General features: G+C 43.3%; 3 protein-coding genes across 7 annotated transcripts; all 3 read right to left on the bottom strand.

The window, feature by feature from the left end:
* Positions 1-3,249: 3,249 nt before the first annotated feature.
* Positions 3,250-9,289, bottom strand: adamts1 (ADAM metallopeptidase with thrombospondin type 1 motif, 1). Of its 2 annotated transcripts, XR_005696759.1 has the most exons (9): positions 8,254-9,289; positions 7,079-7,419; positions 6,846-6,978; positions 6,300-6,757; positions 6,020-6,206; positions 5,722-5,900; positions 5,318-5,493; positions 4,109-5,221; positions 3,250-3,722 (listed from the first exon to the last, which is right to left on the bottom strand). XR_005696759.1 is itself a non-coding variant. In XM_040038328.1 (8 exons), exons 1-8 carry the CDS (start codon positions 8,876-8,878, stop codon positions 4,474-4,476), a joined length of 2,847 nt encoding a protein of 948 aa, XP_039894262.1. In that variant the 5' UTR covers positions 8,879-9,289; the 3' UTR covers positions 3,250-4,473. The 2 variants fall into 2 exon arrangements, 1 of the variants encoding a protein (XP_039894262.1); XM_040038328.1 differs by having other exon boundaries at positions 3,250-5,221.
* A 5,874-nt stretch (positions 9,290-15,163) lies between these two features.
* LOC120737544 (A disintegrin and metalloproteinase with thrombospondin motifs 5) lies at positions 15,164-30,040 on the bottom strand. The gene is made up of 8 exons (XM_040038327.1): positions 28,707-30,040; positions 20,661-20,793; positions 20,256-20,423; positions 19,457-19,740; positions 17,977-18,160; positions 17,704-17,879; positions 17,443-17,618; positions 15,164-16,598 (listed from the first exon to the last, which is right to left on the bottom strand). Exons 1-8 carry the CDS (start codon positions 29,784-29,786, stop codon positions 15,917-15,919), a joined length of 2,883 nt encoding a protein of 960 aa, XP_039894261.1. The 5' UTR covers positions 29,787-30,040; the 3' UTR covers positions 15,164-15,916.
* Positions 30,041-33,510: 3,470 nt separating this feature from the next.
* LOC120737547 (sodium- and chloride-dependent GABA transporter 2-like) lies at positions 33,511-65,814 on the bottom strand. Of its 4 annotated transcripts, none has more exons than XM_040038332.1 (15): positions 65,702-65,814; positions 49,582-49,826; positions 49,282-49,416; positions 44,782-44,922; positions 44,585-44,675; positions 44,371-44,503; positions 42,916-43,050; positions 42,223-42,326; positions 41,184-41,308; positions 40,239-40,351; positions 40,003-40,140; positions 39,820-39,922; positions 37,310-37,410; positions 35,121-35,291; positions 33,511-35,020 (listed from the first exon to the last, which is right to left on the bottom strand). In XM_040038332.1, exons 2-15 carry the CDS (start codon positions 49,793-49,795, stop codon positions 34,883-34,885), a joined length of 1,842 nt encoding a protein of 613 aa, XP_039894266.1. In that variant the 5' UTR covers positions 49,796-49,826; positions 65,702-65,814; the 3' UTR covers positions 33,511-34,882. The 4 variants fall into 4 exon arrangements, with proteins under 4 accessions (XP_039894266.1, XP_039894265.1, XP_039894267.1 ...); XM_040038331.1 differs by lacking the exon at positions 65,702-65,814 and adding an exon at positions 50,932-52,356; XM_040038333.1 differs by lacking the exon at positions 65,702-65,814 and adding an exon at positions 50,353-50,889.
* Between the last annotated feature and the right edge of the window lie 5,665 nt (positions 65,815-71,479).

Here is a 71,479-nt window from a genome sequence, read left to right as displayed (position 1 = left end):
TGACTTCCACAAGTCTACTTGTTCTTTGTGTGGTTGATTCTTAACCTTGCCACAAGAAACAAGAGTGTGAAGCTGCTGACAGTAAAAACATGGCTTCTCAAAAGCACTCACTGTTTTGATTAAGTTTTCTGTTTTAATGTTTGTTTCTTGTGGTCTTTTGTTCTCAGTGGAATGTTGGTGGCAAAATTGCTTCCCCGAAACGCTTTCTTTGCTGGATACCTTTCCCTTTGGTCACTCTTTCCACTTGTCATTACATGGTTGTCTGGGATATTACCAAAGAGTGGATCCATAGCTATTTTAGCTTGGCGGTCTATGAAGTTCATGAAGTCAGCAAATCTTGCTCTTTTACCCCTTTTCTCTTGGAATTCAAATGCCTCAACACGCCAATGTTTTTGGGTTTTGTAGGGCAGCTTGGATATCACTGTACGTAGATTGGTAGGATTATCCATCTCTTCCAAAAATTCAACATCCTCCATGATGTTGCGACATCCAGTCAAAAACATAACATAAGCATTTAATGCTTTGCTGTCATCATTTTTCACTTGGGGCCATTTGAGTGCTTTCTAAATGAATGCATTTGCGATCCTTAGCTCATCTCCATAGTGCTTATGTAGCAACTGTTTGGCCTCATGGTAACCTTTGCTAGGAGTCATGTGTACACAACTGTGAATTAGCTCCTGTGGTTCGCCAGCAGTGAATTGTTCCAAGAAATACAACTTATCTTGATTGTTATCAGTCTTTTGCTCTACTGCATGCTCGGAGGCTCTTATGAAGGCTAGTGCATCACCTCTAAAAACAGGAATGTCCTTTGTTGGCAACTGAGCCAGCTGCTGCTGTTTCACAAGTAACTCAGTGATAACATCAGTTTGTTGTGGGGAGCATCATGCCAACCCTTTCCTTTTTAACTCCTCGACCTTGCGATCTTTGTATTGATACATAACTTCTCAGACCATCTTCAGATCTTTCATATTCTTTAAGGACCTTTAACTTTGCTTGGCTTTCAGCTAATGCAATCTCCAGCTCTAACTCTTCCTTTTCAGCTTTGACTCTTGCTGTTTCAAGCTCAAGATGTTGCCTAATCCTGGCCAATTCAAACTCAACTTGTTGCTTTTTCTTCAACGCTGCGGCACGTTCCAGCATGGCTGCGTGTCCTGCTTCCTGTTTAGCACGAGTGGAGGAAACTCTACTAATTTGGTAGTAATGTGGGTCTCAAGATGGCTCACTTGAGACCCACGTGAGCTATGATCTGCATCATTTCTATCTCCAACCTGTGATGCACTGTCATTTGGTTTCACAGCTTCCTGTAATTCATCTGTGGCGTGCTCCTGCTGCACAGCTTCATTTGGCATCATATGCTTATGATCATCTGCGATCCACTTCTTTGTTGCAATGCTGTGAAGCACTGGCAATGCAAGATCCCATGATGTTGAGACTAACATAAGAAAAGAAAGAAAAATACAAGTTTCGGTGGAACAACTGCACCAGCAGACAAAATAAGGTTTCTGAAATGTAGGGAAACTGTGATATCCACTGAAAACATTCTTTAAAACTAATTGGAGACTTTAAATGAGCTAGTTTTAAAATCATAATGGCTCTTTAATTGATCAAGTTATTTTTGAAAACCCTTGGAGCAGTCGTGAAATGGCCCCCACTCACTGAGCCTGGTTCTGCCAGCGGTTTCTTCCTCCCCACTGTGGCCTAGTGCTCGGCTCAAAGGGGTTTGTCTGTTGGGGTTTACTTTTTAATACTGTAAGCTTGTTGCCTTACCTTACAGAGTGAAACACCTTGAGAGAGCCATCATTTCATTCTATTTGGCACTATACAGATTGAAGTGAATTGAACTTACAACATAACAAATTCAGCACAGATTTCTGTTAGTTTTCATTGTCTGTGACTTTTAAATACATGCTATTTGTTATTCGGTTAAAACTATGAGTAGAAATTGCAGAGAAAATGATATCATGTCATGTGACCTGTTCTCTAATGTGTGCCTTTTTCTTGTTTTGTATATATTTCTCCTGTTTGTTATTTATTCCTGCTGTCTTACTATTAAAATGTCAGTCCTGCAGTTGTTGTGGAATTCACTTTTTCCTATAATTATTTTAAGCTTCTCTGGCATTGATTTTAATTTTTCAGAGAAAAAATATTTCACCCTGTTTTTTCAGAAGCTCGGGGAGCAACTGTGATTATATAATTTCCTCACAGAATAATAAAGTACTCTGATTCTGATAATAATGAGCATATAAAAAGGTTTTGTGAGCAGCTCAAACAACAGATTTGGGCTGATAACAGCTAATGAACTGATTGTTTTGCAGTCTTCAGTCCAGTTACACCATTATTTAAAGGGGCCAGTTCACCCAAATGACTAAAGCCCTTCCCTCTTTCCTTTTGCAACCCAAACGTTTCTGAGACACAGACCTCTATATGGTTAGTTATGGAATATAGTGGTTAAGGAGTCATAGTGGAGGAGAATAAATTGATGTAGTCCCATCTAGTGGATGAACTCTGAATCACACACAAAGACACAAAAATCAAAAGTCGTCAAACTCCATTTTGCTGTTTGCCAACCATCAATAAATAATAAAGAAGAAGTTGTCAAACAGGCCCCCAGAGCTCACTGGAACCATGGGCTGTATGTAACAGATGAATGTAGCGGCTCGGTGAAGTCTCATTTTAAAGTTAGATATTTTTTAAGGTGCATGTGTGTATTGGAGTGCATCAGCTGACCCTAATAGACTGGATTAGCGAGGTAACATGCTTTCACTGACCACAACTGTCACACAGATGTCTTGGACGGACTTTCCCACACTGAGGAATGTTGTCTGTCATACAAAATGCATTAAAAATGCTCATAGGGCCACAGACACCATAAACACAATTGAGAGGTCCTGTCAAATTAGTGGAGATGGAGCCTAGCAAACAGCTGGCAGCTACAGCCTGCTTTTATAATTTGTTATAGCCTGATTTTAAGACCAATACTGATACCAACCAATATTTATTGATTTAAGCAGTTGATATATATTAGCTGATATTTTTTCTTTCAGTCATACGAAACATAGAGTAATTTCCCTTAAGTTTAGTTATTTTAGAGTCCTTATTGAGGTAATACGGCTATGCAGTTTAAAAATAATGTAGTTGTGAATTACTTGCTTATGCTGTGCCTGACTCTACTTGTATGAGCTGGTTGGGAAGTTGCCCGCACAATAGTCGATTGTCAGATTAAAACAATATCAACACGTACAAAAAGGCTAAAGGATGTTTCTCTTGTTTATTCTTTACTCCATCATAAATTCCAGTACTGAGATCTCAGCAAATAGCTAATATCGGCTGATAAACGTTGGGCTCTGCTAATAATGCATAACTTTGAGTCAGACAAACAACTCGGGACACATAAATTGCACAAGTTAATGCGATGTTTTATTCAGGAACCTAGGACCATTTATATATATAAAACACTGTATAAATACTCTATATATTCTACTTCCTTCTTTGACCTCAATAACAAATAAAAAATAATATTTTTTTAAAAAGCCACATGGTTATATTTAACAGGCTGTACAAAAATAAATAAAGTTTGGATATTCTATACAAAAGGAAAAACAAAACAAAACATGGTGTCTTCACAGAAGGCAGGAGAGACTTACTTATGAAGTAGTAGTAGGAGACACGTCCCTCTTTAGGCCTCCACGCACACGCATGTTCACACACACACACACACACACCTCTTTGGTCTTTGAGGAATTCCCTCTTGGAAGGCTGTGTAGACGAGGGCAAGATATGGCTAAAAAACACTATACTGAGGCATTCAGAGAAACTGGGTGTTACAATGTGCCGCTGGCTAAAACAAAAGAATAGAAAAGAAGATGAAGTGCTTCAGGTTTATGATAAATAAATGCAGACTGAAGTTTGGACATGACTATGAGCCATCTTATTTTCCATACCTGATGGGGTGAGCAGTTAGATTATGAGCTATTCTCTTCCTTTTGTCTCTTTATATACTGTGCGATTAAGCTCCTCCCCCATTCCAACCATTATTTATCTGTCCAGCCCAGCTTGGACAAACATTATATACATGCATTAAAATTATGACACACACATACTGTCTGACACACACACACACACAGGTGTGACATTGGCATGATAAGCAGCATCCTCTTTTAGGGAAATCAGGAATGTCCATGCGTTCTTCCCCTCAATGGGACGCAAATGAAATGTGCCACTGCTTTACAAGGAGGACAGACAGGCAGCAAGCTATGTTCAGTCCTACTGTTCAACATTTAACCCCCGGATTGATGGAGGGAATGGCTAAATATTGATAGTTACAGTGACAATTGTGGACACACTGAATTCTGCAGCACTCTCACTCTGGATGTAAACATTCATTAGCCTCTGTGGGCAGAAAAGATCAGAGTTTTTAATCTGCTGTCTTTCTGAGTGCTGGTGTAACAGAAGGTTAGATTGCATATGCAGTTCTCAGCAGGCACTCTGATCGCACAGCTCCAGCAGGGGTCGCGGACGGTCTTTGGGGTCACAGCTGTCGTTGGTTAGCGTGCGCCCGTTGTGGTCGATGCAGCGCAGCGCACGTTTACGAAAACCTCGGCCGCAGGTCTTAGAGCACGGTGACCATTCTCCAAGGAGCCAGGAGGGGCAGGAATGGAGGGTGCAGGACCGTGAGGCCAAAGGGCGAAGCTCCTCTGGGCAGTCTCCAGAGGGATGTCCCTGGGAGTCCAGGCACACGACCGCTCTCTGTTGCACACCTTCTCCGCAGGTCTGGGAACAGGGACCCCACTCCCTCAGAGTCCACTCGGCTCCTCCCACCTCTTGGATGGCATTGATAGACTTCCGACGGCCTCCAACGTTGTTGTTGTTGGAGGATGAAGCAGCATGATTGGGACGAGGGGCAAAGTAGCTGTATTTAACCCTGGGCCTCGGGGATTCCCCTACGGAAAGCACCTGGATTGTGAGGGCCTCAGGGAGCGGGGAGAAGCTCCTGATGCGCTCCAGAGTGGCTGAGGAGCCACTGTAGCGCAAGAGTGCCCCTGGGAGGGGAATGTCCGTCTCCATGGTCATCAGCTTGTAATCACCATTAAGTAAATAGGTTCCATCCTGGCGCCGCACTGCCAAGTAGCTGTTATCGTGACGACTACTGGCTGGAGCACGCTGCTTGATGTCAAGGTGTGTGGCACCAGCAGGGATAGTTACAACATCCTGGTAACCAGGCCTGAAACAGACACAGATGGAGGATAAATTTAGCAACATATATATTAAAAAAGAATCTGATACAAGAGTGATGAATATTTTAAGGTCAGATGTCTACCTGGCACGCTCCATAGAGCCTGACACCTTCTTGCAGGTCGAACCATCTCCGCCACACACGCCACACTTATCGAAGCGCCGGTTGGAGCCGATGATACGATCACATCCAGCCTTCACACACTGGCCCTGGACGCAGACTGAGGTGGAATCAGGGCTGCATGGTGTGCCGTCAGCCACCTGGGGTCAGCAGAGAAGCACAAATGGGACATTAAAGTTTTGCTTTGTAAGATTCAAAAGGTAGAAGGTGACTTTTCCATGCTGAGACTGAAACCCAGAGGGTGGGGGGAAAAAGTGCAATGATTAATCCTTTCACTTGGATGTCTGCATGACTTAGAGGACTGTTGAGGGTAATAACAAACTTGTGCACTATAAATATTGTTTTTTGTAGCCTTTAGAAACTCTCACCTTGGACTTGAGGACAAAGAAGTATCCGGTCCCCTTGGCCCTGCACACCAGCTTGCAGCGGTCTTTAGGTGAAACTCCAGCGTACTTGGGGACCCACTCGACGCCCTCGCCTGAACCCAGTGACACTTGAGCTGACATGTCATTGTGGGCCAAGCACTGCTCCTCACGGAAAGACAGGCCTGACAAAGAGACAAGGATAAGTCAGCTTTAGTGCTAGTGTATAACCGCAGGCCAGCATTCACACCCAGGTAACGAGTGGGAAGTGAATTATTTCTATTTAATCGCCAAAATTTCTTACCATTGGTGTCTGGGCACACTTCTGTGTTGCATGAGCGGTACTGGATCCTCTTTCCCTCGCAGTATTTCCCCCCATTCTTAGGCACAGGGTTATCACAGGCACGGAAGGAATACTGCACTCCTCCACCACAGGTCCGAGAGCAGTCGCCCCAGGGACCCCAGGGACCCCATCCACCATTAACAGGAGTCTGAAATCAGGGCAATTTAAAAATTATAGCTTGATTGGTCCAGCAGACTAACAGCATGTAGAAAAAAGTGCTTAAATCAGGTCTGGGTCATACCTGTTGTTTAGCGGCCTGGCTCTTAGTGAGACAGTGCCCAGCCAAGCAGTAGCTGTCATGCCCGCAGGGTGTCCCATCAGCCCATGGGAAGTTCTTGGTTTGGCACACGAGCAAACCATTGGATGTAGTCACAGTGCACCACAGAGTTGCACAAGTGGTGCCCGGGTCAGGGCAGTGCTGGGAGTCTTCACCAAAGGTCAGGCGACACTGATGGTCAGCATCATAGACTGCCCCGGGCAGGGGCTGGGGCAGTGGCTGGGGCTTAACAGGCTTATCCAGCAGACACTGACCATGGCCGTTGTCCAGGAAGGTGGTGACCATGAGGGCGGAGCAAGGAGACCAAGGCTGCTGCTGGTCCAGGTTAGACAGGGTGGAGGCCATCATGTGGGAACCCCAGTGGGCACCGTTGATGCCAGAACACAGCTGGGCATCATCATGAGGCATGTTAAACACGTGGCCTGAAGGAGGAGATGAAATAAGTTATTTAATAAGTGATGCATGTGATTAAAAAGATTTTACATCATGGCCAAACTTTTTTTTACTTACCCAGTTCGTGTGCCACTGTAAATGCTGCTTGGAGTCCATCATCCTCAATAATTGAGCAGCTCCTGTCCGGGTCACACACCGTGCCAACATCCGCCATGCCCAAAGTGTCACACGAGTGGGCACCGCAAAGGTCCTAACAAAGCAGAAAGTGGAGAGCAAGATCGTGAATACTCCCCATTTCTCCACACCTGTTCTATTATATGCTCTACCATAAAACCAACACTCTGACTTACCGTCCTGGTGAAGAGCACGGCCGTGTCGTAGTGCTCCGGGTGGCGGTCGCTTGGAGGATTGTGCTGTCGCTGCCACTTGCAGAAGTTGCGGAGAGTCATGGCAGCGTTGGATGACACCTGAGGACCTCGCTCCTCCTCGTACACCACCAGCAGCTTCACCACCGCCAGGCTGATTGAGTTGTGGATGCTAGGGTGGCGGTAAAGGCGGGACGCCACTGCCATGATGGTCAGGAGGTAAGGTTTGAGCCCCGTGCCGTGGAACTCGGCCATAGACTGGTCAGCCACCAGCATGATCTCCAGATAACGAGGGGTGGAAACAAAACGCCTGGCCCTGTGGTGAGCTGAGAGCAGAGGTTTAATGAGCATTTATTCTGTTAGTCCTACGTTTGCTGCTGAGTTCTGCAGTGTGCAAGTTGCCCCAGATAAACTGAACGACTTCAATTATAAGAAATGCTAGAGGGCAGTTAGTGTCCTAAATAGCAGCTACAGAGACCCGTTATTTTTTTTTCTACTCAGAGGGATAGAGGCTCCCAGGAGAGCTCCGGATGTGCCTGGAGCAGCCTGGCTGCCATGACTCAGCGTCACACCACCAACAGCTCCTCCTCCTCGGGGTCCACGCATTCTTAAACTGACCTTCTCTGGTGGAAAATTATGCCAGAGAGAGAAAGAGCGAAGGGAGAAAATCCTTTCTGGGGGTGGGGTGGGGGGGAAGAGTGTCTGCCGATGAGAGTTGTACCAGGAGGCGAGTTTACACGCCTCAGCGCTACCGGGCTCTGACTGGCCCCAACCCCCTTCACCCACACTCCTCCTCTTCTTTCCTCTTAAAGTAGTTTAACACCCCCCCCCCACACACACACACACACACCACCCCCACCTTTCCTCCCCTCCCTTCCTCACTGGCAGTGCGCTGACAGAGCTGTCAAAAGGTAGTCGAGTGCATCGCGCACGCTGTGCAACCTGACACATTAACTTTTGCTACATTTACACGTTTAACATAAAATCTAATCTTTGCTCTTTTTTTTTTAAATATTTAAAGCTGAATACTTTTAGTTTTTTTAAAATACATAAATAACCTTGTTGGGTTTTCTTTGCTTCTTTTATGTTGCTGCTCTCCGCATTTCAGCTAAGTCCGTCATAAAAATGAGTATCAGCGTGTAAAATGCGCACAGCATTACCTGTCTGGTCTGCGTTAGGGGCTCCGTGACTGGCCGCTTTTCCCAGATTCTTTGGCACCCTCTCCTCATCCTCGTTGACCCCGCACTTGGAGGTGCTCTCCTCAGCCGAAGCTGCCCGGCCTCTCCGGCGAATTGTATGCACATCCTCGTCCGTGCCCAAGAAATCAGTGGAGTTAAGGGGCTGAATAAAGTACTCTTCGCCCTTGAAGTAGAATCCGCCCCTGAGTCCATGGCACAGGTTGAGCGCAGCGGCGGAGCGCTCATCCCCGTTCACCGTGCCCGAGTAGAAGCAACCCGGCTCGGCTCCGCTATTGGGTTTCGGTGTCGGTTCAGACACGGGAGTCCCCACGATGTGGAAGACAAAACCTGGCGCCAAAAAGGTCTGGTCAGGCTCTAGACGCAAAACCAGCTGCATGCCAAATACGTCCAACCGGTACACCCTCATTTCCGCCTCCTTCTCGCTCTCCTCCGCGGAAAGAGTCCGCCACGGTTCGGTTTCGCTCTCCGACCGGGCCGTCGGGTCTAACCTGACCGGCACAACGGTGCCCTGCTCCCAAGCACCGTGCGCTGCGCCGACGCACAGAGCGGCAATTAAACTGATGGAAATGCGTAAAAACGACATCATGGAACTGTGGAATCCGACAAGTGGAAAGATAAACTGAGAGTTAAGTCTTTACAATGAAGAAGTAAATCCTTTAAAAATCCACCATGAACTAAAAAAAAGGTATTTGAACTCACAAAACCCCCAAAACCCAATATTACGCACACGTATATAAATCTAAACAAATAACTAAGAAAAAATCAAATCCAGTGCAAAACTCATTTAAAAGTTATGTGCAGATTTGAACTGTTGCAAAGAAGTCCGTTCATTAAACGACAATAAGTGTTGCGGCAGTAAAATCCAACAGGTCGCCTCTATCTCTCTATCTCTTTCTCCAAAACTGAGTTGTCTCCGTGTCTAAATCTAGCTGTCAGGTCAGAGGCAAGTCTTTGCTCTGCAGGACCGTCTCGTCTGTTCTGCCTTCTGTCAGAACTGAGCCGGTCCCTCCTATTTATCCCCATATCCCGGGACCACCCCTTTCCTGAGGGCCCTTTGATCTGAGTGGGGCCGAATCCCGTGCGCAACGAAAACGCACCAGCGACCTGGAGCGTTGCCATGATAATCAATCATTGTGGAGGAGAGAGCTCTTGGCAGAGGAACTTTTCTTCTTTGGTCCGTGCTTATCTGTCAGAACAGTTACTCTTAAAGCCCCTCACGGTATCATTGCTGTATGTGGGTTATATTAGCATTCACCTTATAATATAGACTTTCGAAGAATTTCACTGGAAACGTCTTAAGGCCCCTTTTAGTGTATACCTGATAAAGTTTTGTTATAGAAGCGGTGTTCTATTTTCTCAGAGCTGTATAACGTTCATTAGACGTTAATCCGTTTCTAGCATGGCGAAGGCGTGTAGTGGCTGATGTGGAGCAGTATTGTAAGTGTCACTGCAGCTGAAGAAGGGAAGCTGGGGAATGGGAACAATATCGTGCTGGCCTGGGCTCCAGAAGCCGTACTCACCTTTTCTGTGCCAAGCCGGCTGTGGTGCGCCGTGGCCAGGTTCCACCGCTCTGCTCCCCGGGGAGAGGGAGCAGAGAGGGGCCGCCGAGGTCTTAAGGTGGAGCGGTTCCTCCACTGGGCTGTTTCTGCACTACAGCCACGGCAGGCACAGCCCCAGCCCTCGGGCTCCTTCCCCCGCCCGTACCGACTGCTGATCTCCTCTTAGACACAGGAAGAGTTTACGCTGGAGTTTCATTAAAAAGTAACTGGCAAAGCAAGGTTCCTGTTATCTACAGTGCTTGCAAGACACGTCAGAAATGAATTTTTTTTAAAAGAAATCATCAAAAATAATTATGCAGTTTTTAAAGGCAAACATACTGATATTACCCTTAAATGTTTTAAGGTTAGATTAATGTTACGACTTTAAAGACACGTGTGAAATGATTGAATTAATTGTTTTGGACCAAGTTTGATAGCTCCTACATTGCTTATTCTCTCTCTGTATCTATTTTTTCTGTTTGTTTTTACTGTTGACTTATAGAAGCAAACATCAGTGATGAGTGTGAATGGACAGATTGTGGAATTCCACCTTAAAAGCAACAGGTTCGAAAAAAAGAATAACTGTAACTTCGGCTACTTCCAGTAGATGGCAGGTAATTGTTCAGGAATGTCTCCAGGCAGTTGGAGAAATTTTCCATGACCCCATAGAGCGTGGCCGATAGGTGGGGCTCTTGCATCAGAAATGGGGTGAGCTGCCGAACGCGAGGGGGCAGCCTTCCCACATAAACCAATATGAAAGTACTGCGTAGAGAACGGTGTCTGTGCTTTAGGGTGCTGATTATGCAACGCAGAAAGTTTATGAGACGATAAATGTTCAATAGAAACGGGAGATAAATATGATTCATAAATACTGGGACTGAGGCATCCTTACCGATGTGGTGCATCAGTGCTTGGGGGAAAATAATTACTTAAAAATAAGTCACATAATAATTTCTTCTGTTAGTTCCAGTAGATTTTTCTTTGTGTACAGCTGACCTGGGCTGCTCCTCTATATTCACTGCTCTTTGTGGATTTAGCCAGTTGAATTCAACAAGCAGATGAGATGCGATTTTCAGTTTCATGAGAGTTATATGGCTGATCTTCAATCCCTGGACATTATAAAGCCAGTCTAAAGCTAATTTAAAGTTAGAATTAAGCATCATCATATTAAATAGAAATCTGCTACCCGAATATAACCTAACCTGGACCATGAACATGATAGCCTGCTCTGTAGCAGTCTAGCTTAAGCATCACTATAATCTTCTCTATATGGTACTGCCAACTAACCAGTTTACCATGCAGGAAGCAATGCAATGCTGCAACATGCAAAACATTAACTCATTCTACAGAAGTATGCATTAGCCCACATTTTACATCGAATTGCTCATTAATTGAACTCACAACATCTTAATTAACTTAAAGTGATTTATGGATCATTCTGGGCCACTTTAAGATCTGTGTGTAAGTGTTCAGAAGCTCAGACCAGTTTCTCTAGTTTTAAAGGAAAATGATGCTTCATTCGAGCTGTTAGTTTGGGCCAGATGCACTTAATGGGTTCAGATCTTGATTGTGGGTGGTGCCCTGACTGTTTTACCTTTGGACCATGGTGTAATATATGCAGAATATTTCTGGGCATCATTGCAAGGTAAGCAGGGTGTTCCTTGCAAAAGATGTCATCTGGAAGCGGGATACAATATTTCAGAGCCTGTATATATCAACCACCATTAATGGTGCCTTCACAGATGTGCAAGTTATGTGTGCAATGTAATAAACTAGAAACTGGTAACGAGCCAAATCTTCCCTTTCACATAAAAGCTGAAGGATCGCAGTGATTTCTAGAAAGACTGTCAAGTTTTTACTCGTCCATCAACAGGACAGATTTTTAATTCACTTTGGTTGTTTCTAAACCGACTGAGGCCCAGAGACAGTGGGAGTGTTTCTACATGTATTTTTACATGGTAGAAGCTTAACTTGCATGGTTGGATGCACTAACAATCTGTATTCAACAATGGATTTTAGACATGTCCTAAAACCATGTGGTTTCTACAACTGAATCATGGCTCTTGTTTTAAACCTGAAGTGGTTACTTAAATTACTTTACAACAGTCCAGCTTCAGAGGTCAGAGTCCTTAAAATGGATCAAATATCTATAGTAGAGTATTTGTCATTTGCACATTTTTTAGTCTAGTTTACTAAATCTGTAATTGGAAGACAATATGTTATTGACTCTACCATCAGGTATATACACTGATGCCATGACAAAAACGACACAGACACAAAGACTTTTAAATATATAGATTTTATATACATATATTCATGTGGGTGACTAGAAAAGAAAACACTATATTCTTACAAAGGAATGATTCTGCACAGTCATATTCCTAAGTTAAATAGTAATTTGATACAAAATTACTATAATAAATAAAACTCATCTCATTGCTTTTTTATTCACACATACCAGTTATACAAACAATAAATTACAAGTTCAGTGCTGTGTTTCTGTCATTCAGCGAGAGGGGTTTTCCCCACAGGAGTCAGAGTCGGGTTGTGTGTGGAGTCTGTGTCTGCGAAGTTTATGTCTGAAATCTGTGCAAATGATGGATTGTTTCAATGTGACTGCATGTGTACATTACTGTTACAACATGGCTGAATACTAACACATATGAATGATCTATGCATTGTACAAACATTGTCTACATTGCGTAAATAAATGTGAATGTCTGAGCGGCAAAGAGAAAACATTTTAAGAGTGACCTCGGTCATGTCATATCAGCAACTTCTTCTCATGCTTTGTTTTCTCCTGCACAGATGCCAGATGGGTGAGGTTGGTCACACAGGAAAATGTAATAGGTGCCGGATACTTTAATACAATTACAGGAAGGTATTTTTTTAAGCCCATTAGATATGTAATTAACTTTACTTTGTTATACTAGGGATTAAATATTATCAACAATAAGTGAGGTAATTAAAGTCCTCGGTATTAAATTCTTATGGAAACATTAATGCTGTTCATATAGTGTTGCTAAAGAAAACCCCAAAATGAATATTTTAAGGAGTTGGTCTATTTAAATTAAACAAAAGCTTACAGTAGATTAAGTATTAACTAGCAAGGTTTTGCCTAAATGAATTGTTTTAATATCTATTTGCCAGGTGCTAAGCATCAGTCGTCTTGGAACAGCTTGTTAGCGTAGTTTAGCATTCAGACAGCAAACATAGGCAAATTTGAATACAACTTTACACTCCAGTTTATGTAAAACATGAATAAGAATGGTATAATGACATATTTTTTTACTTTAGAAATGCCAGTGTGTGTATTTTTAATCTTTCTTGAGTGTATTTTTGATCTACAATTAGCATAAAGCAAGCCATGCTAGTTTTGTGCGCTACTCTGTTTAAAAGATGCCTATGTGTGTAATTTCACAAAAGACAAGTGTTTTGTCTTTGTTTTCTTTTTACAATTCAATGACAATTTCTTTTTGTACAATCAGTGTTTACTAGCTAACATATAACAATTTCTACGGTAGTTAGTTAAAATAGTTCCAATGACATTAATGACAGCTGAACCTGGAGTCAATATAAAATTAAAAAAAAAATAATTCCCAGGCGCCTTAACGTCCACTTATGATCAATAATGGGTTGACGACCCTCTTAAGGTACTACTCCCACTAGGGCTTAAATACCTGGAACTCTCCAACATTTGATCTAAGAACTGAAGAAGCCTCTCGGATGAGAGATAAAACATCTTTTAGAACTTAAAGAAGTCCAGTCACTTTTCTTTACAAGCTCCTTAGATTCCATATAAAATGCTACCATTTGCTGAATTTAAAAAAAAATCTGTCATCAAACTATACTTATATTTTTGGTGGAAACACCAGACAAGCTAAGACCTCAGACACATAGACCTATAAACTGGTCAGTAACCCCTTGGCAACCGCTGGGCACAGAGGAAAGATGCGAAAATGCGTTGGCAAGTGGATGCTGGAGGTTGCTGGCTGTTGGTCACAAAGAGGGCACTGTACAGGGCACTTGTCGTTGCTTGGGCACTAGCAAATTGCTGCACTTGCCTGTAGTTTTTGTGGAAAATGTCAATTTATAAACTGTCTGAGCTGTCGTGAAGCTTAGAAAAACACCAGTACAAACCAAAAAGGTAGAACGTTTGCCTTTACAGTAAAAGTTGTGCCATACCACTACAACCAACACAAATTTGACTTTGAAGGTGAACAGTCTTTGTTTTTGCTTTGCATTGCACAGTTTCACTACTTGGTAAATAGTTTGCAAGTGTTTGCAAACAAGTCAGCAACTGGTTGACAGCGGCTTTAGCAATTGATTTCACAGCAACTGTTGGCAACCTTCAACAACCAATCACCAGCTGTACATACACAATACATATCATTCACTGGCAACTGGTGGTTGCCAGATAGTCTCCGACTGGTCTTTAGACTTGTGCAAAGAGCAAAAGGTTACTGACGAAAGGTCAGACATTAGCTTTTAAAAACCAGCAATCAGATTGAACAATTTAATCCTTGTTCCAAAGGAATTTTTTGTGACATCAATATATTTTTGTATGATGGCCAACTTCACCCATCAATCCTGAAAAAATGACTTGGACAGCATGTAAAATGAGCAAAAGAGTAAAATGTGATGAAAAAAAGAATTGAATTGCAAAAGGACAATAATGACTGCATTACTATTTCTCTTGCTGTCGTTGCGAGTATCCAGGGCACACAATGTCATATTAGCATAATTTCCTAAACAGATAAACAGACAAACAGGCATTAACTAACACAAAAAATACCCTTTCAGCACCAGTATAATGACTGACATATGTGGAGCTGAGAGTGAAGAAGTTTCAAGACGTAGTAAAACATGTTCACGGTATATACTCAATGTGCTTAAAACACAGGACTGGGTAGTGGCACATAACATGCTCACACTTACACACTGCACAGGCATTAAAACCAAGCATTGTCCCAGACCTATGAGTCACTATCATTCTCCATAAATATTAAGGAGTGTCATGGTCACTTTGCCTCTTATTCAACTTCTTTTTTAAGATGCTACGCTGCTGTTACAGTGAACGGGTAGTTGTAAAAGTCAGTAGAATCAATACTGGTGTCTTTAGGATAAACTTTCTTCCTATGCTCATTCTGAGTGAAGTGATCACTCAAAAGTTGTCTTGACCTTGGTACATTTGATTAAATATAGAGCTTTAACACAATGTATCATCGATGCCTGGGTTTTCACGTTTGTTCTTGGTCATCGAGCCAATCTCCCCATGTACCTTCAGCTGGAAACTGTATTCATGAGCTATCTGTTTGTGTTTTTGGTTGTCAGTTGGATCTATCAAAGAAAGACGCAAATGCCTGAAGTCAAAATATATGGGTAGCTGTGATCTGTCTGCAGCTACAGTAATATGGACATTTCAGTCACATTTTTATAAGCAAAGAACCTTTGATTGGAAGACTATGGACCACTATTTAACAGAATGGAAGCCTGTTTAATGGAAGAGACCTTTTTGTCGGTCAGGGCTGCCTTCTGTGAGAGACACTAAAATGTCGAATGTACAGGAGATGACAATCTAGGTTCATGACATGTGGTGTGAAAGTTGTGTGACTGATGATGAGATGAGTAACGAAGGCTTCCCTTGGTTGGGGCTCTTGTCTTAGGACAAAAGACGATTTCCAAATTCCCACAGTTAGATGAACACATGGAATCATAAGAAGACACGACACGCATGCCATTACAGGGCAACACACACTAGGCCTCCAGAATTTGGAGACTGAAGTAAAGACAGTTAGTTATTTGTCCATGTGGCATGCAACTTAGCCATGGCAGGGCAACAGTCATCACTCTCATATCAAAACTGTCCTCGATTCTGCATAGCTATTGTTATTCCAGGTAATTCCTCTGCCATATGGTCAGGTACATCCATGCCAATCTGCCTCAGAGTCTCTTTGGGTCTATTCTGGGTGCTATCTGACAACATTCACTGTCCTGTTTAAGGTTCGACATTTTTAATTCATTGGTTCGTAGTTCTACATCCAGCACTTGAGACTTTAATCAATTGACACTTTCCTCTTGCCGCCTCAGCATTTCTTCACCAGACAGTGTCTGAAGGCTGAGGGGCGGGCACCCAGCACACATCTTTTAGACAGTTTCCCATCCCGGTCCTTACACTGCACTGTCCGGCTCTGCCAGCCAGTGTCACAAGTCCTGGAGCAGGTCATCCACGGCCCCGTTACCCACTGTGGCCCTGGAGCCGGGGTTGAGGAACCTGGAGCTGTGGATGGCCCTGGAACAAGAAGAGGAGGAGTGTAGGAAGACAAAGTGGTACTGCTAGTGGTAGTGGTGGTGGTTCTTGTCGTAGTTAACAGTGTTGTAGTTAACTTTGGATTGGGGATGAGAGGAAGTGACCGTGGCTGTGGATTTGTCCGACGGGGCATGAAAAAGCTATAATGGACATCCAGAGGCTTTTTGGCATCTGTAGCTAGAATCTGAACCACCAAGGGTTCTTGAAGAGCCCCGGGGCCCATACTGTGAAGCCATTCCTCCCTCTGGCTCCACCCGCTGTAGTTGAGCACAGAACCGTTGAGTGGGATGACTGTCTCAGAGGTGGAGATCATGAACTTGCCATTTAGGAGGTAGTCTCCATTGGGCCGTCGAAGAGCTAGGTAGGCAGTGTACCGGGTCTGGTCCTTGGCCTTGTGCTGACGAACCTTGATGTGAGTAGAGCCTGCAGGGATCTTCACTACGTCAGTGTAGCCCTTACTGTTTGGCATGAGAGAAAGTAGAGGGGTCAGTTCAGTAAATAACACATGATCTTGTTCTTATAAAACTAAAAGTCCGTTTTCAGTGTTTAGATCTGCTGTCACATGCTATAGAATCAGAATAAATTTAGGCTTGTTTAGCAACACTAATAACAAATGCAAATAGAGGGAGTTAAAGAGCAACAGTCAACGGATATCTGCCTAAATAGTCATGTGCGGATACATTTTTGTTTGTAGTATGACTGTAGCTAAGTCTGTGAGCTTTTTTCACGCTAGATACTGTTACAAGTACAAAACACAAAGCACAAAATAAAATCTTAAGCCAACTGATAATTAGATATAATCAGAGTTAACATTTAGGCCTGGGTATCGCATAGTTATTCACGGTACGATATTATAACAATACACCAAAGGTATCACGATGTAGTGATTCTGCAAGACTGATAACCTGCAAGGCAGTCATCTATGATGGACCACAATATCTGTGTACCTAAAGGAAAACACCACAAAAAAATCCAAAAATCAGGAATTTTTCATTGTATTGTGGTGTTAGTGCTAGTGAATAGAATTATGAAGTTGTAATTCGTCCATTGAGTTAGATAATCAATTGAATGTCTAATATTTTACTGCTTCACTACAAATTAAAATCGATTTGCTCTACCCGCAGCGCCACCATCAGCAGTTATGAAGTAGTGATGCTGTTATGTAAATACCGACAAGAGCGTATCATGACAAGAAGCAATATGACATAGTTGTTGACATCTTCCATGTACAAACTGACCAGCTTTAAACTAACAGTCCTGCTCATGCATGTATGCAATGGAGCTACAATGCTTTTGCCTTACCTCTTCTTGGTGAAGTTTCCCACCACACGTATGCATCCTGTGCCATCACCTCCACATATACCACACTTGTCAAACTGAAGCTTGGAGCCAATGATGCCATCGCATCCTGTCCGCACACATTTCCCTTTCACGCACACCGAACTGCTGTACGGACGGCACTCTGTCCCATCTACCACCTGAAAACACAAAGTCGCTATCGTGATCAATCGTGTACATCTCGCCCGTCATTAAATACACAGCGCTGTCGTCTAAGTAACTCACCCTTTGAGAGAACACCACATAGTATCCAGTTCCTTTTGCTCTGCAAGTTAGCTTGCACACATCTTTAGGCAGAACTCCTGCGTACTTAGGCACCCACTCAACGAAGGTCTTCACCCCTTTGGGATCTGTCTGGGGACCGTTGCGCACCTCACACTGCTCCTGGCGGAAACTCTTGTCTGCAGGAAAGTGCAGTAAAAAGAGGTTTGAAATTAACGACTACGTACTAATAGATGTGCACTAATAGCTTATGCATTCTTAAGCTGTCACGCTCACTTGGTGTTGGGCACGGTGTTACACTGCAAGACCGATAGATGGCCCTCTTTCCTGTGCAGTAGCGCCCGTTGTTCCGTGGTGGTGGGTTGTTGCAAAGGCGCTGGGCAAACTGCACCCCACCCCCACAAGTTCTGGAGCACGGACCCCAAGGACCCCAAGAACTCCAGCTACCGTGATTGGACGCCTGGCAGAGGAGCGAAAGGAGTAGAGAGGAGAGGGAAGATGAAAGAGGCAAAAATGACAGCAGAGGAAAGATCAGAGGGTATAAAAGATGAAGGAAAAAAAGGAGATGAGAGAGAACAATTAGTGCTTATCAAACATGCTAGAAGCCGGAGTCGGCCAAATCACGTGTCATAGGAAAAGCTGTTTGGAGAGAGATCTGCGATAAAGGAAAATGTGACGTTCACTTTGGAAAAGAGACGGGAAAAGATTGGAGACTATGGTCATGTGATAATAACTCTTTTTAAAAGCCACTTGTTAGTGCAGCAGAGGAGGTTCTATCTGCGGTCAGAGCTCACATGCTTCCCCGGAGGAGCAGCCTGAATGAAATTCTTCAGGTAATATGACTATTTTTTTGTGTCTTTCCAACCAGCCTTACATGATTCATTGGCGATAAAAACAACTGGATAAGTAGCTCTTTGCATTTTATGAGACAAACTCGATCGTGTAATCCCCCTATTTCTTTGGAAATAGCTTTCCATTTAATTCCACTGCAGAGTTTTATGGCACTTGAACCAATTCTTTCCACAGTAAAAGCTATGCAATCTGCAATCATACTTCAAGAAATACGGAGAGGTTAAAAGATCCCAAAGTCTAAAATACAGGGAGTGGGTTTAAGCTTGCTCCGAGCAGGAAACTGCTCGTCATACAAGCAGTGAAAATGAAATGACTCAGAACTTGAGCCACATCTAGCCGTGCAGCCGTCTGTCAAGGATCCAGTCGCTCTCGTCAAATGTCATGTGACAAACAAACACAAAAGGAGAAAATATTCTCCTTGCTCCCAATCTTTCTTTTTTGGACATTCCCTCTCTTTTCCTCCCCTGATGCACACACACACACGGGGTCGACAGTCTGCCAAGAACAGATTGGATCCTTTAACTCATGAAGGCCAAATTCAATTTGGGCCTGTTTGAGTAAGGCCGACGGAACAAATAGCACAGATCAGCAGTGTCTTGAATACAGCAGACCACACAATGAAGCCACAGAATGAATTTGATCTTTTGCTCGCTTTCATTTTTTTTTTACTGACTTTCTACTTCCATGCGCTCTCCAAAGCACCCCTGTGTGCTCTACATATGAAGTGTATACTTTTTCTCTTTGTCTCCTACAAACAATGTGGGAATGAGATCCTAAAATATCAGCTTGCGAGCTATAAAAAGAACTCTATTTCTATCGACTCCCTTTTGTCTCTCCTGACAAATTCCTTCTGTCTCTGCGTCTTTTACCTTAGACTCCAACACCATCCATCCATCCCTCTTACCGAGTAGTGCTTCTTGCGGGTCTTGTCCACGCACTTTCCCTGCAGGCAGATGCGACCCTTTCCACAGGGCGTTCCCTCCACTGCCGGCAGCTTCTTGGTCAGGCACACCATCTGTCCCTGGCGAATCACTGCGCACCACAGCCGCGAACATACGTCCATGCCCGGGCACACCGTGTACTCAGGGCCGAAGGCCAGGCGACACTGGCGTACGGCGTCGTAGCTCTGCCCCGGGAGCTCCTCGGGGCCGAGGAGGGCCTGGCGGGGCGAGTCGAGGAGGCATTCGGCTGTGGAGGAAGGAGGTGTTTTTAAAGATCTGTGCCGTGCATACTGTTTGTGCACTGGTGTACGAATGCTTCTTTCAGTTGACAGATAAACTAGGCCATTATGACCTATCACTCAATAAAAGTGCTGGAGCAGCAGCACATGCTGTCAAGCCTTAAATCATGCTGTTGGTCCATGAAATACGCCGAAAGTCATGGAAACGCTGAGCAAAAATTCAGCAAACTGTGGTGCTTTATGGTCGTCATGAATAAAACTGCCTGATCAAACTGGAATGCAAAGCATGACTCATCCTGATCTTTGGCTGCACTGCAACTGCTCTTTAAAGAACTTAACAGGATTGTAAATAAGCCTCTATTAATAGAGATTATTGCTTTGCTTGGTAGTAAACAGCTCTCAGTGATAGCTATCACCAGTCAAATTCACATGGATGCAATTTGGAGGTGGCAGCCTGGGAAAAGTTCTCACTTTTAGAAAGAAATTACAAGCATTGCTGTCGTGCATCTTCTCCCACGCTCACCGTTGCCGTCGTCGAAGAAGTCGGTGATGGTTGCTGAGGTGCAGCGGCTCCAGGGTTTGGAGGCATCGATGGAGGTGAGAATGGAGGACATGAGCCGCTTGTCGCTGTTCACTCCGAAGCGCTCTTCGCAGAACTTGGAGTCGTCGTGGGACAAACCAAGCAGGTGACCTGAGTCACAACGAGAGAGGACATTTTTGTTTTTCCCCCTGAAGGACTTGTCTCAGATTTGCACATGCAGCAAGAATGAGAAAAGAAAACACACCTAATGTTATCAGTGGTATGACATCAGGGAACACTGGTGTGAGATTAATCAGCGAGAGGAAGACAGAGTGCTGACAGATGTGCATGTGCAAGCCCTGGCTTGTTTACATCTTTGTGTTGCTGTGTGTGTGTATCCATGCCTACCTATCTCATGGGCGACGGTAAATGCGGCGTGAAGCCCGTCGTCCTCGATGACGGCGCAGCTCCTCTCTGGAGAGCAGATGGTGCCGACGTCCGCCATGCCCAGCGTGTCACAGGAGTGGTGGCCACAGAGGTCCTGGACAAAAAAAATACTGCACATTTAAATCAAAAGCTAATAACAAATAAATAACGGGATTCATACTCAATCTCAAGATATGAGGTCTAAGATAATCTGTAGTTCATCACAATTAAATGAAATATAGGTAAAGCTACTTCGAAACTCTGGATCTCGAGTCTGCTCCAGCATAGAAATCATCCACTTGCTGAAGAAGCTAAACGGTCGGCTTGTTGCAGGGACCAGTCCTCTCATGCTGGGGGAGGAGAAGTTACGAGTGATGTAGGAGGAAGCTCCATGAGTTCAAAAATGCCTTTTAATCTACTGGTCCCCGTGTACTCGCCATAATCAACGCTTCACCAGTGTCTAGCAAAGTCCCTGCTTATTTTAGGAATGCTGTCCTCCGACCACTTTTACAAAAAAACAAAAAAACCCAAGGTTGACCCTTCTCTCCTCTTGCCAGTAACAAACCCATCTCAGAATTACAGTTTATTGCTCAGATTTTAGAGAAGGCATGTCTTTTATCTTCCTTCTCTCACCCCAACCGGCTGCAGCAGATGGCCCCGCCCCTCCCTGAGCCTGGTTCTGTCAGAGGTTTCTTCCTGTTAAAAGGGAGTTTTTCCTTCCCACTGTCGCCAAAGTGCTTGCTCATAGGAGGTCATATGATTGTTTGGTTTTACGTCATTCTTCTTCACTTTCCAAAACCAACACGCTACCTATGTGGCTACAGAATGAAGCCAACTGCATGTTAAAATACCCCACTATACAGACTATAAAAGGATATTTACAGCTTGATTTTGTTCATCGTGGATAGTTTCCAACTCTACAACTGTATCGTGGTTGAACTATTTTTTATGGTGTGTCGACACAGGCCAATGTCACCTGCAAGGCCTCGCGCCCGCTAGCCACTGAGCTGGGCCTGGTTTATGGTGTTGTTGCGTTTCCCATTTTGCTTTCACTGGAATTATTTGACAAATAATATGGATTGCTGTTTGGTGTAGGCCGTTTATGAAGTCTTTTGTCCTCTTGTCCAAATATTGTGAGTCATTACACCAACATGACGGGAGGCAAAATGCTGAAGGTTTCAAAATGAGAAGCTCAGATACTAGTTGCTACTCCCATCTTTTATCTACAGTCTATGGCAAGAGCTACAGGTGTCGTTGCGTTTCCCATTTCAGTCACCAGCTACCTGTTTGAACCAAAGGCTGTATAGAAGAACTTCTGCTTCTCATCTTGGATAGAGGGCAGCTATACTGGTTGTACCTCTAGATGGGATAGTTAAGGTATTATTGTGCAAGTGTACAAGGTGACTTCCAATTATGGTGGATGTATCTGCAACACAATACACAAAAGTTTCAGTAAGTCCCAGCTGTTCACAATTTACTTCTAATGTCTTTAACCACAACACAATATGTTAATTTCTCAAAAGCTGTTGTTAAATCCAGTGTGCTGATTGATCCAGATTAAAGATGTGCCTGTCATTGTTCTTTGGCACCTTTCTTCAAGCTAAAATGATTTTAATATGCACTTTTTTTGCTCTCCCTGCTCACTCTCTCCTCCACCATCTGTCTGTCTGCCTTGCCAGAGTACACAGTATTGATCTTTGTTTTGATTCCCACACATGTCCATGCAGATGATGCCTCAGGCGGCGCCGCCTGGCTGCACTGAGTGCTAAAATCAATCGGCAAATCGTTCCATCAGTACACGCAGGCCTGCACATGAGCCTGTACAGTCCAACGGGACATGCTTAAAAAATATGCGTTCGGCACGTAGTTGCACATACATATATGGAGACTGAGATTCATGCATTTCCACACACGCGCAGACACACACATGTCCCATGGAGAGGATGAATTGTCATGTTAAATGGTGCTGACAGGCCTGCTGGGTCGTGTGTGAGAGGCTCTGTGGGGAGGGTGTTTACCCGTTCCGGGCCGATCGGTTTGGAACAAACTGCCTTGTGTTCTGCACTCACACACATGACTGACTGGGTGGGACCTGCTCGCACAGAAACACACACTCAGATAGCTGTAAGTGCATACAATTAAGGACATGGAACATATATAGCATTTTACTGGAAATTCACAATGCACACAGATACAGGAAGACCGCATGTGCTTTTGCCAATTAGTTCCTGGATGAAAGAGGAAGCAAACAAAGGCTGATTCTGACTGCACGGATGGCTAACTAGAGCAAAACTGAAGTTTCTGCCTGTGTGTGGAAAGGCCTGAAAACTACAAAAGGAAGCTTGTTTATTTTGCTCAGAAACCGAGGACTTATAGAGAAGTTAGCCTTCATATTTTGGCTTTCTCTTCTCCCCTTTTCCCATACTCTTTCACCCCGCTGCGCTTTACACCCCTTTTCCATTTCATTTATTTATTAATTCATCCCCTCCCAGATATTAATGTGAGAGCTGTTTTTGTTCCGCTCCTTTTTTTGTGTACATGCCTCTCATTGATATAACCCCGTGTAACAAGCGGGTGAAAAATTGGAATCTCCTGTTTGATAAATAGTGACGAGTGAATAATACAGGAAATTCCCCCCAAAACTGAGCATATTTTCTACTTCTTCCCTCTGCCAAGACTTCCTAAACTCGCTTTCATTCGAAGGCCTCTGCAGACATGCAGAGAAAAAGAAAAGCAGGGCGGGTAAAGAAAAATAAGTTCAAGAATCACTCACAGCTGGGAAAGGATGGAGGATTGCCGGAAATTAAGGAGAAGAACTGAGAGGACAAGGAGTTACGGCAATATTGGCAGAAATAACAGGAGAACAGGTGGCAAGCTGGTTGCAAAGGTCAAGAGACGATCAGAGCAGTGTGTCAGTGTGTATGTGTCTGTGTGTGTGTGAGGTACAAGACCACTTGCAGTCTAAGCCGAGGCTAAACAAACAGTTGGCTAGACCCAAACACACAGAGCAGTCCCTCTCGCAGAGAGAGTTCAGCTCACTCTGTGAAACCTGCTGCAGGTTGATTTCCAGCAATCCTAATTACAAACACTGACCGTAATGGTTCCGAATGATTCGCCACCAGTGAGTAACGCTGACCAAAAGCTGACACATATTCGTCAAAAGGTAAATAATAACCATTTAGTAGGTTGCTCTTGTTCTTTATAGTCTTTGGTATGCACAAAATGAGACTATTTTACAGTCATACTGTTCATTATTAGTAAAAAAAAATGTCCTTATGTATTTAGATTTTCTTGAAAATAGGATAAAATATAAGAAGGAAGGAGTGTCCACTTTAACATATGACCAAATACCTTTGAAAACTGACATTCACCCCGGCCTTAGCTGATGGTTCTTTGCGCTAAGTACAAAAGATTTGCAACCACATTAAAGACTTTCAACTAAGCAGTTGAGATACTTTGTAATGAGCTTGTTAGCATGTCTAAAATTACCCCGAACATGTGCATAACCTATCTAGCAAGGCTTTGCCTCCAAAATCCTTACATCCCATCAGAAACAGACTAGTCTCAACGGTTGCTACATTTTTCTCACCTGATTTTAGATCCATTTAGATCCATTACCTTGAGATTAATGGAGACATCCTTGAAAACTTTTGACTGAAGAATGTTCAAATGCACCCAAATGATTCCTTACAAGTAAACCTCTACTTTCAAAGTCTAGGAAGAACTACTAGAAATGTCTGTGTGTCATCAGTGTAGATGGATTTGACAATGTGGCAGCACTTGCACACTGAACAACAGTGGTCCCAGTAATGATCCTTGGGGAACACCATAGTTAATCAAAGAACAGAAGCACTTCAGTTCTATACTTTAAAGAAATAAATAACCAGTATGAGGATGCCATAGTCCCTGCTTTTGAAGGTGGCACACAACAGCAAGGCAGATAAGAGTTAAGAAACACACATGATGGATTAAGTTGCACTTGGTGCAGTTCAAAAGAAAAACTGCTTATCAGTTAATGAGAAAATAAATAGTTTGGTGGAGTGAATAAATGGAGTTATTTTTAATTTGTTGTGTCACATGAATTGGCCTTTAGTCCAGAATCAAAGGAAACTTTAGGAAATGACTGCAAACAGGAGTGTGTTTTAAAGTCACCGATGCATCTTGAGGGTGAAGAGGGCGAGGTTCGTTTGTTGGCATGGGACAAACCAAACTCCTGGGCTAGTTATGTAATGTCGACAGACAGACATGGGGGGCGGGGGGTTGCGAGGGGGTCGAAAGTTTGGAATCTAAAAGCTGTCTGCAGGTTGTCAACATATGCCAGACGAAGTAAAGCACATGTGAAATATCAAGAGCATTGAAAACAAATAGAGTAACTGGCTGTGACGGGGGCGAGGGCTGGGAAATGTACACTTCAATGTATGGACGCTGGAGAGGAGTGGAGGCAAGTGCACAGGAAAGGGGTGGGGGGCTCCAAACTATACACGTGTTTATACTGCCAGAGGGCAAATGACTACAACCGTGTGGAGGGAATGGATGGTGTAATGTGTTTCTCACTGGCACATGAGGATTAATGCTGTTAAGACATTTATCATACAGTATTTTCCCCTAATATATGCATTTATCTAACTTGTTGTTGTTTATACACCACTTTCCATTTAATCATTAGTTGTTATTAATCTCTGGCTCTCTTCCACAGTGTTTTTTTTCTTGTCTCCCTCCCAATAGCCGTGACAGACGACTGCCCCTCCCTGATCCTGGTTCTGCTGGAGGTTTCTTCCTGTGAAAAGAGTTTTTCCTTCCCACTGTCGGCAAGTGTTGGTCATAGGGTAGGAGCAATATTGATGCAAATGTTTGAAGTGAGTGAAACCCACCCCCCAAATGGCAACATGAACACATATGCACGCCAGTATATCCACAGTTTTGCGCTCATGCTTTCCTTATAGTACTGCTTTGTCTACTGTACACAACACAGCCAAATACACACAAAAGTGTCCAAAGTCCCGTTCAATGTAGCCGTTGTATTATTCTTGTGCTGGTATGTGTGGAACTGGGTGACACGGCCACACGGGTCAGCACACTGCGGGTACTGGGTGTTGGAGTAATTGGACCCAACCACAAAAGGGGCCCCCGTGCGATCTGGCCCTTTCGTGTGGGAACAATGGAGCGGCCTGACTCTGCGGTCACTGTGAGCTTTGGTTCTATTTTGTCGCACGGCAATAATTGGGCTCTGCATCACAGTTTCACTCTGAATACACAGATGAAAGATTTTCACATGAAAACCAGCGTCCTCTTATTATTTGATACCTCTGACATTCGGTGAGATGGAGCTTACAAGGAACTTTGAGCTCAGTCAAAGCCACATTCGAACTTGTCTTTCCCCGTGACGTTTCCATTTGGCCTACAAGTTCTGTTCCTGAGAAAATAGTTCTTCTTTTTCAAGGCAAAAAGCAACAAGGTATGAAGTAATTGAGGCCAATCAAGTTATTTTCTTGCTGGCACCCCCTCAGTTAGTGGAAACATTAATAGCTGCATTCTGTGTGTAGAATTTGCTGCTCTTAAGCTCAATTCTTATGCAACAATTGACAGCAAAATATTCTTTCTCACGAAGCAGACATTTTTCATGATGTCAGCATCTTTTCACTCTTTGCAGCACCTCTGCAGCAGTGTGGCCCTGCTTGTCGACCTGTCCCGTAACAACTCTAATAGCCAGAAACTTCTCTTTGGCTTGTTAAAATCACGACCCACCGAAAGCTAGGTCATGCATTACCTGATTGTGCTAATGCTCACCGCACACATTAACCGCATTTAGCAGCGACTGGGCTCATTTGTCCTGCAGAGGTGAGACAGATAGAAATCAAGAACCCACCTTATGAAGTTCATCGGAGGACTTCGTTATGTTACGGATGATTAAAAGCACCGCTGGGAGGCTGAATCCACTGTATGACCTCCAGGTTCAGCAGTGAAGGTGAGATGGGTGTGAAAGAGACCCAGAGACAGGTTTGTGAATAATGCAGGAGCCGTGAGAGGTGACACTAAAATATTGTGCTGAGTGATATAGTGAGGATCATATTGGAACTATGTTATTGCATCTTTAGGTATACAGTGGTTTGTCACTTGAACAGTGGAGGGAGTACAGACTGACTCAAAGCTTTATCTCACATCACATGGAGTGACATAAAGGTTCAAACTTAAATAAATATATATGTACACACACACACACACACACACACACACACACACACACACACACACACACACATATATATATATATACACATATGCTTTTCTTTTGTGTTTCTCTCTTAATATTGCACTTTAAATTCTAGAACAAACTGTGGAAATATGGACCTTTCGCTCTTTAGGAACATACATGTGCCTTTCCGTCCCTTGAAAAGGGAAATTTAGTTGTCTTGAAGTCTGATAATTAGTCCTGGGAGGTGCATTCATGTGGACTGTAACCTGTGAGGACAGAAATGGACTGAATGTACATGATATAACTCTGAAGTTTCAAACTGTGCATGACTGTAATCTTATCTATAGCATGCTGGAGATGAAAAGGCGACTTTAACCAGTACACTGACACTCTGATGGATGTGTTATGCCAGTGTGAGCATGGGTATTTTAATGAGATCAAAGCAGCAGAACAGCTGGAAAGAAGTCACAGTACACGGCCTGTCATGTTTCATAAAAAATTCCTGTCCATTCTGAGTCTGCCTGTCTGTCCCGAGTCTGCCTGAGTATCTGGATTAGTGTTTCCGTGCCCGTCCAGCCTGCCAAACCCAAGCGCCCAAGGATGCCACTTCCTCCTGCCTGAGCTCACTCTCAGTCACACCCCTGCAGGTGTAGTGGCAGAGGAGCCACGAGGTGGCTGGCGCACAGAAACTGTGCCACTCTGCCAGCTGTGCTGACCTCAGGTATGTACTACCGGCTGTCTTGTGCAGGAGATCCGAAGTAATACCAATGCTATTTTCTTTTTTTTTTTTAGCCCAAGCCATGACAAGACCTTGCATGACTTAAACCCACCGCAATCCAAGGCGAAGCCATCTGACACTGCAGCTAAAACCACCACAAAGCCACACCCGGAGAGGTGAAAAATGCAGATCTGCTGTTGCTGCCCTGCGGCTTCAGGCCAGACATTTAGGGAAGGAGTAGGAGGAGAGAAAGGGATGGTGAAAGAAGGGATAGAAGAGTGTGGTCTCAGTAAAGCGCAGGGCTTCTCACAGGGTGGATGTGTTTGTTTTTCTGACAGCTCCCAGGCTCCAGCTGACAGACACTGGAAAAGTAACTGGGGAAAAAAATGTGCAGGCAGGAGTGATGAGAGAAAGAGAAGAAGAAGAAGAAAAAAAAGAGGGGGGGGGGGGAATCTGGGATAGCTACCTAATTAAATGCTGCTTCAGGGGGAATTTAGAAATTTTTTTTTAGGGATAGTTCTGCTCTGCACCCTGCAGCTGATTTCAAGTCTCCAATACTGGGACACACAGACTGCAAGGCTTTTTGGGGCTGTCAGGGGACTGGGAGGGTTACGGGATGAGAGGATGGGGGTGGGTGGGATGGAGACAGAAGGGCCTGCCCAGAAAAACACCAGGGGCAGGAAATACAGTTTTTATGGCCGTTTTCACACACGCTGCGCTCGATTTACGCACGCGAGTTTCAGCAGAACAGAAGATGGGAGGAAAACACAAGGAGCAGGAAAATAAACACTACAGGGGTGTGAACACAGAGACACGCGGGCAAACTGTCGTTGCTGTTTCGACCTTCGGGGTTTATATTTAGGGAAATCGATTAAAACACAGAATAACGTGACATTTCTTCATATTCAAAGACGAATATGTGACGTGTGTGAGCTCCTTGGTTATAGTGAACCAGCTGCCCCCGCGTGCGCCATCGAAATCAAAACAAACTGTGTCGTCACACTCCAACAGCTGCCTCGGTCTCTATGCGAGCGCGCAAGCGGAGAAGCGGCAGGTGGAGGCGCGTAAAATAAAAAAGAGAAACATAAATAAATAAGGGAGGGGGCTGTCTGTTTACCTGCCTGGTGAAGAGGATGGCGGCGTCGTGGTGGTGCTGGTGGTCGTCGTCCAGCGGGTTCTGCTGGTTCTGCCACTTGCAGAAGCTCTTGAGCGTCGCCGCCGCGTTCTTGGTCACCTCCAATCCCTTCTCCTTGTCGGTCACCGCGGTCACTTTGACCACCGACAGCCGGATGGGGTTCTCGATGCTGGCGTGCCCGTACAGCTTAGAGGCGATGGAGGCCAACGTGAGCAAGTAGTGGTTCAAGTCCTTTCCGTACTTCTTAGTCATGGTCTCGTCCGCCACCAGGAGCAGCTCCACGTACCTGGCGCGAGACACCGACCTCCTGCGCCGTGCGCCCGGCTCCGGGGAGGGTGCCGTGGCGAGCCGGCTCCACCATCTCCGCCCGCGCTCATCTTCGGCTTCCAAAGCGAGCCCCTCGCGTTCCCGTCTACCCTTCCCGCGACCTCTGCGCCGGCGTTTGCGTTTCTTGCGCCCGTCGCGCGTCCCGCAGCTCTCGCGGCCCTCGCTCATCTCCTCGAAGCTGAAACTTTCGCGCGTGAACACGTGGAGCGCGCTCTCCGCATCCTTGTCCTGCAGGGCGCGCACGTCATGCTCGTGTCCTTTTGCCCTGACGATGGGGGTGACGGTGTAGCGCGCGTCCTTCACTGCGAAGAAGCCCTCGAGACCTCCTCCGCAGAGGTTGAACACGGCCAGGGACTCCGGGTTGGAGTTCACGGTCCCGCGGTACACGCACTCCCTCTGCAGAAGCGCGGGGCTCTGTCCCATCATGGCGAGCACATACTGGGGGCTGAAGTGATGAGACAGCACCGACTCGTCTCGTTCCATGTCCAGCTGAAAGCGGCTCTCATCCAGGTACACCAGGTAGCCAACCCTCCCTCCCCCGTGGTAAATCCGGTCAATAGTCCGCACAACCCCGTCTGTCCTCCGGGCAGGTGTCAGAGGCGAGCCGCTCGCAGGTGGAAGATAGAAACCCTGGAAAGTGGCAAGCCCGGCTTCCAGCTCCAACTCCACGACGCACAGCAGCAGTAGCCGAAACCAGAGCATGCTCCCGGTCAGAGCACCCAGGAGCTGCACCATTGTTCATTCCAACGTGACAAACATCTACGAATCCACTAAAACAAACCTGGACCAGAGGAGAAGACAACTTTGAGTGCTTGTTCCTCCAAAATGCGCATCCTCTCGGTGTCCACAGCTCCCATCCAAAAGCACACAGCATTCACCAACAGGCAGGCAAATAAAACCATAAAGGAAGAAAAAAAAAAAACCAAGAAAAAAACAGAAAAAAACAGAAAAGGGAAGAAAAAAAGAGCAGCAGAGAGGAACTGTGCGCAGGCTGGAGAGCACCGAGCTGAACTTGGAGAACAAAAACACAAAGTTTGCTCTTAATAGGACCCGGAGAGGAAAAAGTCCTGCCCCCTTTGCGCTCAATCACCATTCCTCCACCCCCCTCCTCTTTTCTCTGTCTCTCGCTCTCTTCCTCAAATCAGAGTAAAGTCAAGTGCTGGAGGAGAGGAGAGGAGGGAAACCGTAACAATGCTGTCACTGGAGGATTTTCTGTTGCCTCAGCAAAGGAATGAGGAGGCAGTTATTATCTTTAAGTCACTCGTGGCTGTGAAGAAATAATGAAAATCTAAAACTTATGCATTCATCAGTTTTAAGCTTTCAACACCAACTTCCAGTTTACATTAAAAACTTCACCCAAAAAACAAAAAAACAAGTTGCTTCTCCCCCCCTTAAAGTGAACTCCGACACCACTCCATTAAATGCCAGCCTGTTATTTTTAACACTTTTACCACTTTGACTACTTTAATAATTGAAGGGCGGCAGGATTTGAAAGGAGACTTTCAGAAAACTTAAAGCGGAATAGATAATTTATGGCCGCTCCTGAATAAGAACTCTGGGAGTTCACTGTTCCCCGTGTGAGAACATTTAATGCTGCGTGTGTGTGTGTTTGAGGAGGAAACGGAAGCAATGGAGGGAAATCTGTGAGCGTGCATACAGTAGGTGCTGTATTGCTCCAACTGGTTCTGAGAATGTAAAGGTGGTGGGAGGGGGGAAAAAGTGTGTGTGTGTGTGTGTTGTGTGTGTGTGTGTGACTCTGCAGGTGTGTGGCTGTGCCCGATACTGCCCCAGGACCTGTCTTGATTATTTATTGTACCTTTTCAGGGGCCTGGAGTGTGTGTGTGTGTGTGTGTGTGTGGTATTGCCAACGGGATGTCATACTTGTGTGCTGAGAGGGATTTAGCCTCTTGCTGGGGCTGAAGTCACCACGTCTCACTCATGCACAAACAAACATGCTCTCAGAGGGCAGCCAAACAGGAGAGTGGCTTTTCTGAAAAGAAAAGAAAAAAAAAAGTCTTCCAAGACACTGCTCATTCGCTGACTCACCTAACAGCTATTACCTTCACACACCAGCGAAGGGGGAGGTCAGTGTGTGTCTGTGTGCTAAGAGGAAGGCCTCTCTTCGTGGATACACTCCCCCCCTCCTACTCTTCTTCCTTCTCTGTGCAGAACTTGAGAACAGATATTACATTTCAACTTTGCTGCGTCGGACGGTGAGAGAGCTTGTCAGCCCTCCTAAAGAGCCATAATCCAAAAGCTTTCTGGACAACTGAGCGGTGTGGGCAGTGCTGGCTGGCACGCAGCTGTGTGATGGGGGTGGGGGTCGTGTAGGTGGACAGCGGAAACTCGGCCCAAAATGGGAACACAGTGCACCGCCACCATAAACCCTGGAACACCCCCTGTCAAATCCCGCCATGGTACGATCCACATTTGAACCAAACATCCCACACTGAGGAGCGCTTTACTTTCTAAAACTTGTAAATGACTAACTTAAATATTTAGAGAATAATCACAAATTGTTACAAAGTGTGCAAAGTCGTGTGTTTAGTGGGGGTGGCTGGGTGGGGGACTTGAGCTCGTGACCTCCTCATATCTTTGTTACGGCTCTGCTGCTGAGTGTTAAAGCCTGTGCTATAGAGTCCCACAGACCTGAAGACAGCACCACCACTGCTCAGCGGATCCAATATCAAGCTCAACTTCACGTGCAAATCACCCAGCTGTTATGCAACCACCCCCCCCCCCCCCTTTCTCTCCTCCCTGTCCTCAAGTTTCATCTCGATTCCCCCTCCAAGTGCTTCTACTTTACACCAAGCTGTCAAGAGTATTGCGGCAAAAAGTGTGTGCATGACTATAGGATCTTTGATACAAGCCGGACCATCAGTGCTCGTGTGGCTGAGAGCTGTCTATTTCCAGTATATCTGCAAGTCAACGTGTCGGAGATGTGACTTTTCCTGTAAGTGCATGGGCAGGGTTTCAGATATCTAGTCCCGGGAAGTAATGTGGCCAAAATGTTTAAATTTTTTAAATACGTGTGATGAAAAAGTGCTGCAGCTGCGAGCTGGTGGCAGTGAGCCTGAGCAGAAACGAACTTTTTCTCCAGCATCTTTCAAAGCATTCACTGAAACAACGCACAGACACATGCTTTGGCTCGCATCCTTGCAGCGTCCTCCTCTCTTCTTCTCTCCCTCCCTCTTCCTCTCTCCTCTTTTGAATCTCACACACTCAGCACACTGGATCATTTTTAATCCACATCATGTGAAACAGAGACGTATGCCAAAGCAACCATATGGACATAAACCCTCCCCCGTTTTCCCTGCACACACACACACACACACACACACACACACACACACACACACACACACACACACACACACACACACACACACAGTTACATAGTAACCCGGATCACATGTGCAAAAAGGAGGCTGCATTCAGTTTTGCACGTCACCAAAACGAGATGTGTGTGTTTGTGAACCCTTCGTGCTGAGCCACGTGTGTGTGGAGGACCAACCCGCTTCCTCTGGTGGCTGTGAGGGGAGGGACTCCAATACAGTTAATTGACAAACCGAGCCTTTTACATAACCGCCGGACTCTGTCTAAGTGCTGCTGTCTGAATTCCTCCCCACCCGCTGCTGCTCTCCCTCCCTCTTTAGTCTCCATGACACCCTCTCCTCCTCCTCCTCACACACACACTCCATCTCTCCTTGACTTCTATCCTTTCACGGATGTTAAACCAGCAATTCGCATCAGGATGAGGAGAACACTAATCACGGCATTTGTTCCTTTTTCCTCCACCTCTCTCCTCACTTCTTCGCCTCCGCTCGTCCACCCTCCTTGTAGAAGCCAGGTGTGGCCTCAGCATCTGTTATCGCCCCACTGAGGGAGACCGCGACGCCTCCCGGGGCCTCCCGGCGACACACCTGCACGCACACACACGGCTTGTCACACGAACTGAAATAAACAGTCGACACAAACGCTCATGTCCACAATGTTTATATATATATATGTATATTAATATATAGTCATTTAGAAAAGAAAATAACAGTACAGATGGAGGATTTCAAAATAAAGAGGCACATGCATACACTTGTAAACAGAGATGATGACACACTTGGATCAATCTGAAGTCAATCAGAAAGACATCCAGGTTTGAATGACAGCAGTTTCAAGTTTCCATAAGAGTCTCTTTATATCTTCGAACATACTGCATTTGAACACATCACAAATGCTCAAGAAGAAGCGTTTCCAGTGAAGGACAGGTTGTGTCCTAAAGCACATTAAGTTACTGGAGACGTCGCCTCCACTAGGCTGAACGGTGATAGAAAAAAAACAGGAAGGAAAGTAGAGTGTAAATAATTAAAACATATTCTTGATTTACATTTCAAGTCCAAACATAAGGAACTGAAGTTGTTCAACTAGGACACATTCCTTCATCGCACTCCCGGTGTCAGTTTTCTATGTTGTAAACATATCTCTACTACCATTTACACGCTGTCTTCAAAGAAGTCTACACATCCCTACTGCGTTCACATGTTAGAGCCGCAGAGAAAATCACAATGAAGAGGTCGGAGAACTAAAAACATTTCAACTCAAAAGTGATGTACAAAATTAAAAAATAAAGTCAGATATATTTTTCTGACAAAACAGTCGCAGCAGCAGTACTGCAGTACTGCACGCTGGCTGTATGCATGTTTCCCTGCAGTGCACAGCTGTCTAAATAATGCCTCAAATCTTTATAAAAACTGCACAATTGCAACAGGAAGTAACAAAAAACCCCAAAACAAAAACAACAGTAATTAACTTTTTTAACAACAAAGACGTGTGATGGATAAAAACCGATTGCTGCACTTGATCTCAAGCACTTGTGCGTTGGCAGCAATAAAAAGGACTTGACTGAATGTCTTCTCTACTTGGTCTGAGGGTAAGACGTGTTATGATCCATTCAAATGTCATGATATTGCCATCACAGAGGGTGAAGCATGAGAAAAAAAAACAACCCATCCCTATAAATTACTGCATAACACACCTGACTCATGGAGTCATTTCAGTTTATACCTTCACCCCAATGAATTGATGCACTCTTTTAGTGGACTCCAAAGCAAAGCAGTCATGCTAACGCAAACAGTAATCTCTCAGGCTCTCATAGAGAGTATAGCTCTATGTATGTATGACTGCTGGCAAATAAAGGGAACATTAGTCCTGCGCGCAGACAGCCAGCAGAAGCTATAATTATATGGTCCTTAATTACATGAATAAACTGAGACAACAGGAAAAAAAGCAGGTAAAGAGATAACATGATTCAAAGCCAGAAGGGTGTGCTGTTTTACAATAACCAGCTCTGGCAGGCAGGGTGTGGGTCTGGTGCAAAAGATTAAACAAACTGTGTCCCAGTTCAGGGCTGGACCCTCTGTAGAAAGCTCCAACCTGAAGAAACTATTCCAATAGCAGCTAGATGGTGCGTTCAGGTAGGTCTTGTTTAGTTTCGTTTACTTTAACTGACGTTTTCACTGAACTAATTCAAAATAACCATCTAAAGTTAAATATGTGGAAAATATATCAGCTTTATCATCTGAATGCTCCTGTAGATGAAGGCTGTTGTAGATGATGTGGATGTCCTCTGAATCCCTTCAGAGAGCCCATAATTGAAGGATCACCTTTTGAGCTGATTACAACATTTAGTCAACAAGTACAGACTGATGAGGATCCAGCCCCTCTGTTGGTATCCAGCAGCATTAGCTCTAAAGTTGACCCACCGGCCTGACACACCCGACTGACCGAGCAGCAGCCACTGTTACATTGTTGTCAAGTGTCTGTCGGGTCATCTTGTCCTAGATGATTTCTTTTAACGGTGCCTTTGACTTCTCAGTGAGAGGCAGACTGGGGCTGGAGGGGATCGCTGACTGGTTGGAGAGGTGGTGGAAGGTCAGTGACGGGGTTTCAACGGGGCTGCACAGGATTTGGAAGCGCTGCGGGATAGAAAGGTTGCAGTTAGCTGACTGTGGATCAGTGTCATTAAAGGCACAAAACAGTTTCACATCCAACAGCAGGAAAAACACATTGTATCACCTGTGTCAGGGTTCCCGGGGTAGTGACCAGGGCGTAGATGGCCCAGATGGGAAGCAGAGAAACGGATGAGAGGGTAAGGATCCAGCCCAGCGTTGTGGCCCATACTGGAGCCACCAGTCCTTTCCCCAGGCTCAGTGGTGACCAGCGCACCAGGGAAAATATAAATGTGGCCTGAAGAGGGGAGAAAGGAGGACGGGGTAAATACTAAAGGTCTAGGCTTAGACATTTTAGGCCAAAAATGGTAAATCAGTGTTTCCCAGTTAAACAGCAGCAGCGATAAATACCCTCCCTGAGAGCCCTTTAATAGCAGCTGGATGTAGACGAACAGGTGGCTATTTACTCATTCGCTGTTATGTGGTCGATGAGATGTCTCCTAATGCTCTCAATAAATATGAGACCGGGAAAGAGTCTGGCTCTGTCCAAAGGCAGTAAAACACCTCTGCTGCACAATAAAAACATGCAGTACCTCTCCCAGATTTTCATCTGTGCAAAACGTGTTTGAATTTAAATAGTTGCTGATTATATTTTTATACTAAATTACAACTACGTGGACAAAAACAAAGAAACCCCAACAACCCTGGGAAAGGTCGTAAAATACGGATCAAACCAGAACGCAGTGATCTCCAAAACGCCGAAGCCCCATATTTAACCTAACAAGTGAAGAAACAAAGAAGTTTCTCAAAATAAGATTTCAAAGAACAAACAGATTATCATTAAATGACTCAAGGCTGAAAACCAATGATTTTTATGGTTTAAGGCAGTGCTGCATTTAAAAAAAAGACACAATTCTGTAGTGGAAATCATTTCATGGGCTTAAAAATACTTGAAAATTGCAAGTTAAACCTCAGAAAGTATCTAGAAACCCTCACAACCAAACAACAACAAAACAATTCTATAAACAAGAGAGGCGATGCTGCCGTCTTTGGGCCACAGCTGATTTAAGGATGGTCTGACTAAATAAGACTGGAACTTCTTTTTGGAAAGCACTGACTCTGCATCCTAAAGAGGACAAACATTCAATGTTTTCAGAGCACGATTCAAACCTCAGCATGTAAGATGTTATCGAGCGCATTACTGAGCAGAGAATGGGTGATTTAAACCATCGTATCACTGATGGGACTGTTAATGCTGCTAGTGCATAAACAATCATGTGAAAAGAGTTTTCACAGGACTCTATGTGGTCACGCGGAAAACTAAGCACACCCTTACTGCATCCATAGGAATTAACAGGGAAGGTAGCAGCCGAGTGCAAACCACAAGACTTCTGGAACAATGTCCTTTGGACAGAGACCAAAGTGGAGACATTTGACTATGATGCACAGCAAGAGAAATACAGCATATCAGCACATAACAACTGTCAAGCACGGTGGTGGAGGGGTGATGATTTGGGCTTGACAAGACTGGACTCCTTGCAGTGATCGAGTTGATCATGAACTTATATAACAAAATATTCTAAACTCAAATTTCAGGCCCTCTGTTTAACAGGTAAATCTTGGCAGAACTGGGTCAGATAACAGGACAATAATCCCAAGCAAAACTGTCAAACCACGTTCTGCTCGTATAACAACACCTTGGCACAGCTGTAAGTGACCAATCCAAAGTCAAGACCAGTCACCTATCGAAAACATCTGGAGCATTAGCAAACAAAAACATGGGTAAGGAGGCTGTGAATAGTTCGTAGCAGCAATTTGGTCTTGTCAATTCCCAAAGACTTCAGAGTATTTTCTAAAAACGAGTATCTGGAGCGGGAAGTGTGTCCCCAAACTGCAGCTTTCTTGAATGTGTTGCTGGCATCAAATTGAAAAGCAGAATACATTTTTCCAAATAACTTTTGACATGCTGTCTTTCTTCTGTTTCAGTTGAATGTAGCCTGAAATTATTTGCATTCAGTTTCCATTTACATGTCAAACAGTGTTTCAACTCTTTTGGAAACTGCTCGCATCCAGTGCTTCTTGAGTCCTGCCAACGGAGCTCATGATTCATTTTCTGCTCTGGAGGTGGTGGAATAAAAAGCCAACCTCACTGATAGAGAGACACACAAGTGGCACACAGATGAACCCTGATATTTTCCTGAGAGGTGGAAGGTGGAATCTGTATGAAATCCCACACCTGTGCTAATGGACATCCTACTTCACAGCAAACAGCTCATAACAAAGTGGAATGCAGGTCAGCGGGTGGAGGTTACTCACAGTGCACACGATCGGGGTCAAGCATTTCCAGCACAGGTTGAAAAAAGGAAGAGGGCTGTAGCCGGTCATATCCCTGATGTTGGCGCTGAAGCGCTCTGCTCCTGTGGCCAAAACAAGAACACAGTGAGGTTTGGTTGTGGTTCAGTTCACATCATGGTTTGGCAACGGTGGCCAACTGTGCTTAGAGAACATTTTTTCTTCCTGGTATTCACCGCCAGAGCGGAAAATACAAGCAAAAAAAAAAAAAGGAGAGAAAAACAAATTATAACTGAAATCGCTGCTGCACAGGACAAACAGCCAAGCTGCTGTTTACAGCCTGTCCACGCTCATACACTGACATCACGGTGAATAACCTTTGACCTTTCAGATATGAAATGCCATTATGTTATTTTATCCTTTTGGGCAGTTGTGTGGAATTTTGTTGTAATCTTGTGATATACTGGCGAAGCTGAGGACACACACCAAACTGTCTGACTACCAACCCTCCTGAAATCCACACTAGTGTTTTTCTCTGCAGGCTTAAGAAAGTGAGCAAAATGCTATCAGTACCTACAGCTCTTTTCTTTTCTGTCTGGAGTGGTAGTAGGAGGAGCTTAAACTGTCACATACTCTGCAACTTAATTCAGTTTTATTAATATATAACACAACAACCTCAAGGCGCTTTATATTGTAAGAAAAGAAACATCTACAATATTAAAAAGCAACTCCAACAATCAGACGACACCCTATAAGGAAGCACTTGGCGACAGCGGGAAGGAAAAACTCCCTTTTAACAGGAAGAAATCTCCAGTAGAACCAGGCTCAAGGAGGGGTAGAAACAGGACAAACCACCACACTGTAATGACTTACTCAATAACCTTAAAGCAATTTTGACACATGAAAGCTGGAGAATCTCGGGAGAGTCGGATGAGGAAGTTGTCTGCAGCTTTTCTTTCAGTTACTCCACCTCAGAAGGTAAAAAGAGGACACATGACACCCACTTGCTGGTGGTAAATTTCCAGTTATTTCCCTGCTCCGTTCTCAAACGAGTTCAAGACCATCAGACATTCTCACTGCTAGTCTAAGAATTGTGTCCCCCACGAACCGTTCCCTCCAGGGCCACATAACCAGCGGTACAGGAGTGTTAGTGGTCATCAGAGTCCTTAAAAAACTGTAAATTCCCACAGCCGTAAAAAGGGGGAAAAGGTGCAGCTGAGTTGTGAACGCTGTGTCGCACAGTCCACTTAAAACCCTTCTCCTCAACTCAAGGAGAGCCATAAAAACAGGCTTTTTGGCCCTCATAAGCACGCACACCTACAAACACATTCTCTGCTGGAGTATTCAGCCTATTTTTTATCTCATGAAATGGCAACATATATTTTTTCTAACACTTAAAGTCGACTGTCTAACCTCACTGAGCGTTTACTGCATTGTCCTGATGTATGCATATAAAACACTCCCTCCATTGCACTTTTAAACAAACAGTGTTTTTGTGAATGCTTCAGACCTCCATGTCTGGCTGGAGTGGGGGCTCCCTGGGGCCAGCAGACTGAGACTGAGAGGCGACAGGGCCCGGAGGCTGATTTAGGGCCCGGAGGAGACAGACAGGGGCCTGGCTAGGAGCCAGTCTCCCTACAACAGTGGGTAGCTGCAGCCATGTTAATATACTGTCTACTGCCTCTAAGTGGAATGCTGGAGGAGGGGAGGAAGTGGACAGCGAGACTGTGTGTGTGTGTTTATCAGATTTGAGGACTTATATTCATTAGTGATAAAAGTTCTTTTTATTTTCTATATAACAGCAACCAGCTTAAGATTATGTATAATCTCATTATCCTACTGCCTGAGCTCCAACTGAATTTAATTAAAGTCAGACTAGTAGAAATGACTCGGACACTATTTTTCCATAAATTTAGTGCTACATTAAAAAAAAGAAAAGAAAAGAAAAGATCAAATAAAAATCAAACAAGAAGAGAGGAGACCAAAGCAGGAAAAAGGAGTGGAGAGAAAGAAAATCAAAGAAAATGGAAAATAAGCTAAAAAATGGAAATAAAAGAGAATTCAAAACAAGAGTGGAAACAAGATAAAGGAAAGAACCAGGAAAATAGGATGGCAAGAAATATAAGAACATTGAAAAAAGTATTTAAAAGAAAAAGGGGAAGAGAGGTTAGGGAAATGAAATGTTACACCGGAAGAGTCAGTTTGTGAAGGATCAGAAAGAGCAGTGTGGCGAGGAGAAAAAAGGGGAAGACAAGGAAAAGATTAAAATTGAAAGGAAATGAATGATTAGATTGACAAGGAGATTAGATAAAGACGGAAAAGGAGGAGAGGAAAGGGAAGGAGAAGGAAAAAAGAAGTAAAAGGGCACACAAAACAGAAGAGATGAGGAAAAAGGGAGATGATCAGAAAAGGAAGGAAACGGAAAGGGAGAAGAAGAGAAAAAGGAATGGGAAATACAGAGTGGAGGGAAGAATCATGAGGACAGAAAACAGGTGATGAAAGGGCAAGAAGCAGGCTAGAGTTGGGATTTGTACCGTAAACCCAGCCGATGGCCAGAGACTGGAAGATGGAGAGAAGCAGCAGACTGGCTCCACTGCAGGAGAAATGGTCATAGATCTGGAACACATACAGACCGCCCTGCACCACACAGAAGAGACGACTCATTAAAAACAGCCTACTTCTCCAACACAACACATCCATCCACCGGTGTGACTTACCGGTGTGACCATGACCAGTCCAACCAGGAAGCAGACGATGCAGACAAACAGCAACAGCAGCTCTCTGCGGTGACCTCGTCTGATCAGGTGAGGGTACAGGTCAGTCACTGATGTCATCAGGGCCTCCAGGCTCACAAACTGCACGAGACACATATGTCGGCGTGTTTCCATGACACCGAACGCAACGCCAGTGCGGAGAAATTCAAAGTTTGTCGAGGGTGTTAGTCTGCATCTACCTGTGTGTCCAACCCCAGCATGATGATCATGAGGAAGAAGCAGACAGCCCAGAGTTGGGGTACGGGCATCATGGCTACAGCTCTCGGGTAGGCGATGAAGGCAAGCCCGGGTCCTGAGAAGACCATGAGACCAAAGATATTACAAACAATTAATATAAGTTTCTTCTGACATAAAATAATGGAAAATATTTACTATTTTTATCACATTATCACTCAGAGCTGAGCTCGGTTTTGCCGGAGGTTTCTTCCTTCAAAGAGAGTTTTCCCTTCCCACTGTTGCCAAGTGATTATTAATGGGTGGGTTGTCTGTGTAGCCACCACGAAACACATCATTAAATACCAGCTAGGCCAACTTCAGTAACCCTACAAACATCACTGCTGTTTAGTTTTCTGTCTCCATTTATGTTGGAAGTGATAACAGAGCTGTACGTTTTAATTTTTCAGAAATCCCTCAGTCAGAACATGCAATATCATCTTTAGATGGAAACTAGCGAGCTAACTCCCTGCTAACTCCGTTAAACTTCATAAATTCTGTTTTCACGGATGCCTGGATGTTAAACTTCATTGTTACACCTGATAGAGGAGCCACACTAATCATTTTATTGAAGATGAAAGAATTTAGACAGTTTGTAACTCTCAGTGACGCCGCAGTGTTCTTATGACTCTGGGACCTGAAGCAGAGTTTGGACCCGGAGCAGGCTAAAGACGTAAAGACCGGATTGGTATGTGTGACTAATTTTATGCTTTATTATTATTTTCACCACAAGGGCATCTTGATAAAATCTGGTTTGGGATCACTATCACTTCTGATTGTTTCACACTTCCTCCTCATGCTTTAACAGTTAAATTAAGAGTTAAATTAGCCTGTGTCACAAAAAACCACAAAGTCAAAGTCTGCTGACTTATGCTGACAGTTCTGTGTCCTGAAGGAAAACAGTCTCTCACCTGATTGGGCTACGGTGCCTATGTCCACGCCTTGTTCCTCAGCCATGAATCCCAGCACCGAGAAGATGGCGAATCCTGCCAGGAAACTGGTGGCGCTGTTCAGGAGGCACAGCATAAAAGAGTCCCTGGAAAAATACATAAATACACACAAAATTAATCTGAGTTAACTAATTAGATTTCAATACAGTGCTGTCCAAAAGTCTTGAGCCACCCCTCATTTCCTTATATTTGAGTGGTAAAATCATGCAAACATACATGAAAATCCAGGATATGAGACAAAAAGGGAGTTTGTACAATTCTGACAAGCTTGAAAGTCGATATTTGATACGACCACCTTAATTCTTTCAAACAGCCTGAACTCTCTTATTTAGCTTTCTTGTTATTTCTTTAAGAAGTCTTCAGGAGCAGCTCTCCAGGCTTCTTGAAGCTCTTCCCTGAATGTGAAAATGGAAGTTTTTGGCTAATAGGTCTAATAGTGAAAATGGTCAGGTACTAGGACTGGACTGAAAGTAGGTGAAAAAGCAGCCAATGTCCAAAGAAAGAACCGTGAAAGACCTTCAGAAGTCTGGAGAACTATTACTCAAAAAACTGCACAACAGTCTGGCTCCTGGTAAGCAGTATATACAGAGGGTGTCTCAAGAGTTTAGCACAGCACTGCGCTGAACACAAAAAACACCCTGTGAAAACTGAAAGACAGAACACAACCCCACTGAGGACTTGATCTGTCCTGTTACTGTAAATACAAGCCAAGAGTCAAGAGCTCGGCTCTTCCTGAGTGTGTGTGTGTGTGGGAGTCCTACAGTGTGGGAAACATGGCAGCGAGGGCTTTTCTTTAAGGTGTGGCTGTATCAGTGTGTTTTCTCTGTCCATTCCAGCCATTCCTGCTGGAAGCCAGATGACCAGTGGGAGCTTACGTCTTACATTTCAGCAACTACAGTTTGTCTCAAGTCAAGTGGAAGAAGGAGAAGCTGTGTGGCCGACTCTGTTTTTACGTGGTTGTATGCATATATGTCTGTGTGTGTCTGACATAGTGTCTCACTTATAGCAGTCATTGTTGTATTTGTTGTAACTGCCCAGAGCTGTGAGACTTCCCAAGCAGATTCCATAAGAGAAAAATATTTGGGTACCAGCATCCATCCATACCTACAGAAACAAAGAGAAACAGAGAGCGAGAGGAGAAAGTGAAAGGACATGTTAGCCCACAAGCTCATATCTAACTACTGATATACTTTATCAGCCTTGGCTGCTGTTTTTGGGTTAAAGGTACACCGTACAAGATGTTCTATATTACACAGTTTACAGGTAACATGACACAAACTTGGCTAATTAACAGAAACAAATAGATACTGATGCTGTCAAACCGTACCCACACGATAATAACAAACACTTTTTCACACCAGTGAAGAAGAGTTTGAAAGTCGCTTCTGAATTGATAGAGCGCAAAACCACAGCGACAGTAAGATCTAATGATCTAGTGGTGAAAATGTGGCACAGAGCAACAAATCAGATGTCACGTTGTAAACTACATTCAGCTTCACAACAATAATCCAATCTCCTTCCTGCTGTATGGCAGATCTGACATTTACTCACCTGACAGCGCGGCCCTCCTACCTGTAGGAGCCGCCGTACGACCTGCAAGAACGACTAGAAAAACGTCCTCCGACGTGATCCTTTTCAAAATCTGCCACCGTTTACGGACACATAAAGCGAGTGCGCGTTTGTGTTTTTGTACCTGTGGGTCTGCCAGGCGGGTAACGTTGGGTTTGAGGTAGTAGATGATTCCCTGGGTGGCTCCGGGCAGGGTGGCACCACGCACCAGCAGCACAAACAGCATTACATATGGAAAGGTGGCCGTCAGGTACACCACCTAGAATGTACACAAGAGCGTGCAGGGATGTGGTCGCAGAGACAAACAGGGAGGATGTGACTGTGATGTTCTTTAAAAAAAAGAAAGAAAATACTACAAGAAGGAAAGTTGGAGTCTTAAAATCTGTTGACTGACGGCGGCGGAGGCACAGCAAATAAGTCCGACAAAGTGGCTGCAGTGTCGTGGCCCTTATTTCTCATCTGCTACATGAAAGGAGAATTATGTTTTGGACTTTACCGCTCCTCGAGGTTCTTTTTAAAAGACTTTATGTCACCATAAAAATGCTCCTGCCGTAGATATTTTTAAAATTTTATTAATAAATGGGTGCCATTAAATTATATGTAAGCATGTTTTGTTTATGAGGTAGGTATTTGGTTTTTTATTACTTTTTCATAGTTCCTTTGGAAACTTTTTTCTTCTCAAAAATGCATGTTGGCTATGCACTGTGTAAGAGGGAGAAAGTCACACACATTCTCCTGCTTCTACCTTTCTTTCTAAGCCACCTTTTGATTTGGAAATATGTCCAAAATCAGCCAGGCAGAGTTATAAAATCCCCTAACCTTTTCCCTACCCATGCTGGACAACATCCACCAATATTCACTCTTAAATAGTACATAAAGTACATAAAGTAGTATTCAGGACAGGCCTAGTTTCTTCATATTTTAGCAGAGAAGCCCTGTTTTTGACAAGTGAGCAAGCGCTGGCTCTGCTGCACATATAAAAAGTTACCGAGAGGCGACCACCTCCAGTGACACCTATATTTATCTGACCCTGTGCTCTGGGGGATTGTAAAAACAGTTTTCACACAGAGGTCAAAGCAGTTTCTCATGATATCCATTTTTGTGGGCACAAAATGCTGACTTTAAAATTCAAACACTAAAACTAGAAAAAGTGTCAGAAGTGGAACATTCGCAAGAGCTCAAACACTTGTTTCTATCACTTGATGTGGGTGAGCACCTGGACACCACAGATGGCACAAAACATGGACGTAGCCTCAAGGCTGGAACTGTGATGCTAATGCTATGTCTAAAAACTTGCATTCAGTATGGTTACCTAAAAGTTTTCTGGTGCTACAGAAGACTAACGCTTTTCTGACATGACTGCTGAACACTTTACTGCTGAGCTTATGGGCTCAAGTCCCTCATTTCGGCCAGACTCCCAAAACTTGTTGGTCACAAGTTGTTAGTCAATGAGCGTGCACTCGTCATATCTTACACCAAAGATGGATGCATCCATCTTTTACATTGTCTATGGTGGCAGCTTAGACATGTAGCTGAGACAGAGAGGGAACTTGATGAAGCTGATGTGTCGACTCCTCACCTTCCCGGTAGACTTGACTCCCTTCCAGACGCAGAAGTAGCAGATAAGCCAGACGGCGGCCAGACACAGAGCCAGCTTCCAGCTGATCGGGCCGAGCCCGTCCAAAGTGCTGGACAGGCGGAGCACCTCCCGCCTTAGAACACACATGCAGCAGGTGTTAGCACCAAAACTGTTTCAAGCCTCATCATCAATACTCTAAAGATGTTACACTCACTCCCAAAACTCCATGACAGGGGAAGTGGCGTTCTCCGGCAGGCTGCTCGCGTTGGCCGTTTGGTTGTAGGAGTCATATGAGAAACACGCTTCTGCAGGAGGACACACACAACAGACCCCAGTTTGCCTCTTAAAGTCTTTTGCATGGTAGCGTCAAATTGCAAGGATGACAGCTTCTGATTTCCTGTTTTTACTGACTCGTGTTCCACGTGTTGTTACAGTGCGACCACGGCAGCTCCGCCTGGAAGCTGTAGGACAGGTATAAGAGAGCCCAAGCCAGGATGACTATGTAGTAAACACAGCCGTGCAGGATCATCACCTGGCTAGCGTAGCCGAGACCTAAGGAGACACAACAAGTTGCAGAGAAGACAAGTGGACACGTGTGGTGAGTTATGTGAGCATGAAGAGTGGCATAAATGAGCTTCAAAGCCTCCATGAACACACCCTCTGTTATCAGTTCCAAGTCACTTGAGTTTGAGATGAAAGCATCCCGTTACTCAGACACTCGACTTGCAGCCCACACTGAGTACATCTTCATTAGATATGAATGATAGTCTTATGAGGCCCTGAGTGGGTTACAAAGTGTAGGCTGTTTGGCTAGACAAATAGCTGTCTGTGGTATCCGCTAATGAAATTCAGGCCGCATCTGACGACGGGCACGCTAACTGCACAAACCAGCGAGGAATTCCAACAGAAGCTTTTCTTTGTCCAAGTTTGCAATAAGTACGAGGACATGTGCCCGAGGAAGTGCAGGAGTTTATTCCAGTGCTAAACACATGGCCTTCATGCAGCTAGCTGTCAACAAAAACAGAGTGTGCGCAGATATGTGTGTGTGTGTGTGTGTGTGTGTTTGTGCACGCATGCATCTGCAGGCCATATGGGCCAGAGTGGCAAATGTTGGGACAAGAATAATTTTTCATTAAATAAAAAACAAACAAACATAGCTCCACTGACACAAACACACACATACACCAATTTCAGAGGCGGTCCAGCAGCTAGCATGCTACTAGCATTAGCTGAGATGAACAAGCGTAACTGGAACATTTGGGTCTCGTCTCTTCTACACGCTCTTTGTCCCTTTCAGCAACTTTCACACTTTCTCTAGAAACATGGCCGTTACCCTCAGGGCTGCATTGCTTTGCTAACTGCTGGTTGGAATCTGTGTGGCAGGTTAAGTATTTTTTGTCTTTTTTCCCATGCATGCCAAAGTTGCACACCCTGCTAAAGTGTTGAGCAAACACAGAAACAGCTCCAGGGCTTGTCTAAATCTGAGAAAGAAATATATGACTGTTTTGTTTTGTAAGAAGCCTCTGCTGTCACAAAAATGCCCGCAAGGTGTCAACTAGCAATGCTGAACACAAAGCTGTGAATGACAAAAGCCTTGTGTCCATTATTATTATTATTATTATTTTTTTTTTTTTTGCAGTTTCTCTTAGTGTTTGGTACGGTCGCAGCACTAAAACCTGCTTGGGTAGGTTATGGAGAAAAAGAAAATGAGTTTAGTTATGGTTCTTTACAAGATTAACACTACACCTTGGAAAACGTGATGTGTCCATGTGACACTGGAGATGAGAGCAGTCTCATCACAGGGTCCCTTCATATAACATAGACTTGCTCTATCCCTCACACCATCTGTCCCGTGGTTTTTTCAACTGCTGTGTTAAAGGTGAAAGATGAACTTGAAACTATTGGGTTGTGATTGTGTGTTTGGTTAATACTTATCTGAAACTCCTCTCTTGGACAGCGAGATACAAAGAAAACAAGACACTGCATGCTGTTCTTGGTCGGCAGGGAACGTGGTGCCTTTTGCACTCTTGAGCTGTTTTAAAGCACAAGCTGAGCTCCACTCTCCACTGCACATGCACACAGCTGGCATTTTCTGATTGCAGACACACTGTTTGTACAGGTTTTGTATTAACGTGGGAGCTTTGAATGCTTGTGCCAATATGGATGAAGAATGAGAAAAAAAGGCAAGGGGTAAAACCAGAAAACAGCACTGGGCAAAAATCTTGAGCTACCCCTCAACTTTTTTATAAGTTGGTTCCAAGGAGTCAGACTTTCCGGTAATTTTTTTAAAGTGGTCTTTAGCAATAGTTCTCCAAACTTTCTGAAGATCTTTCAAAGTTTTTCCTTGGACATTGGCTGCTTTTTCACTCATTTTTTCACTACTACTGAGAGTCACTGCTCACCTAATGCGGAGTTTTTAATGGTCAAATGCAGACCTTATTATCTCCCCAGAGAACTCACTTCGATCATACTCACAGCAGTGTATATCCCCCCCCGACGCTAATGCTAGGTTGGCCATGAAAGAACTTTCTGCAGCCATTAACAAACACCAGAATAAACACCCCGAGGCTGCTTTTATTGTTGCTGGCGACTTCAACCACACCAACTTAAAGACAGTCCTCCCCAGATTCCACCAACATGTCTCCTGCCACACCAGAGGAGACAAGACTTTAGACCATGTGTATTCCAACCTGGCTGGAGCCTACAAAGCCACACCCCTCCCCCACATTGGACAATCGGACCATCTCTCCCTGTTCCTCACACCTCGGTATTCACCACTCATCCAACGTGTGAAACCTGCTGTGAGGACAATTAAAGTGTGGCCAGAGGGGACAGACACAGTGCTCCAGGACAGATTTCAAAACACAGACTGGAATATGTTCACCCACACAGACCTGGACCAGTACGCCTCATCTGTACTGGATTACATCTCCGAAACCACAGACAGTGTCACCACCCAGAAACGGATCACCATGTACCCCAACCAGAAGCCTTGGATGAACTGGGATGTTCGTCTCCTCCTGAAGGCCCGCAACACTGCCTTTAGGTCAGGAGATGCACACACCTACAGTACAGCCAGGGCTAATCTAAAGAAGGGCATCAAAAAAGCCAAACACCATTACAAAAAGAAGGTAGAAGAACACTTCTCTAACTCCAACCCCCGACGCATGTGGCAAGGACTCCAGACCATTACAGACTACAGGACCACCAAACCCTCCCCCGCATCCTCTGATGTCTCCTTCCTCAACGAGCTCAACAACTTTTATGCTCGTTTTGAGTGAGGGAACCCCACAACCACAACCAAAGCAGACGTGACGCCAGACCACTAACCTCTGACTCTCTCCCCCACCGATGTAGGAGCGGTGCTGAGCAGGATCAATGTCCACAAGGCTGCAGGTCCTGATGGCATCCCCGGGCGTGTTCTCAGAGCGTGTTCTGGGGAGCTTGCAGGAGTGCTCACAGACATATTCAATCTGTCCTTGGCCCACGCTGTGGTACCGGCCTGCTTCAAATTCACCTCCATCGTCCCGATACCCAAAAACTCCAACCCATCTAGCCTCAATGACTACCGCCCAGTAGCACTCACCCCCATCATCACTAAGTGCTTAGAGCAGCTGGTCCTAGCACACTTCAAATCCTGTCTCCCCCCCACCCTGGACCCCCACCATTCGCATACCGCCAGAACAGGAGCACAGAGGATGCAGTCTCCATCGCACTGCACTCTGTCCTCTCACACCTGGACAACAACAACACATACGCCAGAATGCTGTTTATAGACTTCAGTTCAGCATTCAATACAATCCACCCCTCACAACTCATCAGGAAACTGACAGACCTGGGCATCAGTTCCCTCACCTGCAAATGGTTACTGGACTTCCCGACCAACCGCCCCCAACATGTCCGGCTGGATAACCACTGCTCATCTACAATCACAATGAACATCGGTGTACCACAAGGCTGTGTGATGAGCCCTTTCCTCTACTCCCTCTTCACCCACGACTGCAGACCGGCTGATGGTTCCAACACCATCATTAAGTTTGCAGATGACACCACGGTGATTGGCCTCATCAGTGACAACGATGAGGCCGCCTACAGGGAGGAGGTGGATCGTCTGGCTGAGTGGTGCGACAGAAACAACCTGCTGCTTAACACCGAGAAGACTAAGGAGCTCATCGTGGACTACAGGAGGAATGCTGACCCACATCCACCCATCCACATTAATTCTGCCTCGGACCAGAAGGCGTTGCAGAGGGTCGTGAAAACTGTGCAGCGCATCGCCAGAGCACCACTTCCTGCCATAAAGGACATCTACAGGAAGCGGTGTCTGAAAAGGGCTGGGAAAATCATCAAAGACCCCAGTCACCCATCACATGGACTCTTCACCCTCCTGCCCTCTGGGAGGCGCTACAGGAGCCTCCGGACTAAGACCACCAGGTACCAGAACAGCTTCTTCCCCACAGCTGTCAGACACCTGAACTCTGCCTCCTGACATCTGACCCACGTTAAACTCATGGACTGAACATACACACAGACCCACAACCACCTACACACACAATGGACAACTGTACCCTCAAACACACAATAATAACATGGACTGAACCACCACTCACAACCACTAGCACTTTATATAGCCTCTGTAGAAATTATCCACATATCTCACTTATCTTAACTGCACTACTGTATAGTTCTGTGTAAATAAAACATACTGGACTGAAAAGACGCACACACATCTATTTTAAAGAGGTGCAAGCACAAACTCGTGCATGCAGTTATACAGACATTTGTCTTTGGAAGACTGAATTTAATATGCATCTAATAGTAACAATAATACATATTTGATTAAATAATGAAGAAAAAAAACATTGGCTGATATTACTGTTGGCTACATAAAACAAAAGGAAATAAGAGTACCTCCAAATAATGGGCACATATTCCTCCAGGCACTGACCCCTCCCAGGCTGGTGTACTGTCCCAGTGAGGTCTCCAGGAGGAAGAGGGGGATGCCGCACAACACCAGGAACAACAGGTAAGGTACAAAAAACACACCTGTGCCAAACATAAAAGGTGCTTTTAAGGAGCAAACCAGACCAGCTTAATCTTAATTTCAAGTCACAATGATTCTGAGAATGAGACTGGAAAAATAGGACAGGGAAAGGAGAAAAAAGAGACAAAGACACTTTAGACAATGCCAGTTTTACTTCCTCTCTTTACCTCCACCATTTTTGTAGCAGAGGTAAGGGAACCTCCAGACGTTTCCCAGACCGATGATCTGCCCGGCTACGGCCAGGAGGAACTCAGCCTTGGAGGCCCACTGGCCTCTGGCTTGTAGGCCGTCTTTGGTAGCTTCTTTTCCCATTGGCAGGCTCCCCTGGGGGAACTTGTTTAGCAGTGTCCCAGCAGGGTTTGGAGGCAGTTGATCGGGCATTGCAGGTTCTGGCAGTGATACGAACACAACCCTGAATAAGGTGGAAAAGATAACGGAGACGATCAGGATGAAAGCAAATAACAGCTCACAACTAGTTCGGACTATTTGGAGCAAAAATAAAGTACAAGAAAGTAAAAGAAGGGGGCAAGAAAGATCTCACATCTTCGCAGCCAAGCCTGAACGACAGGAAGCCGAGTGTGTCTGCTGGCAGTTGGTTTGGCTGCCTCACTTATCTACGATGCTCGTGTCAAGGACAAAGTAATGTGGGTGTGTGTACTTTATCTGTGGACTGCAGGACTCCCCCTTACTAAATGTGTCAGTTTCACCATAACTGGGAACTACTTCATACATTTAGGTGTTTTGTAAATGTGCACACGGTGAAGGACATCCAACATTCAATAACTATGTCTACCTTTTACCTTAACTCCATCCATTGACTTGTAAAACTCTTTATTAATTTGTCCTTTAGTAAATTAATATAGTTATTACAGCAGCAATAAGACACTCTGCTCCTTGTTATGTTAAAAATCTCTGATATTCAGACTATTGTGACTCACCAGAGTTTATGATGATATTCTTTATTATTCTTTCATGTAGTATTAATTGAAGTAGAGCCTCTAAACTTTAGAACATTTCTTAAATATGAATTAACTGTTAAATCCCAGCAAAAGCAGTGAGGGTTACAATAGCTAAGGTTTCGTAACGTGTCGGAAACACGTTTACTTTGCGTAACCTAGATCCCACTCTTCCTTTCATAAACATTGTCAGGCCACGTGACCACCAAATACTGATATAACAAACACACTCGGCATCTTTTCTTTTATAATCACTTCTTTTTTTAACCTTCCACCATGACTGGCCCGCTTATAACACCCAACATAAAAGCAGAAACGCTGACAATGTAACAACACATGTGTAGCTTCGGTTATCCTTGAAGTGAATGCTTTCCGTGTAACAGTTCCATGCTGAGGTTAAGCTAACGGCGGGGACCTGAGCGCTAGAGGCGGGATTAACACTCAGGATGCTCAACGAATAATGGCTGTAATTATTTCCCCGAACATGTGTCGTTACGCTCGCTTGTTATTTCACATATAATTTTAAAAATGTGTCAGAGAATTCACGGTGATATTGCCTACCTCTACGTTTCCAGTACTTCTTAATACCGCGACCACCCCTGTGTACCGGCAGGGAAATGGTTTGTTCCGGGCACGAGCTGCTGTGTGAGAGACTGCTGGCCGGTGCAGCGTCTCAATCCAAATTTATACAGGCACTATGTTTGGGTCTGGTGTGGCGAGGGGATGTTAACCCGCAAGATGCAGGTTACAAAATGAAACACAAAGCATCATGGGTAATGAGTAGTGTAATTGCGTTGCACAACAAAAGACTTACAACACTGTTATTGGGTACCTGCTCTCCACTTCCTTATCAACCTTAAGAATCTATCGCGTGTACTAAACCTTATTATTAATGTTATTAAGGTTAATAATTTGCTGATGAATATGAGTCATGTTAGGTCGTTTCTCAGAAACCTGTTTCCCACTATGTTTTTTTACTACCTGTATCAGTCAGAAAACTGGTCTTTCCTGCTGTTACATCCTTAGTAGTGTTGCTTGTAGGCCATTAAAAAGCTAACATTTATTAAGCTATTTATCATATAGTAGTGATTGTGTCTTCATTATGCCAGGCTTTCATTTTGCTGCCACCCACCTCAAATTTAGATGTGATCACCCTTAGAAGTCACTTCTTAGTTTTATTTATCCATAATATTTGAGTGATGCATAAGAATGGGTTATGCAATTCATAATAATGATAACAGCACCAAAACTAGTCAAATGAGCGGCTATTAACCACATCCTTCCACACTGTAGCTGCTTTTTCTTTCCTTGATGAAATTTGCATTCTGTGTGATGGCATAAGCTGAAATAGCAGCAATGAGGGTTTCTGGCAATGCACTGATTTCACCACATCTATCATCTGCCACACCCTTATCTCGCGCTGTACTACTTCCTGTCGCTCACAGTAGGGCTTAGGGAGATTCCTACCTAAGTGATGTCATAATTAGAGCTGGCTGAATTTTTTAAAGAGGAAAGGTTCATCAGTTGTATTACCTCTTTTGATAGAGGAGAGAAAGAGGAAGAACACAGAGGGAGGACATGTAGACGGTTGGTGTGACAGAGGAGGATGCTAGGGTTAGGGTGGGATGGAGCAACCACTGTGAGGACCTCTAAAGCGAGCGGCCAAAAGAGGAAGAAGCACAGGTAACACTGGGATGTTCAGTGAGTGTTTGTTCTTGAAAACAGTCAGTGTCAGTGGAGGCTGTGTTTTCCATCCTATTCTATAACTTCCTTAGGTTTCTCCTTTTTTATGAAAAAAGAGTAGACCTTGCTAAGTGTTCAACTTCTACCTGCTCCTGTAAAGGTGTAGTATGTGCATAGTGTGCCAAATGTAAAATTATTGTTATGTTGCCTTCATATATCACATGGAGTGTAAGGATATTCAGGGATAGTACTTAGGCTTTTCTTTGCTCTTGTTTTCTTGATATGAATACTATACACAAAGTTAAACTAACCTAACTAAACTAACTTTCTACTATATGAATATGTTTTAGACTTTCAACAATTAGAGAAGCACAAAAGGAAACTTTGAGTATTCCAACTTAGCTAATATAATTAGCTATATTAGCTATATTTAAATAAACAAAGTGAGGGTTGCAGTGTAAACGGTCAGTCTGCATTCACGATGTCCTCATTTTGGGCGTTGCCGTATTGCCAGTCTTTGGATTATCAATAATTAATCAGACCTCAGAGAACCTGAAGGGCTTAATAAAGGCTAGAGTTACAGTGGATGGAGTAGACAGGACTCATTCATTTCACTGTGGGCGATCGTGGCTCAAGAGTTGGGAGTTCGCCTTGTAATTGGACGGTTGCCAGTTCGAGCCCTGGCCTGGACAGTCTCGGTCGTTGTGTTCTTGGGCAAGACACTTCACCCGTTGCCTCGCCTCTGTCAGTGCACCCCAGGGCGGCTGTGGCTACAATGTAGCTGCCATCACCAGTGTGTGTGTGTGAATGGGTGGATGACTGGATGTGTAAAGCGCTTTGGGGTCCTTAGGGACTAGTAAAGCGCCATACAAATACAGGCCATTTTACTGTTGTGACTGATTAGCTTGATTCTTTTTAAATTCTCTATTCTTGTTCATGAGGTGGTATTCTTCAATCTGCTGTACATGTCTACTAAGCAAAAGAATGAGAACACATGGGGTGAAGCATCGATTACATACTTTCTGCAGTCAACAATGTCCACCATCGCATTTTTAAGCAACTTCATTCTAGCAGTCTGAGTGCAGTCGGATTTTCTAAGCAGTTCAATTTATTCAGAATTTGGATGTCAAAATTTAAACTAACCCTAACAGTGTAGGGTACCTGAAGTAGCTGTCAGCACATTTAATTGGCTGCACCACTGGCTCACTGCTCACTCAGCTGAACAAATATAGCCTCACTTAGAAAAAATATCTGTCTTTTTTGCTTTTTCATTCAAAAGAATAACATTCGCCTCCTGAGACATATTAGGTTACACGACGAGGTGTATAAATCATATGCAGAATTGGTGGATATTATAAACGGAGGACATACGCACATCTTTAAGTTTAAAAACTATGGAGTACAATAAGATGTGAATTAGGGACTGAACTGTGAACAATAAACAGTAGTGCCACTGGACTTTTATACAGACACTTTTATGAACCAAAGAGAAAGTCAATAAGATGAAAATGAAGACAGATAACACCATCCCTGAGAAAGGAGGGTAATTTAAAAAAAGCAGAATAATCAGATGAGACAAATAGGTTTTAACTTGATGTATGTAACTTAATTAGCTATGAATTTTCCCTGGAATTCTGTAACATAAGTAATAATTTAATGAAATCTGGTCAAATAGAATTTACTTGACTGGTATATATTAAGTTTAAACCAAGCATTTGCCTTAAGGATGAATTATTTGAACGTATACACCTTTGATTTGATATATTTCAGTTACATTTTACCCCAAACTATTGCTTCATATTTATTGAGTTTGAAGAATAAATTTAGGAGTGCAAGCTCAATATAATAATTTGACATTTGCTGAAAGGAAATTTTGCCAAGAGATGAAATAAAGTAGAGAGTTGCATCTGGAACTTGTGAAGTGTTGCAGCGTTGATGAAAGCAAACATCGGTCAGTCAGGGAAAGGATCTGCTGGAAGTCAGATCAGCTGATTCAATCAGCTGACGGAGAGAAGTCTGTTTCAGGTCTTTTAAAGGGGGTTTCTGCGTATTATGGTGGAACGACTGGATTCTTCTCCATTACCTGATGTAAAGCCTGACTGAGCTCGGGCAAATCTTAACAAACTTTCTACCAATTTGTAGAAATACGAAAGACTCCATTATGCAGCATACCTATTACAACACTGGGAGTTGAGATGAGACAGCCTATACTAACTAATTACTGCAAATATAGAACGCCGTAATGAATACAAGGTGATTTTGACTGAATGCAATCAACGTACCACAAGATATGAAGACTACATTTCAAACTGACTACATCACATCCATAGACCTTTTAGAGTGGCCATAATGATCATGACTGTGTACTTTTCAAAGGTTTAGATTATATGTGTTTTAAAGGTCAGATTAGCAAACAGAGTTTACGTTTACTGAACAGTCACTGCTTGGTTTACTCTGAAGTGGGAGTAAAAAAATGTACGCATTTCAAAATAGATCAAGATAACGGAGTCACCTAGTAACTTGCAACAACAGTAACAAATGTGTTGTTTGAGTCATCACATTTTTTTTGTTCCCAGTGTTGCTGTTGAATGCAATAATCCAGGTTATTTAAGGGAAAGAACAGGACATCTTATCTTGTTTACGTCTTGTGGAATTGTATGATTATGTTGATAAAGGTTAATCATTAGACAGTAGTAGATACATATGAAGGTCTTCTGTTCTCTACTGTCCACATGAACCAAATAAAGCTGTCTAAATACAGCTACACTCACTTTGTTAGGTACACATGTTCAGTCACTCGTTAATGCAAATATCTGATCAGACAATCACACTGCAGCAAATCAGTGAAATTTGGCATCTAGACGTGCTGAAGTTCAACCTGAGCATCAGAATGCAGAAAAAAGGTGATTTAAGTGTCTTCGAATGTGGCGTGGTTGTTGGTGCCAGGGGGGCTGGTCTGAGTAATTTGGAAACTGCTGATCTGCTGGTATTTTCCCACACAAACAACTCTAGAGTTTTTATAAAATGGTCAAAAAGAGGAAACATTCAGGGAGTGCAGTTCTCTGGGTGAAAATGCTGGAGGTCAGAGGTACATGTGCGAACAGCTTTGAGCAGATAGGACTCAAATTACCTGTCGTTACAAGCAGTGTATGGAGAAGAGCATCATAATGTGCCATCTGCCCAGCCACCGCAGCAAAAACCACACTGGGTCACTGAGAACAAGAAACTGAGGCAACAGCTTAAGTGGGCTCACCAAAATTGGGCAACAGATTCTGATGATATTTCATTTCTGCTGCAACATTTGGATGATAGAGTGTGAACAACATGAAACATGGATCCATCCTGCCTTGTATTAACAGTTCAGGCTGCTGGTGGTGTAATGGTGTGGAGATATTTTCTTGGCCCCTCTGTACCAAGTGAGCATTTTTAAAATGCCACAGCCTACCTGAGGCTTGTTCCTGACCATGTTCATCCCATTATGACCACAGTATACTCATCCTCTGATGGCTGCTTCCAGCAAGAGAAACACCTTATTGCAAAGCTCCGATCATTTCAAACTGGTTTGTTGAAAATGACAATGAGTTCTCTGTACTCAAACAGCCTCCACAGACACCAGATTTAAATCAAATAAAACACCTCTGGGATGTTGTAGAACTAGAGTTTCACATCACGGATGTGCAGCTGAGAAAACTGCGTCATGATAGTGTGATGCTATGATACCAAAATGGGCCAAAATCCCTGAGGAATGATTCCAGCAGCTTGTTGAATCTCTGCCATGAGGAGTTAAGGCTGTTCTGAAGGAACAGACGGTCCAATAAAGTACAAGCAAGGTGCACCTAATAAAGTTCTTACTCAAACATTTAACCCCGTTTCAGAATCACTGTGTTTTCAGCTACAATTATAAAAAGTAAAACATAAAAAGCACAATAATGCACTGACAGTTTACTTCAGTCTCCCTCATTAGTTAAAGAAATTCCCTGAAGAAAATTGCAAAGTCAAGGGTCAAGAGTCAGGAAGTGGTAAAAAAAGCATGGCAATCATACACAATGTAGAAAATCCTTAACTACATGCTTGCACCCCTCACACAGCCTCCAGATGCTTTGCGTCCAAGGGGACAAATAAAAGCCCAGAGTTAAGGGTCCTTCAATACAGTCACCGGCAAACCTGTGGCCTCTGAGAATGTGGAGCCCAGGTATGCAACTCATACAGGCATAGCTGTGCTCTAAATGCTTTATAGCTCATTTTATTGCTGTCTTGTATCCAGGGCACTAGGTCACTGATATAGTGTACAGTGGTAGGCGTTGTGAAACTCTTGCAGCTTACTTCCAGGCTTTTTTAAAAGGCTGATTAAAGAAAGGATGAAAAATTCACAGATTCATCGTGACTGTGGGGCATCTGATTAGAGCCCTTCCACTAAACACAGTCAGAGTGAACCCATACACAGCCACTTTGTGTGTGTGTTAGTGTGTGTGTATGCGCATCACAAGCCTGGGCTTTACAGGAAAGTAGTTGCTCACATTACACAATTTGATTATCGGGTCCGTCTGCTTTGAGCCCTTCCTATGAACACAATCCGAGCACTCATATAAACCTGGTAACTGTCCAAAACACATGCAATCATAATTACAGTGAAACAGTTGCTCACGTTACTCACAAGTACTGTAAAGTGGTTGCTCGTATTACACGCATGCAGCACAGGTAACAACTTCAAAAACAACAAAATCAGCAACTAAAAAAATAAACAACAAAAACATTTTGAGACCTAATTCAGGGCCAGTGTTAGATATGTAAAACTAAAAGTTAAAGATATAAAGAGGTAGCTACTGGTATTAAAGATACCTAAACTGGTGTGAGTGGGAGCATTGACTGAAAGAAAAAAGTAATATTTTAGGATGATTATTTTCTCACAACAGTTCCATGTAAAGCACAAATAAACACCTCTGTGTGAAAAGCTTGCAGCCTGGAAATGTCCCGTACACTGACAGAAGACAAATAACAAAACTTGGACTGCATGGCAGGCAAATACAAAAGAATTATGGGTATTGAAGGTTCAGGTACGTTTTTGTTGGGTGTGTAACTGATGCGCATATTGTGAGTGTAAACAGAGATCCTTTGATAATGTAAGGTGTCAGATTCGCTGGGCTTCCCAGCTGTAGTCACTGCTGACGTAGTGCCTGCAAAAGGTGCCTTATACAGGTATCTGACTAATATCTGACTGCTCACTCACTGGAGCTAAATTAGGGTGTCGGTCACATGGTGATGTACAAATACACTATGTGTGTTCACCATTGGCTCAGAGAAACAGTTACAAACATACTCTAGAAGAACTCTTGAATTTGGTTATTATAAATGGTTGGTATAAATACAGCTTATTAAGTTTGCTGTATGTTTGTAATGTAATAGGGTTAAGATTGGATTTTTGGTAGATCTGATAAAGGATTAATGTTCACAAAGCCTTGGCTAAAGGTAGATACAAGCTACACAAAACCAAAAATAAAATCTCATATATAAAATTATAATGTATATATATACTGAACACTTCCTGCCTGCAGACATGAATAGCACCATCTCTACTGTGCCTCTGATTGGTCAAATAAAGTCGAGATATAATCACTTGCTTCCATAATTAAAACCAATGCAGATTGACTTTGACAGCTTACAAAACATTTAATAAACCAAATTTAGTTAAAATAATAAGGTTTTTCTTGACAGAATTTCTTTGTAACTGATCCATTTTCTTAATCCGAATGTTTTACAACACAAGTCCATCTATGTGATTACAGTCTTCCAGCTAGCAGACCAGAAAGGTGAGTGTAATTCTTTTTTTTGAGAGTGATTCTATTTTTCCGAGGCATTCCAGTCTGACACGTTAACAAACGCTTTAACCTTCAGGTCAGTCACACTGGAAGAAGTTGAAACGGTGATCTCGCCTCATTTGAACCCTGTCAAAGTGGAATTTTCAAGGACTCGATGCGGTCGAGATCTTCTGCTCCCCCATGTTTTAAATAGGTAAGCATTCCTGTGGCTGATACCCTTTCCTCTTTAACCTGTGTTAAAAACACACCTCATAAAAGAGGGATCATTTGAGTGTAACATATGGCCTTATGTCCACACTATAGTGGGTTCCTCTGAGGTTGGTGGTGGGCTGGATTATTTGGTGCTCATAATTGTTCCTGGAGATTTCTAAGCGCTTAAAGTAGTTCCCTCTAAGAATCAAATTATTTATATAGCGCCAAATCCCAACAACAGTCACCAAAAGGCGGTTTATGTTGTAAGGTGACGACCCAACAAACTAGAGAAATCCCAACAGTCAGACAGACCTATATGAGCAAGCACTTGGTGACAGCAGGAAGGAAAACATCTCTTGTAACAGAAAGAAACTTCTGTCAGAACCAAGCTCATGTAGGGGCAACCATCTGCTGTGACCAGAGACAGCACATGGCTGCAGAAGAGAGCCCGTTTGAGAATAACTAATGATTAAATGGCGAGTGGTGTATAAACTCATACTAAGTGAAAAGAGCTGACAGAGGAAGAAACACTCAGTCCTTCATGGTAAGTCCCCAGTAATCTAGGTCTACTGCAGTATAACTAACCAAGGGTCACAGATAAGTGAGTCAGGTAAGTGAGAAGAGCTATGCTCACATTCTAACCAACTTTACCACTCCGGAGGATCGCAAAGAAGACCTGGACAGTTTGCAGCAGTATATTGACGAGTGTTTTGAGCGTGTTGTTATGGGGAAAGCAGATAACAAGGCGCCGATTCCCTCCAGCAGCAAAGGAAAGCCGTCCTCGAAATTAAGCCACCTCAAAGACTCACTGGAGCCAGCTTCTCCACAAAACAGTGACATAGTTGACATTTTGGTGTCCATAGATAAAAAATAGTCCAGTTTTGACGCACGTCTGTCCCTCCTGGAAATCCTGCATAAAGATTTTCAGGATCTGCATGAGTCCATTGAGTTCAGCTAGCAGCAGTTGGAAACACGCTCAAAATGCCACCCTCAAAGAGTCAATGAAAATCCCTCAATGAGGGACCCGACTCTCAGAAGCAAACAAAAAATTCAAGGAAACTGTCATCAAGCTCCAGGCCCGCAGCATGAGGGAGAACTTGGTGCTTTAAGGAATACCAGCGAAGGCAGAAGAAGATCCTTATGAGTCACTTCACCCAGATCCACTTGAAACTCCCAGAGGATGGAATTAAAATCATCTGCTTCCATTGTGTCCATCGTTTGGGAAATCAACAGACACAGACCTATCATGGCCAAATTTGAACGCTTCCAGATATTTGTCAGAAAAAGGGAATACTAAATTTTTAATCATGGCATTTAAAAGGGATAAAAAAACCTAAAGCAAGTTATACAAGGCAGACAGTTTATTTCATTTGAATTGTGTACAAATGATAGAATCAGCAACAACACATTTTTTGAATATCAGCAACTTAAATCATGCATACAGGAAAAATTCAGTCACAAGCAACTGAGTCTGGAAATATACTGGATAGCAAAATTATTAAATATCTGCAATACAAAAATGTATAAGCTATTATTTAAAATTGATGAATCATGAAGCTGGGAAGTCTAGTCTGCGCCTTGGGTGCTCCTTGTTGCCCACAGGCTCATTGGGTGGGGTGTCCAGGTGAGGGAGCATCCGTTGCTAGGTGCAGCTTGTCCCAGACCCAGGCCAGTGTTTCTTGTCACTTTGCTGTGTGTGTCTGTTGCACTTGAGTGGATGACTGGTGTTAGGTGGTGTTCCTCCCCACTACTCCACGCTGGGTGCTGCTACCCCCTCAGTGGAATGCAGGTACTTGTTGGTACTGGGGGGCGCGTGGCTGGATGTTCTGGCGTGGTTGTTGACCCAGTCCTTTGGTGGTCCAGGGTGGCTTTACCTCTTCCGTGTTGGCGGGGGGTGGCTATGCTGGGCACCAGGGCAGTTTTTGGGCGCCTGGAGCCCTGGGACCATGATCTTGGCTTTTACCAGGGTGGCAGGCCTATAGCGGGGCTGGTTGCCCATCACCTGGGGTCCTCTGGGACGCCCACCCCTTGGACGTGGGCACCCCATCTAGGGCCTCCCTCCTTCTTCTGCTGAGATGGGTGCACAGGCATCACAGAGAGTAGTGGTCTTAGGTCATTAGTACTCTTGGGGGCTGTGGATGGCCCGGTTTTCCCAGATCCTACTCCACCTGCCTCTGGCTCCTAGGGGGCGTTATTGTGTCTTCCCAACCTTATTTTCAAGTGCATTTTGTGATAAAGACACACACATACAAACACTCCACTCTCTCTCTCTCACATGCACCACAAGGAGACTGTTGATTTATGTAACATATGTATGCATTTTTGAATGTTTGCAATTGAGGTGTTGTATGTTTGTTTTCTCACAGGTGCACTTGGCAATACATTTTGCTTTTCTTTGCTCCCCCCCTTTTTTCCCCAGCCTGTCCTGCCTTAGACATTGTATTAACGTATTTGCAAAAGCTGCCAAGAACAGGATTAAAAAAACTGATCACCTGATCCAACCCTAACTATAACCTTTATCAAAAAAGAACGTTTTAAGCCCAACCTCAAAAGTAGAGAGGGTATCCGTCTCCTGAGAGTTTCTTGTCTGAGAGGACAGTTGTGCGAATACAGCAGCACAAAACAATTGGGCCCAGAGTTGGGATCACTGACAGCAGTGGCTATTATAGCTGATTTAACATATGCAACCTGCAGATTTTTTCCATATTGTTTTTCTTCTTATGTAAATTATCCCAGCTTCTGCTTCATAATACCGTCTGACCTTCTTTCTCAAACCTGCTGAAATGTGGTCTGGCTTTAAAAAAGCAACAATGCAGAAATGGCTCTGCTCCACCAGTGGCAGCAACACTCCACTGACAGAAAATATGTAATCAAGAGCCTCTTGGATTTAAATAACTGCTTCTGGAAATATTTTTTTTAATATATATTGGTGTTTTTGTGAGGTTCAAATGCAAACAAACTTCTCTTCAGCTAACATTTTAAGAATCATTACTAGGAATAACAAGACAAAGTTAGAACCAGAGGTTTCCGCAGTACTTACTTACAGTTAATTAGCCTTTAGATTAAATTAACCATTTTATTTAACGTCTACAGTAAACAAGAACATTTGTGCAGTCAGTCAATGCTACAGTAAAGTTGGGGGAAATAGTGGTTGGAGACAAAATTATTGCCAACTTGTGCAATGGACTTCTGATCTTGTTGCCTCTGAAATGGCTACATCAAAGACGAGGACCAGGTCTGTAACCACTCAGTGAATTCCTGCCTTCAAAGGGACTTTGGTGCATCTTGACAGAGGCAGTTGGCTATCAGTCTGCTATTAGTTTCAGATGGGGTCAAATTGGCAATTAGTTCCAAAACTGCAAATCTGTTGCCATCTGTTGACACCCGCATACACAAAAATTCACATTAACTTTTGACATTGAGATTCCAGCCAGAATCTCATAGATTTGAAGCAGAAATCTGACATTTCTCCATGAACAGTGGTGTAGTTGCTACAGAACAGATACCAGCAAAATAACACAGGCATTTCAATGTTATACGGGAGTATAAACACAACACATGTTGGCAACCAGTTGACCTATTGCCAAGAGATGCAAGTTGCGCTCATTACTGCAGACTGACTCAGACTGAGTCCACTGTGTAAAAATTAGACATTAATTTGCAAACCTTTGTCAGATCTGAGAGAGTCTGCCTTATCTAAAACTGAGGATTGTGGCCCACATTTTCAGACATTTTACCCAGAAAAACAATTCAAAGTGTTGCATGTAGCCCCAGAATAGTTGAATAGCAGCAGGGGAACACCTACACCTATGATATCCCAAATAGTCAAATAAGCCCTCAGCAAGATAAAGCCATCTAGTTAAAAGCAGTTATTTGCTAAAAAAGGTTGATAAATTCATTTGTTAATGACTTTCCAAAATAATTTTGACATATGATTCTCAGGCAAACATCACTTCCTCCTCGTGCTGTGCTTACCTGTTTTGCAGATGTGAAGTCTCACTAAGCCTTCGAGGTAGCGCCTTAATGGTGCTTGATTAATTAATTCGCTGTTCGTGTGGATAATTTTACAGAGAACTGAGTACGACCCTGTCTCTCTTTCCCCCATCCAGCCCTTTGCCTGGGATGAACTGGGCTCGCAGGGAAATCTAGGAGAGCTAAACAAACCCGGATTCCTGTTGTGCACTGAGCCTGAAACCAGGGGCTAAATGATCATATCATGGGACTTTTATAAGTCAGGATGTTGGACTCATAATGACTTATTTACTTTAAATGGCCTCAAGCATCCAGACCAGTAGGCTTTATGTGTAAACTGAATATTTTAACACTTTGGTTTGCCAGTGTGACATCCAGGAAACTAAATGCAACACTGAGGGAGCAAAGACAGAGTAGCCACTACATCATACATTACACTTTATACAAGGTGCCTGGATAACATGTGATACAGCTGAACTAGTTTGAAGGTAATGGGTTATTGTTTATTTTTCCTTTGCAAAAGGAGGATAGATGTGAGTGTGGAAGCAAAGCCTTCAGCCACCAAGTCAGCTATAGAGTAATTAATCCATCTAATCTGGCTGAGGCTGCCAGACCTTCACACTCTGGACCGAGTTTGCCCCAGAGAGGAATGTAGCGATGGATTATCTCAAAACATCAAATAATAAGCCCCCCTTCTGACACCACTGACAGCAAATGAAAAGGCCCGGATTTTCCATCCCTGTGAAGAATTAAAGATATGAAGAAAACTCTGTGGGGATCTAACTTTGGCGGCAGGTTCATGAATTGACTGGATGGAGGCTGCTATTTAAAGCCTGCAAAAAATTAATAGCTTGATTAATTCCTGGTGACTTGCACCGACATGTCTTCGCTATTGTGCACATGAAAAGTTGCGGGGTACCAGCGAAGTAATTATATCATCACAGGCCATTGCTTCCATTGCAACCTGATTTTTTATTATTTTATTACTCTTTTCTTTGCTGACTTGGCGAGGGGTTTGAATTCCATCGACGACCGTTTCATACGCCTGGACGCAAAGAGACTTAATTGAGGTTAAGCACCTTGGTCAAGGGGTTTGGAGTGCCACACTGCTGCACTGGGAAGTTTGTGAAGAGGCCCTTTAAGTCTCTGACCAACCAGAGTACAGGAAAACAGGGCAGAGCGAGGAGGCGTTTGGACAGAAACATTTGGGACAATTGCCACGCTGATTTTGTTTGTTAGAGCAAGTTGTTGATCTGACGTGAGATGGTTAAAATCATAGTTGCAGCTATAGTTGCCTTTAGTGCCACATGAGGGAATGTGGCGCAACAACCTAATGCTATAGTCAGGAAAACAGTGGTCGGAGGTCACAGCACGACCAAAATTACTGACACTGAATGCAATGAACTTGTATTCTCGTTGTCTTTCAAGTGGTTCTTTCAAAGATGGCAAGGAAAATGGCAATAAGGTAGAGCCAGTCTGCTACTGGTGTGAAATTGAAAGGGTTCAAGTTGATGGTTGCAATCTGTTTGTGATAATATTGCAATTAACTGTGATAAATCAGCAAAAATTGCAATTTTGCTACCATCTGCATAAACAGTAATTCACATTAACTACTTACAGATTTCAGAAATCTGGATGAAAGTAGTTATATCTAAAGTTCGAAACAGAAATCCAGAATTTCCCCACAAATAGTGATGTAGTTGATGCAGGACAATTTAGCTGTAAAATATTCTTTTATATAAGATTAAAGTCCGAATGCAACCAGCTGGCAGGCAGTTGAGTTGAGTGCCCTATAGCCAAGACGGGTGAGTTGTGCTTATCAGTGCAGACTGACTCAGACTAATTGCACTGTGTTAGAAATCTGTCTGGGTTTATAAATAAGATGGCAATTATATGACAATGTCTGGCTGGGAGTGCGTTCAGGTCGAGTTGCTTTGTTTGGTGACAGATTGCCTCCTATGTGGACCGTACAATAGAAAGTGTTTGCACAGAGGTTGGGAGGGTGTTGCATGACCAGCCTCTTTGTGACCAGTTGGTTGTTACAACTACTTGTAATAAAGCATATGGTTGCAAACACTGGGCAAGCACACTTCATTGGCGCGATTGACAAAATGAAAAACTAACATGCTAATGAAAAGCTACCTATATTACACAATATTAGACGTGTTTGAAATTTTCCACATTTCTGTGATGGGACATGATTAAGAACAACGCATAACAGCCTCCCTTTAGTTACAGAAGTCACTCTTAACAGAGCCAAGGTTCGTAAACACGTAACAGCATCAGTGTTGTCCTCCTGTCATTGACATCCAGTTGAACCACGGGGATCTTGGCCATTGTTTGATACAGTTCAGGGTGGGTGGGTGGGTTGGACTCAACCCGCATTACTGGTTTCAGTTATTCTTTTTAATTTTCTTGCCAACAACACATCAAAAGGACTTAATGCAAGCCAAAGTTCCACATGGTGATGACAGAAAACCACATGTGCCAAATCCAAGTAGCTGCCTCAGCACTGTGGTAGGATCACAAGAAAGGCTTGTGGTCATCTTTGGCAGGCTTTATAAAATCCATCCAGCTAAATAGGGGCTGCAAATAACATACACACTTTAACGCAAATGACATCAGTCTATAGTAGCACACAGAGATGAATAAAAGACTTACTGTATAGACCACGCGGGTGGCCATGCCATTTATGGCAGTGTTTGAACAGAAAAACAATAGCATGTTGTTGCTGTTGTTAACCGACTCCTAGATAGATACAAATAAGCTGAATATTGTGGAAACAGTTATTTCTTTCTTTTTTATGGGAGGGAGGCTGGTGGTGAGGGTTAATTTTTAACATTAACATGCTGAAGTGTGAGACCTCAGTGACATGGATGTTAGACAGATCAGTTATAGGTGTTAAAACCCCTTTGCATGGCTAAGCTGCTTAACTTTGTTAAAGCACAGAGTTAAAAACAACATGCTAACTAGCATAGCATCAAAATCCCTCAAACCTCTTTTCAAAGATGTTTCTTTGTATCTGCGTCAAACTTCAGGTGATGATTTTGTATAATTCCATCACATTACTGTTGCTGGGAATCTGACACCTTATAATTGGATATTTTGCTGTGTCATGTGGGCGTGGGGATTGTGGTTGAGCAGCAGACGGAAGCCGTCAACAAAAGAAGCATGAAAAATCCGAGTGCTGGAAGCATGTGTGTAAACCAACCTGCTTTACATGTGGCCACTCCATGAAAGACTTTTTCATGAACACTTTTAGTATAAAGCCACATCAGGACATGTGATCCAAAGTTATAAGACAGAGACGGGGCATGCAAAGCATGCCTTTGTGCTGAGAATGACTCAGCTTTTTTCCTTTTCATAAGGCTGCACTGTTTCTTTTACATATCACAAGGAAATGGAAATATTGGGTTTAATATCCTTGCTTCACCTGAGATTAAATCAAACAAATTTTCAACACACGTTAAACATCATTTTAAATTATTCTGCATCTAATTTTTTTTAATATGATATGCAAAGATCTAGAGATGTGCCTTAAAACATGACTAAAACTAACACAATATTTAAAATGCTTCAAAATCAGAGTATCATTTATTCCAAGTGAAACTATGTAGTCACACACACACAGATACACCTGCACACAAGAATAAATGTCTTGTACCTACCGGTTGTAACTTGACACGCGTCTCTCTGTAGTCTTGTCAGGTGCTGAACTGTAAAAAGCAGCCTGAGGGCGACAAAATATACTCCAGGATCAAGTGGGCGGAGCTTCTATCATTCAGGTGCACTAGACCTCTGCTGTTTGTCGTTGTCCTGAGCAATTAATCTGAATAAAGAGCCACAAAACGTAGAAACACCATATGAGTTTTGCAGGCTCCCAGTTCACAGTTAAACTCTCATCCTGTCCTCCGGTACACTGAGGATGCTGAGGACATCACAGGTGTAGGTGCAGGAGGTGGAGCAGCAGATGAGAAGCAGTCACTGTGGGGGAAGAAGGCTTGGAACAAATAATCTGCATATGCGTCTGCGTCATGTATGTATGGGAATTGATGTAGTGGTTTTAGGGTGTGCCACTGTTTTCTAAGACTTAGAGGTTTTCATCAGCTTCTTATGTGTCAAGGTGTGGCAATATGTCAGCAATTAAATGTAATGAATCCCTTTGAAACTAGGCATTGACGCTCTTTCTTCAGTCAGTGAAACGGTCTTTTGTATTGCTAAGGAACATCATTTATATTTTCAAACAGGGTTGCGTAACGACATTTTGCCTGTAGCATTTTGTAGTTAACTTTCACTGCACGGTATTTCCACGTCCTTGAAATCTTAAATGCAAATTTACGCTTTTGGACCTTTAGATTGCTACTTAATTTGAGCTATGTGATTATGATTTGATAGATTTATAGTAAAATATGAGACTGCACCGGCTAGTTAGCTGTATTTTTTGTGACCTTAAGATTTTTCGCTGGTGCGTATATGTGACGTATAGATCTTCGTCTTGTATGTGTTGGATTCGATGTTCTGGAAAAACAGTGTGCCACTGTTTTTTCAGGCTTTAAGATTTTCGTGAGTTTTTCATGTGCAAAGGGGAGACGATATATCAGAAAGCATGTTTAACCCTCTCAGGCTCAAATTAAGTTTTTGTTGCTAATGCACAAAAGACTACCTTATGGAAGCCCGTTTCCGCCACTAAAAAAAAAAAAAAAATCTAGTATCCATAACTCGAAATTTCGAGTTATTTTCTCGAAATTTCGAGATAATAACTCGAAATTTCGAGAAATATAACTCGAAATTTCGAGTTACTTTTCTCAAAATTTCGAGTTAGCTCTGCCAATCAAAAATATACGTGAATGAGGTCGCTTTCTTGTTACCCGGAAGCATATGGCGCAGGACCGCGCACTCAAAAACGGATCCCAACAAATTAAAGTATGTTTGCTGATAGGAACACCATGTGATTCAGCTAATAACACGGGGATTTCATCATTTGTGAAGCCAGGCTGAAAACACTCAGCAATCTGTGCATTCACGACTGGATGTAATACCGGTAGCTTAGCTGTAGCATTTGTAGCTGAGGGCTTCAGCTTCCGGGTAACATGGAAATGACGTCATTCACGTAGATTACTGATTGGCAGCGCTAACTCGAAATTTCGAGTTGCTTTTCTCAAAATTTTGAGTTCATATGTCGAAATTTCGAGAAAATAACTCGAAATTTCGAGATAATAACTCGAAATTTCGAGAAAATAACTCGAAATTTCGAGAAAATAACTCGAAATTTTGAGTTATGGATCCTTTTTTTTTTTTTTTAGTGGCGGAAACGGGCTTCCATACTACCTGCAGTGGTACTTCTGAGTAAAAAAAAAAACTCATAAAATATGTATGTGGGGTAATCAGGTTGTTAATTTTTACTTGTTGCAAATCTGCAAGCCTGCCTTGAGAGGGTTAATACCATTTAAGCCTTTTGAAATTGCACAATGATGTTCATTGTGCAATTTCAATTGAAGAGGCTTTTGTATTCCTAAGTAACGCATGTTTTTTTTTATAAAATGGGTTTCTCTAACGATATTTTTCACGTGGCATTTTGTAGCTAAAAATGGCCATAATTCCTTCTGTTTGACACATTCTCACTTCCTTGAAATCCTAAGTGATTTGATAGATTTATATTAATAAATGAGACTGCTGTATGCTTTGTGAGTTATGATTTTGAGTTGATCTGTATATGTGACCTATACATCTGTGTCTTGTGTGGACTTGCTGCAGTGGATTTGGGTGCGGCATTACTTTCTAAGCCTTTTAGAGATTTTCATGAGCTTTTCCTGTGTGAAGGTATAACTATATGTCAGCAAGTACATTTATTTCCATTAATTCCTTTTGAAACTACACGTGTTCATTCTTCAGTCAGTGGAAGGGTCTTTGTATTGCTAAGTAATGCCATTAACTTTTATAATACAGGGTTGCGTGATGACATTTTGGCCATAATTCCTTCTGTTTGTCATGTTCAACCTCCTTTAAATCCTTCATGCCACGTTTAGGCTTTTGGATCATCAGAGTTACGTACTATGAGATGAATCAGATATTTGGTGATAATTTGACAGGTTTACATTAAAATGAGACTCCAGGAGTTAGTTAGCTTTCTGTTTGATGATTTTATGATTTTTAGCTAACTTTTCAAATTAAGGATGAATAAGTGTACCTGTTCAGTGTTATTTCTCAGCAGTGAAATTTTTAAATGAAAAGAACATTATTCCTACCACAAACGAGCAAAATTAAAAAAACTTGCTTAATTCAGATTGGTCTGTATTTTAAAACCTTGAGGTAAAGTGGCTTAACTTTTTCTCTATAGGGTTAGGGTCCTAGGACTGCGGTCTCCTGGACAAAGATCCTGGAATCTGCTGGAGCCACTCTCCCAGTTTGGACGTTACTGCCGTGAGAGCTGTTACCACTGTTGCTTTCAGTTTCCACATCTTCCCATCTCTTCTCTAGCTCGTCCTTCATCCCTTGGTATTTCTTCTCATGTCAGCATTTCCAGATGTTGCTGTCACTCGGTATAGCTACATTTATCATTACGGTCATCTTCCTCTGCTTGTCCACCACCACTATATCTAGCTATCACCAGTTTGTCCATCTGTATCTGGAAATCCCAAGAGAGTTTGGTCATTGTCAACCACCTATAGGGTGTTTCAACACGCCAACTTAGCACAGTCTCAGCCACAGAGGATGACTTTTTTTCTTGTGAAGATGAGATGACTGACACTTCTGCTACTGGTAAAAGATAATATTATTTCAAATCAGCATCACATGGAAAGGACTCTCTGAATAGATATGCACTGATAAAGAAAATTTCACTAAGATACAGTGCAGCCACGCTTCCCAGTGCCTCGGCAGAGAGACTGTTTAGCCTTGGGAAGCTTGTCTTCTCTCCAAAGTGGAACAGGCTCTCTGATGAGAAGTTTGAGAAGCTCATTGTTTTGAGATATAACCACTGGTTTAATGGCTTGGATGAATAGCTGTAAAGGGTTGGGGGATGTGACAAATAAGAATTCTTTATATTAAAAAAAACAGAGGACATTAAAACAGGTCACTTTAACAGACATCTACTGTGAGAACAACACTTGTGTGACTTGTGATGGACTGCCAATGGCAAACGACAGCCATGGAGTTTACATTTGTATTACCTGTTTACATTTTTATACCTTGGTTATGTTATACAGTGCACGTACTTTCTCAGTATTACATTGAAATCACTTCAGCTATTTTACTTTTGTGTGGAAGAAAATCCTTGTTCAGCCACTGATGTCTGAAGCTGTGACAGTTTACATTGCTTAAAAGCATAATTTAATTTAACAATCATTGATAGCCAGTTGCATCCTGTTGATGTGCAATAATATCGAATGTTCTAAAACAACATGTTTTATTGTATTATTTATTACAAATAGAAAATTTATTCTATCTACAATTATTAAAATTGACCTGATTGGTGTTTTATTTCACATTATCACAAAGCAACATTTGAATAGTTAATAGTTTCCTGTTAGTTCCTTCTGTGGCTATTTACTTCAGTTATATATTCAGTTTTATAACAAACAGTTGAATATATATTTTAGTATGTTCAAGTATGTTTAGTAATTTATAATTTAGTATTTTAGCAAGTTCCATTAAGAGGAGATCCAAGTTCTTTAAACATTTTTAAAGTAACACAATAGTTGCTTTTCATGGTAATTGTTACTTTTATAATATTGTAACTCAGTTACTTGAAGAAATAACTATAACTGATTACTTGCCCAACACTGGTCAGGTTGGTACACAGCTGACAGCTCTATTTGACAGCTGTTAGAAATCATATTATGGCAAGAACCAATCAGCTAAGTAAAGAGAAACGACAGACCATCAATATTTTAAGAACTGAAGCTCAGTCAGTTCAGAAAATAGCTGAAACTCTGAATGTGTCCCCAAGTGCAGTTGCTACGTGGAAATTGGATGACATGAGGACTCTCAGGGAAAGGAAGACCAAGAGTCACCTCTGCTGCTGAGGATAAATTCATCTGAGTCAGCAGCCTCAGAACTCGCAAGTTAGCAGCACCTCAGATTAGAGCCCAGAGCCCAGAGCCCAGACGCTTCTCTACACCGACTGTTCAAAGGACACTGTGTGAATCAGGCCTCTATGGTCAAACAGCTGCTAAGAAAAAACTACTAAGGAAAAGCAACGAGTTTGTTTTGTTTTTGTATTTGTTTGGGCCAAGAAACACAAGGAATGGACATTAGACCAGGTTCTAACTACAGGTCCAAGTAATGCATATTGTAGAGGGAAGTTTCAGGCTTGGCAGAGGAAAGCAATCGCAAACAGCTCTGGTTTAATGTTACAGAGTATTCTTTCTTATTTTGCATGCCATTGCTTTTCATCTTTTCTCAAACGACTTGTCACCATGACTAGACACTTTTTCAGCTTGTCACTCACTAGCTATGAGACAAAATGAAATCACTGATGAAACTGTATTGTTATGAGGAAGAGGTGATGAATTGCCTGCTGTGTGGGATGCAAAATAGGACCTAACTGCCGGACTGAGAGACAAGGGACTAACTAAAGGAGGCAGCTTTACTGCTGTTACTTAAAAAACTCCCTGAAACTAGCTTCAACTCCATTCTCTCTCATTGATTCTGTGTAAGATGATTTTTTTCCTTCAGACTTCTGACAAAAAGAAAACTGAAAAGAGAAAGAGGATATCGAAAAGCAATACAGTGATGAGCGGAAATACTAATAAATATAACGCTAAATAGCTAAAAGCTACTAGTCAAGCCTTAACAATGGAGGAGAAACACTTGAATCATGTGATGTCCACGAGCATCATATTATTTCTTTCCTTTCCTTTGAAATTCAGCTTTAATTAATATCCCACTCTGCTGGCTGACATGTGGCCAAGTCGAGGGCACGTGGCCAGGAGTCAGATAATCTCACCTCGTTAGTAGTTGGGGACTACAGCTGTCTTGATGTTGAGCATTGTTCCTGAAATAAAGGTGGTTTCAGATATATACAAGGTAAAGTTTCACCTACTGTTGTTCTCAGATTACATATAAGGTAGAAAAAAAGTATTGTGACTGCTTCCTTGTCATAAGGAGTCACCACAACTTGTACGTCAACATGTTTGATTTGGCAGAGTTTTACCTCGATGTCCTTCCTGGTGCAAAACCACAGGGGATTTGTATCCAGCTGGAATTACATTAAAGACCTTTCACTTGCCAACTGAATGTGTTAACCACTACACTATGTAGCAACAGTTGCATATAACCTGTTACTGACAAATGCTGATTAGAGGGGCCCCTGTGAATTGTCACTAGGCAAAGTTGGACACCATATGATCTCTAATAGATATCTACAGTATATCTTGTCTGTATCCAGTCTAGGTTTTTACAAAGTATTGTTTTTATGTCACTGTCGCCGAAGTGCTTGCTCATAG

This window comes from Simochromis diagramma, unplaced genomic scaffold (genome assembly GCF_900408965.1).
Source record: "Simochromis diagramma unplaced genomic scaffold, fSimDia1.1 OVJJ01000413.1, whole genome shotgun sequence".
NCBI classification, from domain to species: Eukaryota; Metazoa; Chordata; class Actinopteri; order Cichliformes; family Cichlidae; genus Simochromis; species Simochromis diagramma.
The sequence above is the reverse complement of the archived record's forward strand: the minus strand, read 5'-3'. Positions and strand labels throughout refer to the sequence as shown.

Bases quoted from the DNA above. Each gene is read 5' to 3' on its own strand.
- LOC120737544 (XM_040038327.1), bottom strand. From the start codon at position 29,786: ATGGTGCAGCTCCTGGGTGCTCTGACCGGGAGCATGCTCTGGTTTCGG. The intron at 18,161-19,456 runs GTAAGAGGGATG...CTCCTCTGCCAG, and splicing joins CCCGCAAGAAGCACTACTCG to GCGTCCAATCACGGTAGCTG. The intron at 16,599-17,442 runs GTAAGGCAAAAG...CATGCCAAACAG, and splicing joins GGAAACTTCACCAAGAAGAG to TAAGGGCTACACTGACGTAG.
- LOC120737547 (XM_040038330.1), bottom strand. The intron at 49,417-49,581 runs GTAAAGAGAGGA...TGTTTGGCACAG, and splicing joins CTGCTACAAAAATGGTGGAG to GTGTGTTTTTTGTACCTTAC. The intron at 40,141-40,238 runs GTAGATGCAGAC...TGTCTCGTGCAG, and splicing joins TGCTGGGGTTGGACACACAG to TTTGTGAGCCTGGAGGCCCT.
- adamts1 (XM_040038328.1), bottom strand. From the start codon at position 8,878: ATGATGTCGTTTTTACGCATTTCCATCAGTTTAATTGCCGCTCTGTGC. The intron at 6,979-7,078 runs GTAAGTCAGAGT...CTGCTTTGTTAG, and splicing joins CCGTGCTCTTCACCAGGACG to GACCTTTGCGGTGCCCACTC. The intron at 5,901-6,019 runs GTAAGAAATTTT...TCTCTTTGTCAG, and splicing joins AGTGTGCCCAGACACCAATG to GCCTGTCTTTCCGTGAGGAG.